Source organism: Manis pentadactyla, chromosome 6 (assembly GCF_030020395.1).
Source record: "Manis pentadactyla isolate mManPen7 chromosome 6, mManPen7.hap1, whole genome shotgun sequence".
NCBI lineage: Eukaryota > Metazoa > Chordata > Mammalia > Pholidota > Manidae > Manis > Manis pentadactyla.
In genome coordinates this window covers 7662680-7733335 of record NC_080024.1, presented here as the reverse complement: position 1 = coordinate 7733335, position 70656 = coordinate 7662680, and the positions used below count along the sequence as shown (strand labels likewise).

General features: G+C 50.7%; 1 protein-coding gene and 3 long non-coding RNA genes across 5 annotated transcripts; 3 read left to right on the top strand and 1 right to left on the bottom strand.

Moving 5' to 3' along the window:
- The first annotated feature begins 3973 nt into the window (after window positions 1-3973).
- On the top strand, window positions 3974-5428 carry TEX44 (testis expressed 44). Its single transcript, XM_036911321.2, has one exon. It carries the CDS (start codon window positions 3974-3976, stop codon window positions 5147-5149), a length of 1176 nt encoding a protein of 391 aa, XP_036767216.2. The 3' UTR covers window positions 5150-5428.
- A 23631-nt stretch (window positions 5429-29059) lies between these two features.
- LOC130684037 (uncharacterized) lies at window positions 29060-49289 on the bottom strand. Of its 2 annotated transcripts, XR_008998148.1 has the most exons (3): window positions 47564-49289; window positions 34521-34691; window positions 29060-31340 (listed from the first exon to the last, which is right to left on the bottom strand). It is a non-coding gene; the product is annotated as an uncharacterized LOC130684037 (long non-coding RNA). The 2 variants fall into 2 exon arrangements; XR_008998147.1 differs by lacking the exons at window positions 29060-31340; window positions 34521-34691 and adding an exon at window positions 40716-41005.
- LOC130684036 (uncharacterized) lies at window positions 31492-39417 on the top strand. Its single transcript, XR_008998146.1, has 3 exons — window positions 31492-31706; window positions 31969-32138; window positions 35547-39417. It is a non-coding gene; the product is annotated as an uncharacterized LOC130684036 (long non-coding RNA).
- Window positions 49290-56667: 7378 nt separating the features above from the next.
- LOC130684035 (uncharacterized) lies at window positions 56668-58350 on the top strand. Its single transcript, XR_008998141.1, has 3 exons — window positions 56668-57215; window positions 57307-57430; window positions 57618-58350. It is a non-coding gene; the product is annotated as an uncharacterized LOC130684035 (long non-coding RNA).
- The last annotated feature ends 12306 nt before the right edge of the window (window positions 58351-70656 follow it).

Genomic DNA, 70656 nt, shown 5'->3' with positions numbered 1-70656 from the left:
TTCCCAACTAGAAGCAGGGGCCAGTGTGGAGGATGGGGAGTTCTGGAGTCTGACAGACGGCATTTAACTCTCTGTGTATTGAGTTTCTCTAAGTCTAAGTTTCCTCACCTAAAAGTGGAGCAATAACACTGGCCCAGTGCCAGGCATATAGGCACTCAATACAATATGCTTGATTGTTTAGGGCAGGAAAATATTCCAGCAAATACCGAGCACCTACCTGACAGTGATCTCATAACTGTTAGAAATGGATGAGAATTAAGTTTAGCTGCATGTAACAGAAAACTCAAAATAACAATAGTTTGGACATATCTGTGATTGTTTTCCCTCACATAAAGGAATTCTGGAGGATTGTCAGGTAGCTGGTACAGTGGCTGCAACCATGGAACCCAGATTCCTTCTATCTTCGTGCTCTACCATCTTAGTGTGTGCCTTCCAACCTCATGGTTACCTCATGGATCACTAGGGCTGCTGGTGCTCCAGCCTTTATATTCCTGATAGCACAATGATATAAAGGGGAAAGAGCAAAAAGTTATTCTGTCCTATGAAGGATCCTTTCTGAAATTCAACTCAGTACTTTCTGCTTACATCTCATGGGCCAGAAGATCTTGCCTAGCGGTATGGGAGGTTGGGAAATGTATTATTTTGACTAAACACATAGCTACCCTGAATAAAATTGAAGTTCTGATACTAAGGAAGGTCTACTAGGATGAGCAACTAGCAGTCTTCTCCATGATTCCTTCACAAGGTACAAGGATGTACCCATTGGTCCCTTCTACCCTAACAAACTTGGGATTGCCCTGTGGCCTCTGAGATGGTAGTGGAGTACTCATGGGGAGAAGAAATACTTAGTGAGCGTTGAGCCTGGTGGTTGAGAGAAGTGATACCGGCTGTTACCTACTGATGTGATGGGATCATGGTAGGCCTCTGTCTGCATTTGCCAGTATCCTTACCATTTCGGTGATTCAATATTTTTAATATCCTCCCTGGGTATGAAATAGTGCTGGGAGCTTAAGCTCTGCAGCCAGACATGGTTCAAATCCAAGACTCACTGCTTACTGATAGTGTGACTTTGAGTAAGTCACTTATTTCCTCTGAGACTCAGCCTCCCCATGTGTAAAATGGGTGTAATAATAGATAGCGCCCAACCTAGAGATGATAGGGGAGTTGAAAGGATTAGATGCTTAGCTCCCTCTCCTATCCAAGACAAGCAGTCACTAAACGTTAGCTGATAACCCCAAGGGAAGTGCAGACACAACAGACTGGAACTTTCCACTCCTTCTTAAAGAGGAGCATAAGCACAAGAAGGTTTATCTGGGTCTACACTTTTCCAAAGAACACTCAGGGGTTGTTCTCTTTCGTGTTCTCTGCTCTCCCGGCCCAGCTGAGCCGGGAGAAGATGGAGATGGCCTAGTTTGTGTCACCAGGGTTAGCCCCTGTCTTTGTCCATTTGGGCTGCAGCTTCAGTGTCTGGTGAGAACCCTCTTCCAGGTTCATAGCCATCTTCTCACTGCATCGTCACATGGAGAAGGGGCGAGGGGAGCTCTGTGGGGTCTCTTTTAGAAGGGTGCTGATCCCATTCAGGAGGGCTCCACCCTCATGACCTAATCGCCTCTCAGAGGCCCCACATCAAAATACTATTCCATTGGGGATTCGATTTCAGCATTTGAATTTGGGCTCACAGACATTCAGTCTATAGCATTCCACTCCTGACCTTTCTTCTTCTCACATGCAAAATACATTTATTCTATCCCAACAGCCACCAAGATTGTAACTTGGTCCAGCATCAACTCAAGAGTCCAAAGTCCAAAATCACATCTATATCCCATCTAAATCATAAAGAGTGAAACTCCAGTGTGATTCGTCCTGTGGTAGAATTCCTTCTAGCTGTAAACCTGTGAAATCCAACAAGAAACCAAACAAGCTTCCAAAAGTACAACAGTGGAGCAGGCATAAGACAGACATTCCCTTCCAAAGGGGAGAAATGGGAAAGAAGAGAGGAGTGACAGGTCCCAGGCAGGTCCCAAACCTAACAGGACAAATAACATTAAACCTTGAGGCTTGAGACTAATCCTTTTTGGCTCCCTGTTTGGCCTTCCAGGCCCACTGGGGTGGCAGTGTCACCCCACAGCCAGGCAGCCCCGCAGCCGCTCTCCCGGGCTGCAGTCCCGAGCCTGTGCTCTGCTGGGCAGCCCCACGCTCGGAGGTCTAGGTAGATGCAGCCATGCCCCTGAGCCCAGCATGCTCGACGCTGGCAGAGACGCACTGAGCAGGCACGCCCAAAGTTTGTGCTGCACCCTTTCAAGGGGCAGCTACCATGACCACACTGAGTCCTGCAGCGCCTGCTGAACTGCACCTGTGGCAGCCGAGAAGCATCGTGCAAGAGTGCAGATGCAGAGCCTGGGACGTGAGGCAGTGCCAGGCGGCTGGGCCCAGTCCCATGCTGTCAGACTCCCCTTTGGAACTGCTCTGCGCTCCCCTGTACTCTGCACTCTGCGCCTGTGAAGGGAGCGACAGCCCCCATGACATCTAATGTTTGCTTGGCCACATCCTTAGTGCTCTCTTCCAAACACATTTTCTCATTCTTTGCAATAAGAACAAGCTGAGAATGTTCCAAATCCTTTAGGTTCTAGTTCCTTTAGCTTAACAATTCCATCTTTAAGTCATTTTTCTCCTCTTACATATTAGCACATGTGACAGACAGAAGATGACAAGCCACATCTTCAATACTTTGCTTAAAAATTGCTTCAGCTAAATATCTGATTTCATCGCTTGCCAGTTCTACCTTCCTGAAAATGCTAGAACGCTAACCCAGTCCAGCCAAGTTCTTTGCCACTTTATAACAAGGCTGGCCTTTTCTGCAGTTTCCAATAACCTGTTCCTCATTGCCACCTGCGACCTCACCAGACGGTCTTTCACCAGGCAGGTTCCCACTAGTGTTCTGCTCGCCATTACCTAGGGATTCTCCGAGAAGACTAAGGCTTTCTCTACAGCTTTCCTCTTTTCTTTCTGAGCTCTCACCAGAATTGCCCTGGAAGGCCGGTCCATGGCAATACAGACCTTTTCAGGCACCCACCTCAGACGCCTGCAGCCTCTGCCTCGCGCTCGGCTCCGAAGCTGCTTCCTCCTTCCCAGGGACGTCACCTCTGCAGCCCCGCATCTCAGCACAGAATCCTGCCTTAGTTCAGGCTGCTGTAACAGAATACTGTCGACTGGGGGACTTACAAACAACAGCAATTGATTTCTCACAGTTCTGGAGGCTGTAAGGCCCAAATCAAGGCACGGGAAAGTTCAGTGGCTGTGTCACAGCCATCGTCTCTCCCTGCTTTTCACGTGGAGGAGGGAGCCAGGGAACTCTGTGGGGTCCCTTTTATAAGGGCACTGATCCTATTCATGAGGGCTCCACCCCCATGACCTAACACTGCCCAAGGCACCGCCTGCAAACACCATCACACTGAGGATTAGCTTCAGCATGAATTTTGGGCTGGGACACAAACAGTCTACAATGCCCACAACCAAAGATGGTCAAGACTAGGGGCTGCCCAGGCACTTAGACTTCACTTATTTGTACCACCACTGCTGGGAAACTGACTTGACATAAGGACTGGCCAAACTGGGGTCCTGAGCCACCAATGTGGATAGAGGTACTGGGAATGTTCCCTTATAACACCTTTTGTAAATCAACACCTGCATCCCATGATTCCTTTTGGTCAAGCGCACCACGCATGTATCCACGTCTCCACCCTTTTCCAAGCCGTTTGCTTTTCTCTCTTTACGCACCTGCAAACTCAGCAAAGAGTTGATTCATGTACTCAGCCCATGAAAGCAGACATTCTAAAGGCTCAAGAACCTTGCTCTGCAGGCGTCTGTTACATCACCAGCTGCCTCCAGCCCCCTGTGACCTCATCACCTGGACAACTCAGCCCAGTGAGGCCATGGTCACTTCCTCGACCAGCACAAGTGACAGAGGGCCTAGATGACCACCAAGCCCTTGGGAGAGGCCAGAGCTGCCAGCTTCCCCACACATGGCAACAATAGGTCTATGGACAGCCCAACAGTGGGATCCCAAAGTCAGGTCCCCCTCCCTGAAGCGGTCCCAGCAGCTAGTGGTACCGCAGCTGAACAGCAGGATGTAGATCAAGACTCCATGAAGCCAGCCACCTCTGAGGCCACATCAGCGTCTGAGGACAAGGACAAACCTGAAGCAGCTACCGGGCACAGCCAGGAGCCCAAGGAGGCCACCGCCCTGCTTGCCCAGCCAGCCCCAAATGTCCTGAAAACATCCATGAGCCCCCAGAACCCAGTGTGGGATGAACAGGTGCAAGATTTCGTGATGACTCAGAGTCCTCAGGGTTTCCAGCCTGACTCCCTGGGGAAGGAGGAGGCACCACAAACAGCGGGTATCTCAGACGAGGAGCAGGAATTAGAACCAACCACCCCAAGTGCTAAGGTACAGTCTCCCAAAACTGCGGAGGCTCAGCCTGCTGTGAGCTCTGCAGACTCCAGTGGACAGCCTGACGCTCAGGCCACAAGCACCGTTGGAACTGTTAAGGAGAAACCTGAGGGTCCAGAGGCCTTGAACCCTGACCCTGATGTTTTGCCAGAAGCCAAGTCCACGGTAGCGACTGAGGGGGATCTGGTGGGCCACTCTGGAGACCTGCAGGCTGCGCCGTTCTCTCCCTCCCCTGGAGGCAGTGCCCCACCCTCGCCTGGTCCCCACCCAGTGGCCAGGGAGAAGAGGCCCCTGGACTCCAGCCTATATGAGGCCAGCAAGCAGGACAGCTCCGTGTGCTCCAGGACCAGTGTGCTGGGTGGGGGTGAGGACTCGGCCTGCTCCCTGGCGGACATCCTGGTGTGGTCTGAGACCACCATGGGCCTGGCCGCAGGCTTCCTGGCCTCTGCCTGCAGCTCTGTGACAGACCTGCTGCACAGCACAAGGCCCAGCCTGCACTCCGTCTCCAGCATCCTAGGGAACACCACCACGACCTTCTCTTCCAGCCTGGCATCTGGGACAAGCTTGGTCCTGCGCTCAGTCACCCACGTGCTGGAGATGGTGGGGCAGATGACGATGGAAGGCTTCCGCTCAGCCGTGTGCTACCTCGCCAGCCACCTGGCCCCACGCGGGGCCCATGCCGGCTCCAGCTGTGACTAGTCCCTCACAGAGAACATCAGTGGCCTCCAAGACCCCTCATGCCCCTCTCCCTGCCCACCCCTGCCCTGGTCAGCTCTCCCTAGACCAGGTAATAAATCACCGGCAAGCGTTTTCCAAGTGCCAGCTTTATCCCTAGTCCCTGCAGTGGAGACAGGCTGGAAGGATGGGAGGGGGCTTGGGTGTTGTGGAAACAGAAAAGTGTCCCCTGAGGGCTTCTCGCCATGTCCCAGTCAGGGACTGGGGATCAAGGTTCAGAAAGCAGAGCCTGGGCAGGACTGGGGGGCCGGGTGTGGGGGCTGATCCTGGCAGGACCTCCAATCAGATAAGTGCACTCCTGAGGAAGTGGTAACTGACCCTTGCCCAGGGCCTACTCGCCTAGCAGACTCCAGCCACCCTGCGGGGGTTCTCTGAGAGTGGAGCTGAGAGCACAGCACCAGACCAATGTGAGTTCAAACCACAGCACCACTGTTGACCCTGGGCCAGTCACTTCACCCTCCGAACCTCCGACACTCATCTGTAGAATGGATAACAAGCCCACATGAAGAAGGTGTTGGTGAGACATAACGGAAACAATGCAGGTCCTAACACATGGCGTCTGGCACTCAATGAGCCCACGATTTTCAGCTGCCATTATTATTAATTCCAGCCGGCTGGGGACATGGTGGAAACAGGGATCTAGATAGGGTGACCAACCATCCTGGTTTGCCTAGGACCAGCCTGGATGTGGCACTTCCAGATTCAAAACCAGGAAAACCCCAGACAAACCAGGACAAGTTGGTCATCCTAGACCCGGGTGTCTTTACACGGTTTTTACTCTTGCCTGTGATTCTGTCCACCTTGCAAAGGGAGCTGCCTGCTTTGGAAAGCCACGAGCCCACCCTCTGGCAGGACACAGCGCCACACCAGTCGTGTGACTTGGTGAGCGAAGCTCCAGCTGGCCATCAGCTGGACTCCCGCCCCTGGCCGGGGGCCTCCCACAGGCCCCAGCCCGCACACACCCCTCCTGCGCCCTGCCCGTGGATTTGTTCATTCTTCCTTCCCTCCTTCACAGCAGTCTCCAAATAGGAGATTTTGGCTGAAACCAGCCCACTGATGGCTTTGTTTGCCCTATACAATGTTTCTCAAATTGTAAATTAATTGCTAAGATTTAAAAACCAGGAGATTTTTTTTTTTTTAATAATTATTTTTTATTGAAGGGTAGTTGACACACAGTATTACATTACATGAGTTTCAAGTGTACAACACAGTGGTAGAACATTTATATACATAATTCTAGGTTCCAGCTATCACCCTACCAGGCTGTTACAATATCTTGACTATATTCCTTATGCTATACATTACATCCCGGTTACTAATTTATTTTACCATTGGAAGTCTGTCCTTTTTTTTTTTTTTTTTTTTTTTTTTTTTTTTGTGAGGGCATCTCTCATATTTATTGATCAAATGGTTGTTAACGACAATAAAATTCTGTATAGGGGAGTCAATGCTCAATGCACAATCATTATTCCACCCCAAGCCTAATTTTTGTCAGTCTCCAATCTTCTGAGGCATAACAAACAAGTTTTTACATGTAGAACAAATTCTTACATAATGAATAAGTTACATAGTGAACAGTACAAGGGCAGTCATCACAGAAACTTTCAGTTTTGCTCATGCATTATGAACTATAAACAGTCAGTTCAAATATGAATACTCATTTGGTTTTTATACTTGATTTATATGTGGATACCACATTTCTCTCTTTATTATTATTATTTTTAATAAAATGCTGAAGTGGTAGGTAGATACAAGATAAAGGTAGAAAACATAGTTTAGTGTTGTAAGAGAGCAAATGTAGATGATCAGGTGTGTGCCTGTAGACTATGTGTTAATCCAAGCTAGACCAGGGCAATAAAACATCCACGTATGCAGAAGATTTCTCTCAGAACGGGGGGGTGAGGTTCTAAGCCTCACCTCTGTTGATCCCCAATTTCTCACCTGATGGCCCCCCTGCGACTGTGCCTGTCTTAGGTTGTTCCTCCCTTGAGGAATCTTACCCGTCTCTGGCTAACCAGTCATCTTCCGGGGCCATACAGGGAAATGTGAAGTTGGTAAGTGAGAGGGAAGCCTTATTGTTTGAAAAGGTTAGCTTTTTACTTCTTTGCATATTTATGCCCTGTGGCTTCTATGCCCAGCATTTGTCTTGAGGTATCTTTACCACTTGGAGGACTTATGATACTCGGTAAATTTGATATGAGGCACGAATTCTATTTAAGGGTTGTAATTAGGAAGGAAGAAGAAAAGCTATAGAAGTAGCAGGCGGAAGAAAACATGGGAAGATTGATTATTTCTTTGGCATATCTTCTTGTAGAGTAACTTCAGCATGTATAGGTTTTAAGCTACTACTTAAATTGCGCACACACATTAACATAATAGGAGTACAGTTACATAACCAAAGCATATCTGTAATTACCAGCCATCTGCAGTGAAACCAAGAAAACCAGTTAGGCACCTTAGGCATTTGTGAAAACTTATCTATGATATGGTGGATATTGTCCAAATGAACTTGAACAGTCTGAGAGAAATCAGACAAATTAAAACAACCCATTCCTGGGGACTGTTCACATGCCATATGTTCTTTTAACAATAAATAGTTTGTAGTTGTAAGACTTTGGAGCGCTACAATTTGCACTTCTCCAAATTCTTGGTTGAGTTCCAACAGTATAGATCCAGTCCAATTTTGTTGTTTTACTGTATGCACAGGCCAGCTTAGATATCTCCTTCCTCATTCCCATGGCAGGTCCAGGAACTGGTGGGATGAGTGCATCTACAGCTGTAGCAGTGCGTGGATCTTTGTTGGGGTTTTTTGATAATAAACCAGGAGATTTTATATTTAAGAAAATGGATTTCTGCTTCTCTTGAAAAACCTAGGGGCTTTATTATTTTTTTTCAGGACAACTGGTAACTAAGCTGCCCACTTTAGAGGGACCTACCTGGCTTGCATTAGTGACTGATGTCATCTGCCTGGCCCCCAGAGGCCCACCTTCACCACCCCTACCCTGCAGATGGCTCATGTGAGGAAGTACAGGCCCCAAGGGGATGCACCAGGTGTGTCTGATCCCTTCCCTTGAGGAGCTGCCACTTCTGTAGGTGAGACGCGAACTGTCCCCTGTAGTGTAAGCAAAGAATTCAGAGAAAGGAGATTGCCAGTTCAGATCCCAATAATCAGGGCCTCCCAGAGAAGTTACTGAGTCAGACCTAAAAAGAAAGGGAGATGGAGTCCCCCTGACAGAGGCAATAAGAACAAAGGGCTGAGGCCCGTGTGCTGGGGGCTTGGTTGGGGAGGGCAGGCGAGCAGCTCAGGCTGACTGGGGCCTGGACCAGAGAACGGGAGATAAAGCTGTCAGGGAGGACACCAGACGCCTTCAACAAATGTTTTTTGAACTAGGTAAGTGCCATTACATGCCAGGCACCGCTAGATACTGAAATTGCAAAGGTGAATGAAAGATCAAAACAGACAGAGACCAAACTCAGACCAGATTAGGTGATGAGATGGGCTGGCTAAACCATCGCCGAACGTGTACACGATTAGACGCAGGGCTCAGCCTGGGCCTCAGGCTCTCCGTCTGTCTTTCCGGCCCTGCCCCTTCCTCTGGCTCCATTCTCTGCTGGCTCAGCTACCTTCCTGGAAAGAAAGGCCCTTGTTCCCACTGGCTCTGGCAGAAAACTCCCCAGGGAAGACACTGCAGGGCCTGGCTTGGCTCCCATGCTCTCTTCTGAACCAATCACTGAGACCTTGGGAGTGAAATGGCCTGGGCATCACACCTACCTCTGGGGCCAGGGTCAACCCAGAAATGGAGGCTTCCCCCAGGAAGGGCTGCAGGTCCAACACATTCTGTGCGTTAAAGCTGGCAGAGTTGTAAAGAGTACAGCCTTGGGGCTCCGGGTTGCCTTGAATTCTGCTCTACCTCCCATTAGCTGGGTTACTTTAATCTCCCTGTGTCTCAGTTTCTTCATTTCCGTATAACAATAATAATAGTATGTACTGTATCAGGCTGTTGTGAGGAGTCAAGATTAGGAAAGCACCTGGCAGGTAGTTGAATGCTATGTGTTAGCAGCCACTGTGATTATTAGGACAGAAGGGTTCTGTGGAGCTGTGTTCCAAGGACTGACTTTCCCCACTTGCTCCTGGTCCTCCTCTTTGCTGTGGGACAAACAGTTGCATAGGTAAATCCACCTGGCAACACAGCTCTGCAGGTGTGACCTGAAGGCATGCAGGTCCTAGTGTACCTGGGGTGAAGGTCAGGGCTGCACACTCAGGGCTAAGGAATCCAACACAGAGAGAAGTGGCTGCACCCCCGCTCGGGATGAGATGGTCAGGGAGAGAAAGGAAAGACCCAAAGACTGGACCTTGGGGGAAAGGACCTATTCCACAGGCAAGAGGAAGCAGTGCCTAAGACATAGGAGAAGTCAGCCCATCACAGGCATGTGGGTCACCATGCTGGATGGATGACAACTGACAGACGGGAGAACGACTGGGGAGAGGGTGCTGGAAGGGACAGGAGGCTGCATGTAAGGTTGCATGCATGAGCAGGTGTCAGGGTAATGGGGTAGGTGTATGTAGGGTGCTTTTTGGTGTGGAGAATTGGCTTGGCTAAGAGAAGGGCACCAACAAGTGCGGGCAGACAGCAGAAGGGACACGGAAGCCTCCACCCTGTGGTGTGACAGACACTGTGGTGGGCCTCCCAATCCCCCTTCACTGAAGGCCTGTTCCCTGAGCTGCCGGGAGCTCTGGCAGTAGACAGCCTGCAGCACCAGCCCTTCCAGCGAGCTGCCTCCCCCAGGGTCGTGCCTCCTGGGTGGCCGTCGGTCTTCTGTAGCTGGTCTCTGTAGGAGTCTAAGGCCTGCCCTTCCTGGGCCAGCTTGGAACAACTCCGGCTCCAGAGTGCCCTTGGGGCACGTCAGTGGCATGTGGGGTCTGCATCACAAGCTCCATTCCCCCTCCGCCCACTCTGGCTCATTCTCCTGGCCCAGAGCCTGTGTTCTAGAGCACCCAACCCGTGACCACAGGCTATTTTTTCCCATCAGAGAGGCGTATGTGTTGGAAGGGGGATGGAGGGAGAATACAAATTCAAATGGTGGGAAAAGTTCAAATATATTTTTTAAAAGATTCTTTGTTGTAACAAAAGTTAAGAATTTGAGTCCACTTTGAGAATGGTTAAAAAAAACAAACATAAATCTTTGCCTGTGTTTTCACTCATTTTGTAAGAACAATATTTTTGTTTCGGCTACAGCCACTTGGCTAATTGGTTAAAGTTGACATGAACTGTGGTCAAGTTGAACAGTTTGGCTGGGTGAGGCACAGATTCCACCCAGGGAACACTGTCCCCAGAGAAAGTTGTCATAGGTAAGGGCAGTGCCCCAGGGCAGTATACCTTAGACAGACTGTGAGTTCCACTGGGACAACCTCAATAAAGTGAGTATCGAAATAAAGCGAGTCAAATAAATCGGTATATAAAAGTTCTATTTACACTATACTATAGTCTATGAAGTATGCAGTAGCATCGTCTTAAAAAATAATGTATAGTCCTCAGTTAAAAATAATGTATTGCTAAAAAATGCTAACCACCATCTGAGCTTTCAAAGAGTCAGTCTTTTTGCTGGAGGAGGATCTTGCCTCAATGTCAATGGCTGCTAACGGATCAGGGTGGTGGCTACTGAAGGCTGGGGTGGCTGCGGCCATTTCTTAAAATAAGACAACAATGAAGTTTGCCTAAGCGGTTGACTCTTCCTTTAGGAATGATTTCTCTGTGGCATGTGATGGTGTTTGATAGCATTTTACCCACAGTAGAACTTTGAAATTGGAGTCAACCCTCTCAAATCCTGCAGCTGCTTTATCAACTAACTTTGTGTTGTATTCTCAATCTTCTGTTGCCATTTTAACAATCTTCACATCATCTTTACCAGGAATAGATTCCATCTCAAGAAACCACTTTTTTTGCTCATCTATAAGAAGCGGCTCCTCATCTAAGTTTGATCATGAGATGCAGCAATTCAGTCACAGCTTCAGGCTCCACTTCTAATTCTAGTTCTCTTGCTGTTTCTACCACATCTGCAGTAACTTCCTCCACTGAAGCCTTGAACCCCTCCCTCAAGGTCATCCACGAGGGCTGGAATCAACTTCTTCCAAACTCATGTTAATATTAGTGTTTTGGCTCTTCCCATGCATCACAGATATTCCTACCAGTATCTGGCATGATGAATCCTTTCCAGAAAGTTTTCAATTTATCTTGCCCAGATCGATCAGAGGAATCACTATCTATGGCAGCTATAGCCTTACAGAATGTATTTCTTAAATAAGACTTTGGAAAGTCAAAATTTCTCCTTGATCCATGGGCTGCAGAATGTGAGCAGGCTGTTGTGTTAGCAGGCTTGAAAACAAAGCCTCAAGAATAAATCAAAGATGGCTCATCACAGATCACCATAACAAATACAACAACAATGAAAAAGCTTGAAATATTGCAAGAACTACCAAAATGTAACACAGGCATGAGGTGAACAAACGCTGTTAGAAAAATGGCACCGAAAGACTTGCTCCACACAGGCCTGCCACGAACCTTCAATTTATTAAAAAAAACAGTATCTGCGTTGTGCATAAAATGAATGCAATAAAAAAAGGTATGCCTGTATAACATCCCAAGTACGTATTTAAATATTTAAATGAGAGACTGGACCCACTCTGGGCCAAGAGGAACCCCTAATTCTTAGGCCACCTGGATCTTGGTGTCCAGTCCTAAGAGTAGAGAATGCGCCCTCTGCTGGAGGAAAGGCAGCATTGGCCTGCACCCCCAGGACCCACGGCCCCGCCGCTGTGAGGATGCAGACTTGAGGATTTGATGTACACTCGTAAGAGGAGTGAGGGTTAGAATTGATTCTCTACTCACAAAATGTATATTCCTCAATTAAAATTCTCTACTCCTGACACAAAATGTGTGGATCTTCCACACCAAGCAAGCAAGTCTCCAGTTCTCTGTGGACACCACGTGGGTGTCCTGCAATTCAATTCTGACACTAAGGTGGAGTTAGCCGAGACTCCGCAGGGCCCAGTCCCACAAAACTGCCCCATTTCCGGTGCCAAAAGCAAGTAGAAGTTTACGAGGTTCCCCACACTTCTGTTCAACCTGACTACAAATAGGGAATTCCCACGACTCCCTCCCCAGGTTGGACAATTTGCTATAATGACTCATAGAATTCAGGGAAACACATTACTAGTTTATTGCAAAGAATATTATCAAGGATACAAACGAACAGCCAGACGAACAGCTACGTGGGGCAAGGTCCAGGGGGGTCCTAAGCACCGGAGTCAGGGTGCACCACCCTCCCAGCACAGGAATGCTTTCACCAATCCGGAAGCTCTCCAGAAGTTGTTGAGGGGTTTTATGTAAGCTCCATTACGTAGGCATGACTGATTAAATCTTTGGTCATTGGAGATGAACTCAATCTCCAGCCCCCCTCCGCAAAGACTGGGGGAAGAGGTGGGGTGAAAGTTCTCACCCTCTAAGCCTGTGGCTGTCTCCTCCAGCCCCAGCTCCCAAGAGTCACTTCATTAGCATAAACTCAGGCGGGGTTGAAAGGGGCTTATTATGAATAACAAGAGATGCTCTTCTCACCCCTGCCTCATCAAGAGTTTTAGAGGCTCTGTGCCAGGAAAGGGTGGGGTGGGGTGGGGCAGAGACCAAATACTGTATATATTTCTTATTATGCCACAATATATTTATTATACCCTGAGATACCACCAATCGAGCTGACTCAGCTGGAAGTGTGAGCAAGCATTTAGGAACAAGGGCAGGAGGGCAGAGGGGTACAGACCCTCCAACTGGAGTAGCTGCCAGAGGGCCAACTTCGTGGCATGTTTGCTACCAACTCCAAGCTCAGACCACAGAAAGCTCGGAGTCTTCCAGGTAGGACCCAGCCTTAGCAAAGCCTTTCAAGCATAGGGCTTGGCTCAGAGGTCTCTGAATGGGCAATACCCACTGAACCTGCACCTAGTAGCAAGCTGGCCCACCCTGTGGAGTCCTCAAGTGGACCCAGAGGTCCTAGATGAAGGCCTGTTTCTAGACCTCAGTTTCCTCCTCTTTAAAAGGGATCTTACGTTGGTCTCACTGGGATGGTGTGATCAATAATGAGTATTTTTCAAAAATAGCATTTAACAATGGGCATGCAGAAAACATGGGTTTTCTGCATGTCTGTATATTGATCAGGAGTCTCTAAAGTGGAAGTGACAGAAATCTACATGGAGTGGCTTACTTGGGTACAAATGATTGATGGATTGGGTGGGGAAGAGGTCTCCATTGTTTGTGTCCTCTACCTCCCATGTCAACTCTGCCTCACCTCCAGGCTCTGCTCCTTGCAGGGAACACGGCTCCTGGGGGCTCCAGTACCACCGGTTTACACTTCCAAGACCAAGAGGAAAGGTCTGTTCCCCTGCTCCAGCCTGAGAAATCCCAGGAGAAAGGACTCCGGTTGGCCCAGCCTGGGCCACATGCTGAAAGCCCTGCCTCATCCAGGACTCCTGGCACCTTCCTGAGGAAATGGCTCTGCACACCTTTAGCTGTGTCCCTCCCAGAGTGGGGAAGGGGGCAGCAGAGGAAGCCTGTCCCCTCCTGGCAGCCCTAAGTGCTCCACTGCAGGCGGCACTGTCCTAAACTGCCTCCCTGGGCATCTGAAAGCTCCCAGCAGGTAAAAGTCACCTTTCCCACAGAATAGGCAGGGATTCTAGATGAAGTCAGATGTTTACCCAAGGCCACACAGAGTCCAGTGCTGGGCTCTGAGCCCTGGGGTGTGCCCACCCACTACACACGAGCTTGCCTATAAAGGTTCTGCCCATAGTCAGAACTTTCCTTTAACCATGTGCTTTGGAAAATCTGAGGCATTCTTAAGTGTATTCCTTCCAAGTCCATGGATTAAAAAATATTTCTTTACATCTCTGAATTTTAAGTATCTACCAATGAGGAAATTAGATTCAACTAAACACCTGGTTTTGCTTCTGACCACCTGCATTTTATTAGTACTTGTCAGAATAGTTTTTGGTGAGGAAAACCACCTTTCACAGATGACCTCTTCCACAGTGCAACTTAAATTCTACAAGCAAGGTCCTCTAGCAAGAGGTGATTAGGATTACCCCTGGCCAAAGATGGGTAAATAGAGGTAGCTCGGGGCAGGGCAAGGTGGCAGATGGTGCCTGCCCTTCGTGGTCTGGACCTTTTCTCCCAGCCTGGGCTTTGGACAGAGGGTGGGAGTTGGAGCATCCTAAGAGCAAGGCCCACACAAGAAACGCGAGGTGGTGGGCAGACTCCTCCACCTCCACTCCCCTCGCCCAGCGGTGGCCTGGTCAGATCGCAGCCCTGGCAGAGAGGTGAATGTCACGGCACAGACGCGAGGGCAAGGCGCAGGGGTCGGGGAGGCAAGCAGGGATGGGAGCAGAGTGGCGTGAGTAGGACCCAGTGTCTCCTCCCCCAAAGCAGGTGGCCAAGCGGGGCAGGGATTTCCGATTCCCCGGGCGACTGGAAGAGAGGGGGAAATGAAAACCGCCTCCAGCTGCCACCTGCTTGGGGTCTCGAGAACAGGAGCCCCGGTTGGGGCCTGGTGAGAAAGGAGACTGGAACAGAGAACAGAAAACGGAGCAGTCAGGTGGGGTGACGGCGAACAAAGGCCTCTCTCGGGGACAGAAGCCTCGCCGGCCGCGGGGCGCACTTAGGCCTCACCGGGGCCCTAGCCCGCCGGCCGGAGGCCAGGCGGCGCCCGCTCCGCAGCGGGGACCAGCGCTCTCCCGGGCGGCAGGCAGCTCCAGGCCGGGACAGAGCGCGAGGCCGGAGGGAGGCGGGGCGGCGAGGACAGCGCGGCCGGGCGGGGCCCACACCTCCCACCGCCCCGCCCCGCCCCGCCCCGCGTCTCCGCGGCAACCCTGACCTCAGCGCCGGGGCGGGGGAGCGGGAGGGAGAGTCCGGGCCGGTCGCCACGCAACGGCCCGGTGACGTCAGGCGACTGGGTTTGGTTCCCAAGGTAACTGGCTGGGCAGCTGGGCCGGGAACTATTTGTGTCTGTCCCCAGAGGGGCTGCGGAGCCTCCGGGGTCTGGCGCGGCTGAGGAAATGCGCTCCCGGCCCGCGGGCAGGCGGGGGACGGAACAGAGGCCCTTTCAGCTCTCGGGGGCCGGCGGCCCGGCGGGGCGGGGTCTGCGCCCTGCGGGCAGGAGGGCGCCCTCCTCCGCTCCCTTTCTCCCGGGTTCTCTCCCCACTCTTACCCGGGCGGTTCCTGGACCACCAGGCTTTGCCCTGCTTATGAACACTCTGCTGGGTAGGGTAAACTCCATGAAGAAAGGGCCTCTGTTCTGTAGCAGCCCGGCCCGCAAAGCCACCTTCACTGGCACACAGTAGGCGCTCAGCAGGGCATTCCCATGGGACCGTGGACATTCGCTGCCTTTCAGAAGCTGCCACACGCCTTCAGCACTGAGACGCATGTCAGGTCCTGATCTCAAGTGTCCTGGTGAGCAGATGGGCACAACAATTTCAGAAACTGGGGTCCACAATGACAAAATGAGAGGCCCCTTCTTCAAAAACGCCTGAGGGACAATGTAGGAAACAGGCTCCAGTCCTGCCCACTCAGGGAGAACTGCAACAGAGTGAAGGTGACAAGTGCATGGATAAACTGAGGCAAGTGGCATCAGTCACACCGGGGAGAAGATAAGGTTTGAAACTGTACTGGAAGAAGGTGAGAGACAAGATACAGAAACGGGCACAAAAACAAAACAGTGACCTAAATTTGGGCTTGAGAGCTGGTCCAGACCCGCCTGGGGGCCCCCTCGGGCCTCAAGGTGCTGCTGTAACCGGGTCTCAGGACTTAATACCCAGGCCTGTCAGGCTCCTCCCTCCTAACGGCACCTGTCTCCACAGGGTAACATCTGAGCCTCTCACGGTCTGTCTCCAGGGAGCCTGATGGGCCAGGTCGGACCTGGGGACATGGCTGTGTGGGCACAGGTCTCAGACAACAGCTGAGCACTGACACGCAGACCAGCTGTTTGCACAAGAGCCAGGGCATGCTTTGCCTACTCTGTCCGAAGAGCAGTATCTGGCCCATTCCTGTGAACCTTTGCATTTCTTGTCAACAGTCTGACAGTTGACCAGAGGCTCTGAGAAGGGAGGCACCCCACATCTCTGAGAGAACAGTGGCAGTGAATCTCCACAGCCTGACCCTCAGTTGACAAAAGCTCTCATCCTCTCATCCCCTCTGGGTGAAGCAGGCTCCATGATCCCAGTTTCATACACCGCCCCTGTTCAAGGATGCACTGGGGCCTATCTCCTACCCAAGGTCTCCTGATGATCCCTTGGGAATAGGCCTTTGGCCTAGGAACCAGAGCTGGTGAGCAGAAACACCACATAATTTGTGGGGCCTAGTGCAAAATGAAAATGCAAGTCCCCTTGTCCAAAAAGAATTAAGAATATGAAGAAAGCAACAGCAAGCATTAAACCAAGCACAGGGTCCTGGAGCACCCCAGTGCTGGGAGTGCTGCCTGCAGCACAAGGACCCTCAGCTGTCAGCCCTCTCTGCAGATCACCTCGACTGAAGAAATTTAACTGCCTTGCCCAAGGTCATATCATCCCCTTCCTGAATGCATCCAGTGACTGACACATGTGGGTATAGAAAGGTTCAGCTCCTTGCCCACCTTGGGACAATGATAAAAGACCTTCCCTGCTCAGGAGCTCCCCAGGGGCCAGACACCTCCACCCTCACAGGGCAAGCATAAAGCAACCAAAAATATATGCAGTAACATGAGCTTAGAAGTTCTACAAGCAAAATGAAACAGAATGATACAATACAGAATATCTGATCTGGGCTGGGGGCAAACTTTTTTTGAGTTAAGGAGGGTCTTTCTGAGGAGGCAGAAAGATGCTGAATAAGAGGTCAGTCACCAGCCAGTTTGAAGGACAAGCATTAACCAGGCCAGTTCAGAGGCTCTCAGGTAGGAAGGAAGTAGGGTTCTGGGCTCAAGGGAACAAAAGCTGAGTCTGGAATAAAGCTGAGTGAGAAAAGATGAGGTCAGAGGCAGGGCCAGAGGGGATGGAACCCAGAAAAATGTTGCTTTTATTCTGAGTGAGGTGGAGGCCATTGGACAGTTTTAAATAGGAAGTTATGGGATCTTTACCTGCTTAAAGTATCACAGGGCAGAGAACGGATTTGCCACATATACCACCTGCTGTTTGGCACATTTGTCCTGTGGCCTCATTGTTAGTTTTAACCTGAGTTTGTGCAGCAGCCCTTGAACTTGTTTGCATCTTCACACTGCCTTGCACTGAGGAGATGCTCAATAAACGTTTACATATCAATCAGCCGACACTTCCATTTCTGTGATGCTCTTCCGGACTCTTGCTTCTCAGACCAGCATCAGCACCACCTGGAAGCTTACAGGGATGGTAGAATCCCAGGCCCACCCAGATCTCCTGAATCAGAGTCTGCAATTTAACAAGATCCCCCCAGATATTCGGATACATGGTAAAGAAGCACTCCTAGAGAGAATAACTAGAGGGCCAGACAAGGAGGTGGGAAAGGTGGGAGGTGAGCCAGGAGGTGAGCCCAGGTGTGCAACAGTGGGCTCACTTGGGGAGAGTCCCCTAAAAGCAATCACCCTGAGTCACTAAGTCTCAGAAGAGATGGATGAGTAATAAAACCAATCCTTTCTGGGTGTTATATGCCAGGCACTAGTTTCTCAGTCTTTTATATGCATTAAATAACTTAGTCCTCACAACAACCCTATGAAGTGATACTATTACAATCATCATGCCTCTGCAGATGAAGAAACCAAGGCCCAGTAAGGGTGAGGTTACTCCAGAATCTTCAGCGAGTTCCCACATACCCGGCTGTACCTGGTGTTTAGAGCAGGGTCTGTTCTGAATTGTCGCTGCCTGTCCTCCTGGTTACTCACTGTTTTGAATGTTGCCCTGGTTACACAGGCAGACGGAAGAGGCAGGATCCAAAGCAGCCCACCAGCTGGAGTCACGCTCTAAATCGTGACCCTCTATCCATCTAGCTCCGTCCCCACCCTGAAACAGCACACCTCGGGGACAAGTAATGTGTGTCGAAGTGTTTTGTAAGCTATAAAGCACAGTGTAAGTGCCAAGTGAATGGATTCCTTCAGGGCAGAAGTGAGAGACGCCTGTTAAAAGCTGGAGAAGCTGGGCCTCGAGAGGCCAGAGGAGGGGCTGCTGTCGGGAATCAGCACTCTTTTTGCTTGCTTAAGGGAGAAACTGAGTCATAAAGAAAGACCTCCCTGAGTGGAGCTTCCACAATTAGTCCCTGAGAAGCTCTAACTTGCCAGGCAATGTCAGGCACTAACCAGATTAGCCGAAGACGTCTTCCCGGACTGAGCGGGCCCTCCTGATACCACGAGGGGGCGCTGCTCCCCAGCCTTCCTCCCGCTGGACCCCACCTGCTCCCAGGGAACTAGGACTTGAAAGGAGTCCTAGTCTGCAAGCACCCCCGACTCTGAGAAGTGGAAAGGGAGGGAGAGAAGGATGGAAGGGGGACTTATACCCGCTTTCAATCCCAAGACTCTCCTGGGGGGAATCTCTTGTTCCCATTTTACAGACGAGGAATTTGAGGCCCAAAGTTGTTGGATAAGATCCACCAAACCAGGAAGCTAGGAAGAGACAGGGTGGGTCATCTGATTACAGTTTCAGTTCCTAAGGGGACAAGTAGATGCCAGCTCGTTTGACCCTGTCGTGTTGCTTGTGTCCCTAAGTCTATTGACCCTGTATTTTGAGCGGTGACTAGAACCTTTACCGCAACTCTCTGTCCCCTGCTGCTGTGTTCCAGCAACAACTCCCAACAGCCAGGCTCATCAAAACAGCCGCTTCTTGAACTTGAAACTTACGAAGTCCTGCGCTCCACCTTCCTTGCCTTCCGGCCTTCAGGGACCCGCACGTGCCACTCCAATAAAGCAGCCTCCCAATTCAGACAGAGCCTGGGGTCTCCTCTGACCCCTTCCCACCTAGGGACCCCATGGGTTTAGGTTTTGCTCCCTGACACCCCACAGCAGGCAGCAGCACAGATATACGGGGGGACATTTGGAACAGAAAGAACCTTTGGTCGGGGCCAAACCAGGCACCAAAGCTTTCTCCCAGCTCCCACCAACTCCTTTTATGGCCTTTGGACCCACTTCCTTCCACATAATATTACAAAACTGGAAAGGCCTCAAGAGTCACTGGGTCCTAGTTGCACCAATACTTTCCTTTTCAGAAAAAAACTCGGTGCCGCCTCCCTGTCTCCAGCAAGGCTCACAAGACCAGGGCAGGCAGCAAACCGCGCGGCAGGAAACTCCTGCCCTGGGGCGGACCCAGGGCGTGTCGGCGCCAGGTGGCCTAGTCTCAGTACCGGTAAAATGGGATGGGGAGAAGGGGGCCTAACCCCCTTCTTCTAAGGACCCCGCCCCCAGCTTCTGAGGTTCTGTGAACAGCTCCGGGCACAGCCCTAACGTGCATCCACTTCGGTCCCCTCAGTCGGAAGCTTTCCTCACCTCTGCCCTGGGAGTTGTGGATAGCTCACTCGGCTGGGCGCAAGAGGTTTAAGTGGTGATGTGTGTGCAGGTGCGAGTGCCTCGCCAAACGCGCGTCTGCGCCATTGCCAGGGCCTGTGTGCGCCCTCTATGGGCCGACCAGCTCTGGCTGCCGCAGCCGCCAGGTGACCGTGTGCGGCGCCGCGTGTGCCTGGTGTGTACCAGCCCCGGCCACCCTTGCGTGTGGTGTGCACCGCAGGCAGTGTGGCGCGCAGCATCCAGAGCATGGGGACTTCTGGTTCTCAATTCCCAGGCACCAGACTTCCCACTGCGCCCAGCATTTTGTTTTCCCGGGAGTGCCCCTCCGCCAGCGAGGCGCACTCCCGGGCAGGGACCGAAAGCAGCCCCGCCCGGGCCGTCCGGCCAGGGCGGTTTAGCTGCCGGGCGCGGGCCGCCCCCGCCTGGGCGCTCCGATGGGTTTTTCCATGACTGCATCCGGCCGCGGGCCGCCTTTGTTCCCGCCGTCCCTGTGAGTTGGCCCGCCTCTCCTCAGCACGCGGGGTTTTTCCAGGGCTCAACTGGAGCATGGCAAGACCACCGAGATTCCCCGCCGGAGCCTAGCCCGCTCCAGACAACAGCTGTCCCCGCTGAAGGCGTGCAGCCCCTGATCCCACGTTGGTACGAAAGTTGACTGTCACCCGGCGGCGCGCTTCCGCGCTTCGGAAGGAGCTCTTGGCGCCCCGCGCTTTATGGGGCAGACGTCAGGCGCGTGCAGTTTGCAGAGCCGGAGCCTGGCCACCTCTGCCCCCGGGTTGTAGAAGGATCTCACTTTTCTCCCAACAGGCAGGCAGCTCAGTCGGGGTGATAGGAGGCCTGGCCGACCCCACCGCCGAGGGGAACGCACGCGTGCGCAATGGGCCTGCCACGGCCGGAAGGTCACGCGTGTTCACCGCGCACACGCAGCTGCGGGGCGGGAACGCTCACGCCCCCACCAGAGAACCGGGGCATTCGTGGGCAGTAAACGCCAGAGCGCGGGGGGCTGCTCAGTGCTCCCAGAATCTCCCCGCCATCAGTAAGGAAGAGGAGAGGGAAGGAAATGAGCGCAGGCACGGAGTCCTCTTGTGCCCCATGGGGACTGCGGGTCCTGTCCCCGCTGAGCTGCGTGCGGCTGGGACTCTGCGCACCAGCGGCCTTCAATGCCAGGGGACCCTCCCCGCTATTAACCGGCCATTTGGCGGGAAAAAAGTGTAGGAAGCGCAGTGTTTGCTTCTGAGTGAGGCTTGCCAAGCCCTACCAGTGAAGCCAGACTCACCGGGTGGTCTCCTGGTTAAGGTTCAGGGCTGGGAGGGGGCGGGGAGGGCGGGTCAAAGGAAGGGGTCCTGGAGGAAGAGAGTGTCTGGCTCAGTGGGTTTTCGGATCGTTGGTGGGCCTCTATGGCACAGCCGGCCGGGACTCCGACTACTAACGATCAGCAGGTGGAGGTGGTGGAGCACGAGGGTGAGGAAGGGCCAGATCCCCGGAGGTGCAGAGCCGGCTCCCTGTGGCGGTAGAGCCCCTTTTCCCCTTTCCTCTTGTAACCTTGTTTCCTCAACTGCAATGAGGGTGCCCAGATGCTCTGAAAGGGCTGTTCCACCAGGTGCCACTTTGTCAGCTGAGCCTGCTTTGTCCTGTGCCTTGGCCCCCTCCTCTCAACCCTTTGCTCTCAGAGGCTGAACATCCCGTCCCTCCCCCCAACCCCAAGCCATCCCAGCAGGCCCCACACAGCTGCGCTCCCTCCGGCCCACAGGCTGACTCCTGCCCTTGGCCCTTGTGAAGTTAGTGGGAGGGTCCTGGCTGGGCACTAGCTCCTCAGCATGAGGAGAACTTTCACTGAAATACCACTGTCCTCCAACACCTGTCCCCTCTGCTTGTAGTAACAGACCCTCAGTGTGTACAACTCCTGCCCCAGGATTACCACCTAATACTGACTGCAGCAGTCAGGTAAGCAGCCCCACCCACCCACCTGAAAATGTTGAGGTGAGGGCAGCTCAAAGCAGGATGCAGTCCAGTTCCTGAAATGGCAGCATTCTTCTGTCTTCACCTCACATCCTTCAGAGGGCGAAAGTGGTATTTCAGATCATAGTCAATATGAGAGTTCAAATGGTAAACCACATTCCTACCTGTCCTCCCTGGCCAGGGTCAGCAGTGAGGAGAGCACATAAGAAAAGAACCTGCTGGCACTGAAGTCCCATTTGCTGTTCCCCGTCCTCTGTTGTCTTGTCCACTTTCTACCCCTCATTCTCCCTGTTCTTGATCAGCTGAGACTTTTAAGCCCAGACTATTATCCCTCAGTTTTCTCATCTGTAAAACGAGAACATTAATGGTGCCTACCTCCCAGGATGGTTATATGGGTTAAAAGGATTTGTATGAATTTAAACTATGCACAGAGCCTGGCACACAGCAAATACTTAATATGGATTCGCTATCATTATTGGAATTTCAACTTGTCCAAGGTCATATAATAAGGGGCTAAGTCTGATGCCAGCCCAGGCTGTCTGGCTTCTGAGCCCACAGTTTTATACTGTCCTCGAGATACTTGTACTAAGGGACCTGGGAAACAGTATTCATGTAATAGCTGATCTGTAAAGTAGGGAAAAATAATAGATACTTGACTTAGGAGAATATTTTTCTTGGGAAGGGCCACATTCTTAACTGGAATGCCTAACCTAGTTCCAATTTTGTGGCTGTTTTATTTTATGGGGTTTAATTACATATGTCAGTTGAGAAATTATGACAATCCGATAATCACCTTGCTGGTAGAAGACTCCAGGCCTTTCCAGCAGTAATGTGAATCCTGTGACATTTCATTTCATATTTATCGACTTGCTTGCCTGTGCCCAGCATTGTAGCAGATGCTGTGGGGGCAGGGAGAGCAATCTTAGCAGGAAGAAAGCTCATGTCACCAACTTCTTGGGGAGATCTGTCTGTGCAATGGTGATACCTTTAATTACACAAAAGGAGGAGTAGCTCAATTAACAATGGTCAGTATGTGATGAAGACCCAGGGCAGACAGTTGCTGAGATAGCCCTGTGATCCTTCGTCCTGGTCACCTCCCCCTTGTGTAACCTCCCTCCCTCCCCCAGGAGGGGTGGGACCTGTGTGGGAGGGACTTACTGTGTAATCAATAGAATAGGTCAAAGGTGATGGGGTGGATGTTATTTGGATATAAGATTACATAAGATGGTGATGACAGTACTGCTAGGGTACCTCCTTGCTAGCTTTGAAGAAGCCTGCTGCCATGTTGTGGACTCCTACATAGAAAGAGGGCGAGATACTGAGATGCCAACTGACAGCAAATAAGAAAGTAGGGCCTCTGCCCGACAACCTGCAAGGAACACGTTCTTCCAACAACTACGTCAGCTTGCGATCGATCCTCTCCTATGAGGGCCAGGCCCTTGGAGCTCAGTGCAACACACAGCAGACACAAGTTTCAGTGTTGGTTGTGTGAATGACAGACTGAGCAGGCCTTCCTCTGGTTATCTCATGGTGAGTTGCTGGCCTCCTGATAGATGTTGGGCATAAGTTAGCTGTATAATAATATGCCTCCGAGTAGCTGAATCGGATACTATGATTTAGTGATGACCATGGGAACTCAACATGCAACATGTGGACAGCAAATGTCAGCAGAAACTTAGTTTACGTGTAATTGATATGGGGCCTTGGGTCTCACCATAATTAATCAATAGGTTCAGCATTTTAAGATTGTTCAAGTCTCAGCAGTATAGGAGATAAGGAACATCCTGTGTCAGTGATAGGTGACATATGCATCTAATTTATCTAAAACTTGAAGGATTTTAGTAGCAAGTTAAAAAGAAAGGGGGCCAAGCAGTGGCCCCATTAGTCTTGCTGCTCAGCACCACCCCTAGGTGTTTATAAGACAAGATATTCAACTCCCTTGTAACTTGACAAGACTTCAAAGGGAGCTACCCGTGCTGTCAGGCGCAGTTTGGAAATGTCTGAGGGCCCTGGAGGGCACATACTGTGGCATTTGGCTGTTGCCATGGAGAGCAGCCCACTCCATCTGCCCACTGCCCTCCCCCAACTTCCTGGCCATCCTAGGCAAATGTGTGGCCCGCCGTGTTCAGTTTCCTGGAGAGTCTCCTTCCCCACACATCCTGGCCCTCAGGGAGATATGGGGTGCTGCCCCAAGCTCCACCTATCAGTGGGGGCCTGGCAGCCTGTTCTGGGGCTGCCTTCTAGATCCTGCACCTTGCTACATCTTGGATGGATTTTCCTGCCTGAGGCCCATCCCTGCACCTAGGGCCACCATTATCTTTGCTCAGAATTTCCAAGCCACTCCAAAATCCAGTGGGGAACTCTCACCCCATTCCCAGACACTGCCCAAGGCCTCTGGGGGCCCTCTTTGGAGTACGATGTGGTTGCCAGATCTGCCTGCTTCATTCCCTAGCCCTTGTGGACTGTGGCTGCTCCCCGGGGGAGCTGTGGGAACCTGTCTCAACTTGTTTCCTCACTTCCCCAGTTTGCCCTCCTTCCCTCCTGGGCAGAGCTGATGGCCCCTTTTCATCTGAACTGCAAGGGAAATGGTCTCAGGGGCAGCCTAAGAAACTGCCCGTAAGCCCCATGATCTAAGTTACCCTCCTGGGACATGTGCCCTGGGTCAGGTCTCCCCCCATCCTCCTCTACAGCTGCATTTTTAGTGTCCTACCTTTGTACCCATTTTTCTGTTTAATCCTTGGGATTTGGTGATTTGGGCCTGGCGTCTTGGCTGAGAGCCTGGCATTACTGTGGCTCCCCTCTCAGACGCACAGGAGGTTCTAGAAGGACCGCCGGCTACTCCACAGTGTGCGTCCTCGGGGCTCTGCCTCTGCCTGGTCCTCAACCCTAGACTCAGACGTCACTCCACGGAAGCCACTAGGATGACACCTCCCCAGGCTCTGATCTCTTCCTCCACTAGACAGCTTCCAGAGAATGATGGAGGACTAATAAACACGGCAGGAAGTCTTTGTTCTTAAAGAACAAAAAGCTCTCTTTTAAAAAAATAGTTATACACATGATAACAAATTCAGAGCGAAAAACAAACAAAACCTTCTCCAATACCCTTGCTCTCCAGTTCCACTCCCCACAGGTAACTATTTTCGGTGTTTCTCATTTCTCCAGACATTTCCTAAGCACATCCCCCCCACACCTCCGCCACCCAACAAAAAGCCGTGATGGGCAGTGTTCACCAATTTTCGAAGTGTAAATACTCCCACCATGGCTGATTTCAAGCTACCAAAATGGTGGCAGTGAGTGCAGAGTTGAGAAGCAGTGCGCATGGTGAGCGAGGGGTCAGAGCCAGCTCCAGCTCACCGGGGTAAAATTATGTGCGCAGCATTAGACCCTCAGCCAGACCACAGACGGAATCATGATCGTCACTGTGCTTAACCAACTTCTCAGTAAGATGAAGCCAGTGTAATAAGCACCACAGTGGAATGGATGTATCAACCCATCTGCTCCTCATACAACACTACAGATTGGAGGGGTCCGTCCCACGGCCACTGAGAAGTGCGTGGCAGAAAATTATGAGGGGTCATCAGGGAAACTATGGGGTAAGTGATTTTAGAAGCTAATTAGTGAGATGTCATTTTTGAAGAATAAAAACTTTGATTCAGGTAAATCTTGAAGAAATAATATCTTAATTTCTAATCTAGTAATTGGGAGGTAAGTGAACCCTTAGTTCGGGACAGGATTTAAAGTGTTCTGCAGGAAAAAAAATTTTTAACTTCACTCCTTTTAAGACTTCACATGGCTGATTAAATTTCCCAGCCAGGGAGAAGGAAGAAATCTACAGAACCTGGAGAGAGGAGCCACATGAGCCACAGCACAGGCAGGCATGTGGCCGTGGCCTTCCTGGCCCTCTTCAGAAGCCCTGACATACGCCAGGTTATTCGCTTTGGTGGCTGCCCAGGACCTCCCCCTGAGCTCCATTAGGAAACATTTGTTTTTTTAAACAAGCACTTGAGAAGATTTCAACTCCCTGGGTTTCTGGGTCACTTACTCTGTGGTTGGCTTGTCGCTCTGCCTCCTGGCCCCTCTGTCAGGCATTTGGAGCTCCCAGCAGTCTTTGTCAGGAGGAGGATGGTTAGGGCTGGCGTCCCCCTGGGCTCTGTTGGCCTGAGTTATGCTCTGGAAAGCTGCCTCTCACAGACAGCGGACATGGAGATCTGTATACGCCTCAGATGACAAGCTGACCCTTGGGACCCAAGGGGGCCTCATGTCATGCTGGCTCCTATGAACCCCTCCTCTCCCTCCCTCAATCCTGGGAATGGCCGGACAAGGGGACACCATGTTGAGCATTAGAACCCGAAACCGTTTGTTTATGGGAAAGGGATAGCTTCTGAAGTATCCATCTTGTGCCTAGAACTGAGTGAGGGATTCATGCTGAACGCTGAAATGCGCAGTGTAAGGATCCCTAGACAGACAGCACCAGCTACTTGTTCTGCAGCAGGAGGTATGGGCACCTCTGCCAGCAGCGTTCGGACTTCCCCTTGAAGCAGGGGACCGGCCCCTTGGGACACAATCCTCCAGGCCCCATCTTTTCCAGGGATACATCTTGGGCAAAGCCATTGCTGATAGGCATATGGGAATATTCCAAATGGGTATATGCAGTGGACAGGAGTATTCAAAGTTGAAAAGATTATGAGGCTGGAACCACACAGCTGAGAAATCTCTCTGGTCTGTCACAGATACAGGAGGACACTGCCATTGCAGTTTGTTTAGGGAGCAGCAGGAGGAGAAATGGATCATTCTGAGGACCGGGTAACTCAGAGAAGGGCCCGCTGTGCTGAGGAAGCTCAAGATAGCTGGGCCACCGCTTTAATTAGATCAAAAAGGGCTGGGGGGCACTTATAAACATAGAACAGAAGGGTATTTTGTGTCTGAAAGCCACAGGCTGATGAAGAAAGGAAACCTGCCCTGGGAAGAAAGGTTACAGTCTCTCGATTTAGTCCTCCACCCTGTCACATTCCAGGATACTTTGTTTTTAGTTCTTTGGCAGGTCTGTTTCAGAACACCTTGGGGACAGGAAAAATACTCCTTATTTTTTGGAGTCCAGGACTGACTAATTCTCGAGTAGATTTATTTATATCCTCAGAATTAGACATACCTCATTTGTTCAGGCTGAGGGATAGTAACGCAGAAGACTTCGTCCCTTCCAGCAGGACAACTGCTGCATGTTCCACAGCATTCTGTCGGGAGAGAAGGGAGCCTCAGACCCAACACGGGAAAGATCTCCTAGGGCTGGTGCAAATGAGACTCGGTGTGGGCAGAGGGTGGCTGCAGCAGGGAATCCACAGAGACGACATCTGGAACACACAGAGCACAGAAGGTCCTGGGTGGATTTGGCATTCAGGGTCGAGAGGGAGGAAAGGTTCCAGCTGCATGACGTTCAAGAAAAAATTGGGAGCAGAACAGATTGGCTGGAAACTATGTAAGGAAATCATTTTTTTTTTATTGTAAGTCTGAAAATACCAGATACTGGTGAGGATGTGGGGGCAGTAGGTACTTTTCAACACCGTTGTCAAGGAACCGTGTGGCAATGCCCAGTAAACTGAAGGTGCACCTTCCAGACCCTTTCATGCTGCTTCTGGTATCTCCCACCAGGGCTTTGGCACGGGTGTTCCAGAAAGTACGTACAGAGGTGTGTATTGAAACACTGTTTATAATAGCAAAAAAAAAAAAAAGGGAAACAATCTGTCTCTTAGCAAAAGAAAGGACAGAATGAACTCTCACTTGCTCATGGGAGGCATTCTATATTGCAGGTGAAATGAATGAACTAGATCTTCATGTATCAACATGAATAATCTCAAAAACACTTAGTTTAAAAAACAGGTTGCAAAATGGTACACCCAGTGATCCCTTTTTACATCACATTTCAAAACACGCACAAAAATAATACTGTTCTGTTTAGAAATGCACTTCTAATATGTAGCAAAGAACAGAAATCTACATGGCCATGATTTTTACAAATCTCAGAGAAGAGGTTACCTCTGAGAAGAGGGGGAAAACCACATAGGGCTTTAGCTGATTCTGTAAAGCTTTCTTTCTTAAAAAAAAAAAAATCTTAAGAAAATTGGTCAAAGTATAGCATCTGTTTAATATTAGTGGTAGATGTAAATGTCTCTCTGTATTACATTTTATACTTGTGATAGGCTGAATAGTGGTCCCCAAAGATGTTCATCCACGTCCCAATCCCTAGAACCTATGAATATGCTACCTTATGTGGTAAAAGGGACTTTGCAGATGTGATTCATTTAAAGATCTTGAAGAGGATATTATCGTGAATTATCTTGGGCCCAACGTAATCATGGGGCCCTTATAAGAAGAAGGCAGGAGGGTCACAGTCAGAGAGAGGAGATGTGGCAATGAAAGTAGAGCTTGGAAGGATGTGCTCTGAAGATGGAAGAAAAGACCCTGAGCCCAGGAATGCAGACAGTCCACAGAAGCTAGGAAAGGCAAGAAAACGGATTCTTCCCTGAAGGGACCAGGAGAAACACAGCCCTGCTAACACCTTGATTTTAGACTTCTGACCTGACCTCCCAAACTGTAAGAGAACAGATCTGCACTGTTCAAGCTGCTAAATTTGTGGTAACCTGGAATTGCAGCAATGGGAAACTAACACAGTACTTTTTGGGGATGTTTCATAACTCAAAGTTTGCTTTTATTTTGTTATCTGTTAGGAGAATGGTGGTAAGCCCTAAGTCCTGTCTTCTATTCCTCCTCCTTCAGAGGACGTAGAGCTATTGAAGAACCCTTAAGAACCCTTCTCAACCGGCTTATGTATTTAAAAGACTGAGCTGTGTGCTCATCTCAGGTGGTCCCGGGGGTTTCTGGAAACCCTGGTTGTCGGAACATGGCCGGGGTGCTGAGGTGAGCCACAGCCCAGTAGACCCCCTGAAGCTGGGTGCTCCCTCCCTGACAAGTAAAGCTGCCAGAAGCAGGCAGAAGTTGGAGGGTGACTGCAGAGATGGAGTTGAGGTACAGTATGAGACCCCCTGGCCTTTTCACCACCTCCTCAAGAGGCGGTAGGGACTGCCTGGGGTCTGGCCCTCCCAGAAGGGATTTGGCAGGATGGCTGAGATCTGAGATCTGAGCTGCTGCAGGTGTAAAGTACAGAGAAGGGAGCCCATTTGTTGATGAAGTTGGCTTGAAAGGAAGGAGACTGTTAGGAGAGGGAGTTCAAAGGCATGGAAGGATCTAGAAAGAGTTATTTTCAAGAAAAGAAACACCTGTGCATATTTGTGTGCCTGCATGCACACGTGTGTGTGTGCGTGTGTGTGTGTACACAGAGGCCCTGGGTAAGGAGGTGGTGGCGCTGAGGCCACAGGCCATAGGGGAGGCTGCAGGGCCTAGAACAGGCGCAGGCAGGAGCAGTGTTGGGTGGGACGAAAGATGGTTCTTTCCTTTTCATATCTGGAATCCAGGTGGGAAATACATGGACAAGGGCCTGACACCCCAGCTGCCCCAGAGTTACCAGGTGTGGGAGTGGAAGACAGGAAGATCAAGCGACTTCACACCATCAAGATCACCTGAATAGTTTTACAATACAAACTATTCCTACATTATTTGGACATTAAAAATACTTAAATATGTCAGATCCTATGGACATCACAGACAGTACGTGCTAGTTGTTCAGAGAAGGGTCAGGTTGGTGTAGGACTCACTGATGATGGGCTGGTTGGGATGTGGCCAGGTAAAGGGGCACCTCAAGGGGAGAGCCGAGGTAGTAAAGGGCAGCGGTGACAGGTCTTGAAGGTGGCAAGGTGAGTGAGGTGAGTAGGTGAGTGAGGCCCCTGCTGGAGAGGAACTGACAGCTGAGGACTGCGCTTGGGCACAAGGACAGATCCCAGTGCAGCCGTATTGCAGGAAAGGTTCTGAGTTACGGGTGATGGAAACGGCCGTTGGGATGCGTGGCCAGGATCAATCTGCTTCATGGCCCCCCTAGGATGAAGCTGTCCTGCTGGGGAGAGGCTCACCCAAGAGCCCTGGGCCACGTCAGGGAACTTGAGGAGGGCAGTGGAAGAAAGTGCAAACTCAGTGAACTTCAGGGGAAGTTCAGGTGATGTGGCAACTTTTCTGTAACAGGATATCCTCCAAGTCACCAAAGGCCTTCACCTTAGGAAGGCCTGGGATGGCCCAGCGCCACAGCAGGGTGGGTGATGCAGGACAGAGCTGGGGATTTTGGTGCAGTCTGTTACCCCATCTCCTCCTATATAGGGCTTCTCACCCCAGACACAACAGCTCCTGTTGCCTGTAACCCAACCTACAAACTACCTTGCTAGAGCCTCCTACTGCTCATCTGCTAACTTCTCCCACACAGTGTCCTGCCCACCTCACCAGCCTCACTCAACCCACCCACCTGCGAGCAAAAAACCTTTCCATAGGTCGCAGGGCTAGGGAGGGTGGAGTTAACCCTTAGAGTCACTGGGCTCAGAACATTAGCAACTGCATTTTGGATTAAGGTACTAAAATACAAAATAGTGTTCTGGTGTAATGTGTTGAGAATTTAAATAAATACAACAAATAGGCTCAGGATTATTGGGTATACAATCAAGAAAGAGAGGGAAAAATTATAAATGTGTTTTTGGAACTCTACATTGTGGAAACCTTTAAGATTGCTTCCAGATATCTTTTAGAGGTGAAATTGACAGGTCAAAATGTATTGGTAATTTTGGATTATGCATTCCTAGAAGTAAATGAGACACCCCTGCCCAACAGTGGGTATTCATATGCTAGTCTGAGAGGTAATAAGGGAAAATGTTATCTCCAATGGTTTTATTTTACCTTGCTTTGAGGGTTAAGGAGGTGGAAAATTTTCTTATTAACCGTTTGTTTCATTGTTTTGATTAATCCACCTGTTCATACCCTCCCTCTCGCTCGTTGGTGCCCTATACTTTATAAAAAGCCCTTTGATATTAAGGATATTTGCCTCTGTTGCTATATTTGTCTAAAAAATAATATTTTCCAAGTTTATTGTTTGCCTTTACATTTGTTTGTGGTTTTTGACATATAGAAAATTTTCATTAAGAATATTAAATCTAGTAGACTTTTTTGGCTGTTTCTGTCTTGGACATTGAAGAACACATCAGGTACTGAAGTATAGGAGTACCCCCTTATCAGCTTTCACCTTCCAAGGTCTGGTACCCACGGTTAGCCTTGGTCTGGAAGCAGATGATCCGCCTTCTGACATATCCTCAGGTCAGTGGTGGCCCACTGCTACGTCACAGTGTGTGCTGTCACTCTCATCACGTAGGTATTTTATCATCTCCCATTAGCAGTAAAAGAAGGGTGAGTACGGTACAGTAAGGTATTTTGAGAGAGCGAAAGACCACATTCATGTAACTTACTACGGTGTATTATTATAATTGCTCTGTTTTATTTAGTCATTCTTGTCAATCACTTAATTTATAAACTTTATCATAGGTATGTATGTATAGGAAAAAACAATATATATAGAGTTCAGTATTACCCATGGTTTCAGGCCTCCAGTGGGGGTCTCTGAAAGAATCCCCTGCAAATAAGGGGGGACTATTGTATAAACTGAAAGGAATCTTGAAGGTGGAGAGTGACGGTCTCTGGAAGGAGAGGCTGAGTATGGCACGGTCCCCGTTCAGTAAAGGCCGAATTCCTGTCAGAGGGTGGGAAAGAGAGAAGGGGGGCGTGATGGGGGGAAGGAAGGGACAGGGGACAAAGGGGGAAAGGGACAGGGAGGAGTGAGCTGTAATGCAGGGGCGGGCTGGCCAGACCCACTGCCTAGTACAATCTGAAGGTGTCTCTTGGTTGGTCCCGTCTGGTCTTTGGACAGGAGAGAAGCTTGCCAGGGCCCCAGAGACCAGATTACCTCATCTAAAACCAACGCAGTATCTGAAACGTCTGAAAAGGGGGCAGAATCTCAACGAGGGGCTGTCCTTGGGCCCACCTGAGGACCAGCTGTCTCCTAGTCAGGCCGTCTAACCACCACACCGGAAGTGCTGCCTGATCAAGGTCAGAGAGTGTGAAACCCAGAGCCCTGTGGAGGCCCCACTCTCACCCGCCCCTGGGAAAGGAGGGTGCTGCCCTAGGGCCTTCCCGTTGTTCACTCTCCGTTGCAAGACCTCCAAAGTTGTTTTCCTGTTCACCAAGTGGGATTTTTAGGAATCGCTGTAGAGTTGGTAAACCTGCCTTTCTTCTACATTGAAAAATTGAAAAAAGACTCAAGCACGGTCCGACTGTGAATTTTAAAAATTGTCCTCTGAATTTGCACATTGTGTGTTTAGCATTTGCATAGTTGAATTTGAAAACAAAGGTCAAAGGCATTCTTTATAACTTACTGTAGACATTTCAAAAGAACGATCTTTGACTAATACTAAGAAGTTACAGAAATAGATTTGTTACTGGCTGATGAGAATGGAAAAGCCAAACATTTTCCGAAAGGAAACAAAAGGAGGTAAGTAGTGGGGACTGACCGGTCGGAAGAGTGTGCCTGTGTCACTGAGGTGTGACTGGGAGTTGTAGGGGCTTGCCTTGGCGCTGTCTAAACTCTGACAAGCATTTTGGGGCATAAATGAGCCAAGTCTTTAGCTGCACAGCTGTTTCTGAATGAAGGCATTCAGTGGGCATATTGGCGTGGCAAAGCGGTGTGCATGGGGCAGCCTGCTTCCTGAGATTCTGCTTGTGGAAACATGTGAGTCATCCCAGCGAGGATGTGTCCCTGAACTAGGCATTGTGTTGCCATGCAACCCATTGTGTCTGGGTGTGTCTCCTTACTGCTCTCTCCTGCTGAAGTCTAAGGGGACAGCCTACGCAGTGGGCACCTGGGCCGTGACTCTCCCCAGGTGATCAGGCCTGTGACAGCCCCTGTCTTCTAGTCTCGGTGAATACATGCTCAAGAGTGCAAGGAGTGGGTGCATGGCTGGGGTTCTCCCAAACTTCTGCCTAGGAGGTCGTGCCTGTAACACAAGTTTCCGTTTGGCCGTGTGTGTGCTCCTGCACATGCGTGTGCACCTGTGCAGCCCTCTCTTGTCTGAGCATGCTTGCCACTGAGGCTTAGGAGACGAGAACCGGCCCCTCTAGGGGCAGTCGCCCCTCCCTGGTTTTTGCAGTAATGATGGCATCTGCTGGACACCTATCACCATTCTGGAAGGAAGCCTTTTTTTAACAGTACAGAGGTTTGGTTTTCTTTCTTTTTTTCTTTTTTTTTTTTTTACACCTATCAAGCCATGAATTCATAGGGAAGGGGTTCCAGCCACTTTCCATTTGTTCTCACCAAGTGTGCTGGTGGGGTGGAGCCGGCTGGTGTTTCAGTTAAATACAAGTACCTTTCTCTTTGGCTTGCTCCCTTTTTCTGATCATTTTCCCTTACACACTTCAAAGTGCTTAAGATGTTCAATACATACATTAATCCTCTTTGCAGGAATCTTGCCCTCGTTTGTTTACAACAGAGCCAGCAGCCTGCCGGGGACAAGGCAGACTCTTCCAGCTTTGCCGTGGGAACCTTTGTGGGGCACCCCCTTTTGAACGGTGCCCGTTCCCTGATGTCTACTCCATCACCTTTCTCACAGATTCACATGCGGCCAAAGGAACAGCTCCATGTTTTCAAAAAGGTCTAGAACACATAGCTGGCACCTCTCCTCTTTCCCTTTGTGTTGGTCCTTTCGGCAAATTACTGGAAGATGATGGTTCCGGGAGAAAGGCCCTCTCAGGAATCTTCTGGATTCAGGATGTGGAACCAGCCCAAAATCTCTCGGTACCACAGGCAGGTACCACCTCTGGGAAAAAAATGAAAAGTCTGGCAATGTAACAAGGCAGACTTGTGGGTGCCTAAAACTGGTCCTGAAAGGAATTTTTCAGAAAAGAATTAAAAAATATTTTGAACAATGAAAACATCTTTGACATAATCAGAGAACGTCCTAGGGTGATTGATTCCTTTAGAGCGCTCTTCTATTTTGATGTTTAAAAGCTCCACTGAGGAGGTGAAAAAATGGGTTCAGAAAAGGGGACGGGTTTGCTCACGGGGACCAGGGAGGAGGAGGCAGCGAGCCCGGAGCAGCTCCCGGGGGCCCTGAGGTTCCCCAGCCTGCTTCTGCTTCTGTTTACCTCCACCGTCCCCGGGCGTGTCCCCCTCTGCTTGTGCACTAGCAGGTCCTAGGTGTGTCCCCTCTCCCAGCCGCTCCTGCCCAGCTGCGCGTTTCTCCGCTGCAGGGAAATTCCAGGGGGCAGATCCCGCCCCAGCTGCTGTGAGACATTATTTCCTCGTGAGGAAACCAGCCCTCAAGCCTCGGCAGCCAGGAACGAAACTGTCTCCACTCTGGGAGGGAGCAGGGGGGAGGAGGGAGGGAGATGGGAGGACGGGGGAGGGAGGAGGGGGGAGGGAAGGAGGGGGGAGGGGGAGGGGAGGAGGGGGGGAGGGAGGAGGGGGGAGATGGGAGGAGGGGGGAGGGGAGGGAGGAGGGAGGGGGAGGGGAGGGGGAGGGAGGAGGGGGAGGGAGGAGGGGGGAGATGGGAGGACAGGGAGGGAGCAGGGGGAGGGGGGAGGGAGGAGGGGGAGGGAGGTTGGGAAGGAGGAGGGAGGCTGGGAGGGAGCAGGGAGGAGGTGGGAGGGGAGGGCGGAGAGAGGAGGGAGGAGAGGGGAGGGGAGGGGAGGGAGATGGGAGGAGGGGGAGGGGAGGGAGGAAGGGGGGAGGAGGGGGAGGGAGGAGGGGGAGGGAGATGGGAAGGAGCGGGGAGGGGGGAGGGAGGGAGGAGGGGGAGGGGAGGAGGGAGGAAAGAGACCCCAGGGCCCACAGGCCCCAGGCTTCTTGACGCCCCCAGACACAGTTTAAATTCGGACCTTCTGTTCTAGTGTTCCGGTTCTTTGGGCCTGGCTCACCCCGTAGCCTCCAGGCCAGTTTTCCCAAACACGCTGCTCCTCTGGACGGACTGAGGGGTAGGATGTGTAGTAATCTCTTCTCTTCAAGGAGGAGGCAAACGAGTCCTGATCATTGTTTGTGGCGCTGTGCAACTGTGATGTAGACAGGAATGGGGAAAAGACCCAAGCCAGAAGCCCACCACCCTCATTCAGAACCTGGGGTCTCCATGTCCACACGCCCCCCCAACTCCACCCATGGCATGTGGTTCACGTGAGCTGAGCACCTGAGATGGGAACTCAACCCCCTTCACTATTTAGGGCAATTCAGACAAGAAGAAGACTGATTAAGTACAGTGAAAAATGCATCGGAATGTGCTGGAGGGCCATCAATGTAAAAAAAACCATAATCCCCTTCATTCTGGTCTCTGCTCAGATGGCCCTCCCTTCCCTGACCATCCAAATCAGCCCCGCCTCTCCCTCTCTGCCCTTCACCTGCTTCCCGTCCTCCTAGTGCGACTGTCATCTGGCTGTGTGCACGCCGGGCATGCCTTTGTCTAACAGGTCCCTCTCCAGAACGGAGGGTCTGGGTGAGCACGGCCTCGCTTTCTGCCCACCGCTGTACTCCCAGGGCCTAGAGAAGTCAGCTGTGCCAACTCAACACCCGCTATGTGCCAGATGAAGGCAAATTCTGGCGCGCTAAGACCCCCACCCTCAAGATCCAGTCACCAAAGACCAGACGGTCGCCCACCCCTCAAGATCCAATCACCAACGACCAGATGGTCGCCCACCGCTCAAGATCCAATCACCAACGACCAGATGGTCACCCACCCCTCAAGATCCAATCACCAACGACCAGATGGTCGCCCACCCCTCAAGATCCAATCACCAACGACCAGATGGTCACCCACCCCTCACGATCCAATCACCAACGCAGAATACACCCTACCCCTACTCCCTAAAAACACGCTGCCTCACGCACGAGCTGCTGCTCCCTCTCTCTGGGGGCAGCCATTTTCTCTTTCAGATAATAAAATCTCTTGCATGGGCCCATGTCTCCTGAGTCGTTCTGGGGAAACGAGGGTCGCGGCGAGATACCCTTTCACCAGACACTGAGGTAAGTGCTTTAAAATATTATCTAATCTTATCTTCATGCCAATCCTACAGAGGATTTTACCCAAGTAGAAGAATGAATCTTAGAGTTGTTGAGAATCTTGCCGAAGGACATACAGTTTGACACTGGCAGTCTGTGCTCTGGCACATGCCCTTGACCACTATACCAACTTGGCCATGAAAATGTGCCCTTCCCCCTGGTCCAGTTCATTCTCTACTGGGGAGACCACCCTCTTATTCTGCCCTTACTTGCTGAGCTCTCTGTGCCAGTCCCAGGAAGGCAGAGCCAAATTCCTAGCCCCTGCCAGCCCACCCCAACCAGCCTGGCCTTTGGAGTGGGAGAAGGGGTGAATTCAGGCAGAAGGGATCCATAATATCCCACTGTGAAGAATTTTTTTTTTCTCCTGAATTCCCTTTATGTAAAAGCAGAGCCTCCCAAAACAATCCAGTGGTCATAAATCGCACCCTCCACCCCAACTTTTGCCACCAGGGAAGATTGATTCCTGTCATATTGTTGTTGGGCAGTTTCATCTGGGGAGGTCTCCCCCTGTGCACTACGTGAAACCTCAACCTGGACCGGGGAGGGTTCTTGACTCTGATTGAGAAAGAATTCTCAAATAGGTCAGACGAGTGTACCTAAGGAAGGAATTCATTAAAGCAAGAATAGTAGTGGATGGCAGCAACCACACAGGCAACAGAAAGCAAGGAAGAACAGAGGAATGGGAAGCTCATTAAACTCCAGCTCAACATAGGCCAAATCCCTTGCCAACTCCTACAGCCAGGATTACCTGGCATCCAGTGTCCGCTTGGATCTGATGGCGTGGGAACTAAGGCCCTTCCACCCCAGAACTTGGGGGAGCCACAGAACACTGGATAGAGTGAGATTATGTTGAGAACTTCCCAAAGGCAAAGAAAAGAGCTTTCGGGCAGGCTACTAAAGAGTATGGTGGTATAGCTGCAGGCCTGTCTGAGTCACTAGGCAACAGGAACTTGCAGGCCCAAATCAGAGATCTCAGTTGCCCTTCCCTACTTGTCTGAATAGGACAGAGAGAGAGACTTGTGCTTAAGTCTAGAAAACTGAATGAAACAGCAAAGTAACAAAGACACCCCTGAAAGAGCGTAGAGACAAAATGCAGTAAATTAAGGCAAAAAGTACACACTCGAAGAAAGGGAGTGCAGGCAACCTTAGAGAGTGGGTGCACTTAAGATTCTGTCTTTTAAGGACTTTAAGAATGGGGCAAAGGCCAAGAGAGGCACATAGGCTTGACATGTGGTCTCATGACATCTGCCTCCAGTGAGAGACATTATGTCACTATCCATCATCTGCCCTCTGTCCTCTAGATACTCTGTAAGATAAACCTAACACAAGGAATTTCTTGATCCTGCTCTTCTCCAAGATAGCAGTTACCCTCAAGCAGTGGAAACATACCATTTAGGACAGCTTGCCCTACTTAAGATAGGGTCAACTGTTGGTTAATTACCATGAAATATGTTAGGAATCTTACCTCCTAACTACCTGGTTTATAAAATGGAATCTTAGCCTTAAGATGGAGTCCCTCCTGTTCTTACTATATTATTTATATCTTGGCATTTTTCATCATAGGCAGGAAAAATTAACCATGGCGGTTTTAGCATGTCCCTGCCCTAGATAAGTATCTCTTATCTATTCTCCTAAAGGCCCATTTATCTTTCCTAAAAGTCATTTGTTTTTCCCAGAAGTGCCCTTCTCCTCCCTTTTCTCTATTAAGATGGTATATAAGCCCCTAATTCTAACTACCTCCTTGAGTTACATTTCTCTGTGAATTCCCATGCACATATGTGAATAAAAAATCTGGTTTTTCCCTTGCTCATCAGTATGTTGCCAGTTTAATTTTCTGGCTCCCAAGGACTGAACCTAAGAAGGTAGGAAAAAAGTTTTCCTTCTACACAATGCCAATTTCAATCTGGAGAGAGAAACGCTGGTGGTGTTATTCTTCAGATAGAAGGGGACTGACTGGCCCTTGACCAGTTGCTGATAAGCAGGATGGATTTGTGCTAACTTTTCTTCCAAGTGGTCACTGTGAATCCTAGAACATTATAATCTCTGCAACTCAGTTACTTTCACACAAAGCTAACAGATACAGGAAAACTGCTCCCTCAGCTTCATCATCATGCTTCCAGCTAAAAAAAGGCCCACCAGGAAGGTCCACTGCCCCAAGCAGAGGGTCATCTGGCCTTAGGGCAAGTGGGCACTTACACTTGGGAATTCACCAATGCATCTGCAGTGCAGCCCAGAGGGCCAGAGGTCAAACTGACTCACACTAATCAAACTCACCAAGCACTGATGGAAAAACCAGAATGCTATCTTCCCATTTTGCAGAGAAGCCTGTCTGGCTGACATAAGGCTCACACGGCAGGTCTGGTCAGTCTCTCTTTGCCAGTGGGTGAGTCTGGCAGGAAACTACGCTACAGTGAGAAGGTTGTTAGGTGGGCCTAAGACCTCTTGGTGTATGTACCTCAGCGGCCCAAAGCAATGAAAGGGTCAGATGCCCGTGAGAAGAAGCCCTTGGCTGGACACGCAGATTGTTAGGAGAAAGCACATACTCATCAGCTCAGAGCTTATTTCAGAGCAGACCCTTCCTTACACACTGAGCAACTTGGAAATGCTCTCAGTGGGGGGAGGGAAGCCCACCTACTCAGACCACCCCCACCCAGGAAACTGTGGGGAGGAGTCGGAATGCTTCTGACTTCTTAGCATCTTCCTGAGGTGTCCCTGGCCTATGGCTGGTTATCTGCTGGCACATCCGGTGAGAAAAGCCGGGGGACTGCTGTTCGGTTGCAGGAGGGTTCAGTATTAGGAGGGTAGCATTTATATAAAGAGCCAAAGATCAGTTTGGGAAGGCAAAGTTCATCTTTGGACAGATCCTGGTACCCTAACACCTAGATCTGTGGACACCACAGACAAAACCTTCTACCCAAAGATCACCTATCTCTGACCCCCCCTGCCCAAAAATTCAACTCTGCAGTCATTCTTTGGATTAAGGTACTGTGGTCCTATGAGACCCCTTTTGAAATGTAAATCCACCTGCAAAAAAAAAAAAATACAGAGCTATTTAATCCAGTATCCTTGGAATTTAGGAGGTGAATAAATGAATCCTTGAACTATCCTGAAATTTCTGGCTAACTCTGGGGGATCCTTTCTATGGAAGAACATTCTTTTTCAACACACTGCTTGGGAAGGACCAGAGATATAAATAAAGGAAGAATCAGGGAGGAAGCCATTGATATGTAGATAAGGAGCAATTTCCAAGACAATATTGTTAAATAAAAAAGCCAGGTGCACATCAGGTGACTAACATCTTAATATTTAAGTAATAAAAGTCCAACACACCTTCATTTTAGCTGTTAAGTGTGGTGAACTGCTCTGGAAAGAGAAGCTGGTCAAGACTGAGGCCAAAGAACTGAGAAGGAAACTTCTCACCACATTCTCTTTTCAACTTTTGACTGTTGGCCCATGTGCTGGTGTATCAATTCGAAGGGCAATTTGTTTTTTAAAATAATTTGGCCTGATACGAAACTCTGGATTCTCCTGCCTGTAGCTCTAAGACCCAGTTCTGTGCCCTGGGGCTAACGTGCCCCCAGGGTCATATTACAGCCACGTCCAGGGACCCTGGCAAGGGAGCAGATGCTGAGTGGGAGCAACACACAGAATTCTCTGGCAAGAGTCTGGGGCATGGCCCGTATCTCCGCTTTAACACCAGAGGAATGGAAGAAACAAAAGCATCTAACCACACCCATGTAGGCCAGCCCCAGCAGATGCAGCGGAGGAAGGGTGCCAGCCCAGACACAGCACACAAGAGTGGGGATGGAGGGCTCGCAGGGTGCCTCTGAGGGCAGCAGATGCCCTGGGCAACACCTGGACCGCTTTGCCTTCTCTGCGCCACAGGCCCCTCTAGGGTCGGTGAGGCCCCCCACCCTTCTCTGGAGTTTACAGAAAGGGGTGCTCCACCCTACACCTCCAGGCCCTCCCGTGACAAAAGAAAACCAGGGTGTGGCGGGGAGGCTGGTTAGGGCTCCCCTCAAGACCACCCTAGTTCATTTCACTTCAGAGGAGACCAGGCCCGAGTACCTGGAAGCAAGAAATACTCTCTTCAGAAGGTGGTTCCCTTCACCTCAGTAAAGGTGCTCTGAGCCTGAGCCCAAAAACAGGAGGCCAGATGTGCCGTTTACGCAGAGGGCACCATTTTATGTCTATGGGATTGGTGTATTCTTTTTCAGTTTATTTGGTTTGCTTTTTCGCTGTTTCAAAAATGTTAAACATACATAAAAGTAGGTAAAATGGATTCCCATTTACCCCCCTCCAGATTATCAATATTTTGTCACAGTGGCTTTATTTGTCCCTTTGCAGAATAATTATTAGCAGTGCCCTCTTTCACTCCCCAAAGTCCTAGTCTGGACAACTAAAAGCAATCTCTGAACCTACACTGAATCCTGCAATGGAGGGGAAAAATGTTATAAAGGATGTCTTTGGGTCAGTTGATACAATTAGAATGTAAACAGTAGAGCCCATACAACTATTACATCAAACTTATATTTACTGAAATTTGTAAAAAAATACTGTGGTCACATAAGACAGTTTCCTTACTCTTCGGAAATAAACAGAAACTGCTATGGTGTATGCAACCAACTCTCAAATGTTTCAGAAATAAAAGTGTGCATATATGTATGTACGTCTATGCATCTTGAGAGAAAAACATTGAAAGTAAACAGAAAATGTTAAAATAGGTGAATCTGAGTAAAAGATATAGGAGTGCTCTATTTGTATTCTTGAAACCTTTCTGTAAGCTTGGAATTATTTCCAGAAAAACTTAGAAAAAACATATTGTGCAGTGAGGTGCACTAGTACGAACAAATATCATGGTTCCCCTACCTAAGATTCATCTGAAGTCTCAAATGGCCAGTGCGGGTTTGACTGGGAATCGAGTCCTGGGATCTGGGGCTTACAGAGCTGAAGGCGTGCAGGTGTCACCATTCAGGTTAAGTCTCTGCCCCAGATGTGTTTGCATCTGTATGAAGGACTACAGAGAATATTAATAAAAACCAGCCGCATTTATTGAGCAACGACTGCATGCAGAGCCCTGGGGGAGTGGCAGCTGCGGCCCAGTTGACTGGATGTGGCTGCTGCCCGCAGGAGGCTGCTGGGGGGCAGTTGGGGCCACCCGGGCATGCTCTCTGAGGTCCTGCTGCCAGTGCCCTTCAGCGCTGGCCTTGGTCCATAGGCCGCGTTCAGGGAGGCGGGGCACCGCGGTTAGGGGCGCTGGCGTGCCGCAGTCTCCTGCCCAGAGTTGCTGCCGTCACTAACCGGATGCTGCTGCCTGCTGGAATGAACCAGAACAAGAGCCCACTGACGTCCCTCATCGTCACTCAGCTTTACATAAAGGGGTCTAGGGGCTGTGAGAATTCCGGGGTCCAAGAAAAATCTGGGCCAAAGCATTCTACCCCATGACTGTTTTTATACCCAACTCTGGGCTGGAATCTTACATACATACCCTCACCTCCTGGACGTCTCTACATCCACTCGTGCCTCCTCCCCCTGCACTCTCCCCACCCTTGAAGCATTGTAACATCAGTGGCTAATATTTAAGGGCACTATGCACATTCCAGCATTTAATCCTGCCAAGAACCCAAGGAGGTAGGTCCTTTTAGCCCATTCTACAGCAGGGGAGCAGAACTTCCGCACCGGCAGGCAGCCAGAGCTGGTGTGGAAGGTGCCCCGCCCAGGACCTGGAGCCCAGAGGTGGAAAACCCACTCCGGCGAGGACACAATGGTTGGGTACGGCTTCAATTGAGCAACCTCCATGAATATAGCCGGGTGTCCTGAGCACAGACACGGAACCATGCTGCTTGGATTCCAACCCCAGCTTAGCTAATCACTAGCTAGGTGCCCTCAAGCAAGGGTCTGAACCCCTGCACCTCAGTTTCCTCCTCTGTATAGTAACAGTACCTCACTGGGTGGCTGTGAAGATTAATGGGTGACACACAGATTTTAGGACAGGTCTAGCTCTTTCAAATGCTGCCTTCTCTACATCCCTCCCTTAAAGCCAATTAACCTAGAGGGCTCGCCCACATTTTGAAAATCAGCTAATGATTTTAGCCAATAGAGGGGTCATTACTCAAGGTATTATCTCTTAAGAAAAAGGGGAAAAGGCTGAGAAACAGAAGAGTTAGATCAAGGTGGGAAGATTTCAGGAATCCTGTGTGCATGTGAAGATGTGAAGAAATAGCTTTGCAGGGATGCACAGAACTCCCAAAAGTGGTCCTGTACCTCAACGGGTGACAGGATTAGGGAGAAGGGAGGCAGGCTTTCACATTTTATTTTTATAGGTGCCAGCATTTTTCCAAAAAAAAATCTGACAAGCATGTACTATCACTGGACTTCTAAAGTATTAAAATAAGAAAAAGTCTTCAAGTACTTTCTCTTCCTCAAATGCTAGTCAGTTCATTGAACATGGGGATGAAAACGGGTTTATAATTAACAGTTTTCCTCAGACTTTAGCCTGAGGGCATGGAATTTCCAATAGGGACAGCAGAAAGGGTGTATCTGCAGCGGGGTCTTTTTTACGAAGGTTCCCCTTGCCATACAGATGTAACATGACCCCACAGCCCGCTCTTCCAACAGTAACTAATCAAAGATGGAAAGAACTGTTGCCAGCTAGTGAGTTGCCTGTGAGCAGAGGTGATGCTGGGATATCTGGGGACGCCTTCTCCAGGGTCTTGTTGAAGGAATTTTTTCATCCTCCAGTAAGGGCTGGACTAGCTAGTTGCCAACCTAGAATTGCTGGAATTCCAGCACCCCAAATCTGCCCTCCAACAGTTCACACTGAATGCTTTAGAGCAGTGCTTCTCCCAAGTGAAATGTGCTCTTTAAGACTCTGGCTGAGTTAGGTCTGGGGCAGAGCCCGAGGCTCCACGTACCTAACCAGTTCCCAGGCCCCCAGCCACACTTGAGTAGGGAGGGTCTGCAGTGCTTGACCTAGAGTCTCCCTACCCTCCTGATCTCGCTCCTTTGGATTTATACAACCTGTTAATGCCCATTATAATGTGGCTGCCAGACAGTTCTTGGCGCCGTAACTATGAGCTGAACCACCACATCCCTTACTCCTGATGGACACTGGTGTCACTACAGCCAAGACTGGCAGTGTTTGGAGACAAGTTCATCATGCTTCTAGAGACAGCTCCCCAGAGTGAGCCTTCTCATTTTGTGCCTGACCTCACAGAGTGGTCATGGGGGGTGGGATGGGGGAGCAGGGAGCACAGCCCTCCTTCCCCACCCCTGCCTTCCATTAAGTGCCTCAGCTGCCTAGACAAGCACACATTTCTCAACCTGCCCATAAAACCAGTTTTCCCAGGTCCTTGCAAGATGGCTCCTACCTATTGGATGTGCTGTCAAGAATTGAAAAATGCGAATAAATGTTGTTGAATGTACATGGGGTATCATATTTATCTACTTTTGTATGTTGAAATTATATAAATTTTTAAAAATTCAAAGTAGTTTGTTCTCAAGGTAGATGACCTTAAAAGTATATATGTAGAAAAAATTCCTTGGTTCATTGTCATTAACAACAAATTTGACAGTCTTCAGAGCTACTAAATCTTAAGTGTCTATGTCAGGGCAGAAAATTTTTCCTTCTCCTATCTAGGTTCTTTGGCTGGTCTAATAGTTAAATTAACATAAGACAGATTAAAGGAGAAAAACAAATTTAATTTCATACATATGGGAACCCCATCAAAATATGTGACTTTAAGGCACTCAAGCAGTTGAGGCTTATATGCCATCCTGAGCTAAGGGATGGGAGAAGTAATTAGAGGTTTGCCGTGCCATGCAGGTAAGAGTTTCAGATAAAAAGTTATGACTGGTAATAGTTCTTCTGAGCCAAGCCCCCTATCTGAGTTCTTTTAGGCAGTTAAGGGAGAGATAAAACTTTTTCTTGAGTGTGCTGAATTATTAATTACAATTATGTTGGATAATATTATACTAGGACATATCAGAATTCTAGAAATTTAATACAACATCTGGACTACTTCTATTAAAATATACTTGTATAAATATAAGGTAAGGAAGTTTGGGTATTAATTTTATTTGGCAATGCATCCCATGTTATTTAACATATCAAATAAGCCTAATTAGTTTAATCTCTCTCTTTTTATAAGGAGAGAGAACGTATTTTTTTTAGATGTTCTAGGAACCCTGTGGAAAATCCCAAGTCACGTCCAGGTGAAAAAGATTTCATTTAGAATTTGATTTGGGGAAGTTTGTCAAAAATACCAAAGGGTTTGAACACTTGAATAACTAGGACCACAAATTATTATGAAACAATACTTAATTACCTCTTTAACCAAAGTGACAAAATATTTAAAAAGGAAATACAAAAGGTCACATAGTTGTAAAGCAAAACTTAGCTCTTTTAATACTGAGAAGATAATTTCCTTACATAATCAAAAACCTGATTGAGACAACATGAAGCACAGGAAATTATTTTGGTAAGACACAAAATCTTTGCTTTCTAAGCAGATTACTTAAAAGGTAAAGAAAAGACCTATAGTCCAGGAAAACTTTGTCCTTTTAGCAGATGGAAAGAAAATTAATTTTGATTTATGTAATTACACTATTGATATTAAAGCTTTTTGAAACCCTTACAATAACAATTCAGTTTTAGCCAGCTTGATTACAAAGGTAAAATTCTTTCTCTTTCTCTCTTCCCAACTTTCTATATCATTTTGTCTTTTATCCTACTGTTTTCCATTCTGAAATAACCAGTTTTACTTTTAAGAAAAATGTATTTTATTTTCCCTTAACAAAAATGCATCTCTATATCTCATGCCTCTTCTTAACCAATAACACAGAGTTGTTTCCCTTATTATTTCTATTGTTTTTAATTTCATTTATTATAACTAACTCTTCAAAACATTAATTTCTAGTGACAACTAAGAAGTAAGCAATTGTAAACTATTACAACAGGATTCTTTAAAATGGCAAATTAATGAAAATATTCCTAATTTCTAAAATCATATGCTTTTTTTCATAGTATAATTTTCCAATGTAGCATAGTACATCCAAATCTCTTTTAGCATCTCTGTAATAAGAAGCCAAAAGTAGATAAACCTATGCTCAGTAATTAATGTTTCAGTATTTTATCTTCTTTGGAAATGATCTACATAGTTGATGAATTTCCATTATTTAACCTGGTAAAACTCCAATGGTGGAAGTTACCAAAAGATTTTGGAAGCTATTTTTAAGTACACATACCATAAAACATAATTATTGCTGAAAGTTCACCTAAAAACTCTTATCCCACTTACATCTATTTAAATCATTTGTTTCCAACAATTACTAGGCCACCCACAAAAACTTCATGAGACACTAGACAGAGTTAACCATCATCCCAAGCTATTTTTTTTTTAGCTGGCAAATTTTGTAACAGAGATAACATGAATTTTTTTTTTTTTTACTGGTAAACCCAGGTAGAACAAAATTTGTATGCCTGTATCATATTTAATGCTGACAATTCTGAAGACATGTCTATTTTAATGAAACCAACAAACTTAAGACTAGCTTTAGTTACCGAATAATTTTCCCAGATCACATGAACTTGAAAAGCATTTGCACTAATTTATCTTCTATTTCTGAGAGATTTAGGAATGCTTAATTCATATAAGTTCTTACTTTAAGCCAATTAAATAGAGCTCTTTTATTAATTTTGGCAATACCAAATGGAGATTGAAACATATCACACATCTACAATATGTATATATGTATACATACAACATACAGATGCAATCAGAGATCTTACAGATTTCTATCTAAAATTTTATCCATGAATCATGTACAATAGTAAAAAGTTCATTACTTTATAATATAAAGAAAAGTTGGGTCCAAATTTTGTTTTGGCAGTTGGAATAGTTAAGTTCACCTGCTCAGATGGTTGCAAAGTTTTTTAACTAATACTTCTGAAGAGGATCCTTAAGATTTTTCATTTGCCCAATTTCCAAATGGTTCATTTTTTTCTCCTTCTGACAAGAAACTTCTCCCTAAAGTTTGCATTTCAAAGAGCTGGAAAATAGTTGGATTTTGAATTGTTTCTAGAGCTGCATTTCTGGTATTGCAAAGATTTGTGAGAAAAGGACACCTGGTTTTATTCTGTGTGCTGGAGTTTCAGTTTTAATGTAATATGCTTTTGTAATGTCTGTATAAATTGTTTTAACAAAGACCTTCTTTCTGAGTGTGCAATTCAAACTTGACCAATTCACCTTAGGAGGAAAATGACTTATTGCTTCTTTCAGTCCCTAAACATTGGCCTTCAAACGATCATTTGTAGGAGGGCCGAAGAGAAATGCTGGTCATCTGTTTACTCTATGAGGGTCTCCTTAGGGAGCCTTTTGGCTTCTCTATTAACCACAGTGTAATTATGGGTGGGAAGAACACTTCTTAGCAGCTAATCAAGGTCCCTGTGACTGGGGCTGTGAATTGCCAGTGATCTTTTTAACTCCCCTACAAATTTGGTAGGACCTTCTGAAAGCAGAGGAAAGAGGGTTCTATAATTTAAAAGATCTGCTCTTGTCCAGGGGACATGAATTCTTTGCAGCTGTGGCCCAGGATATATCACAAAGGACACTGCTTAAGAAGACCCAAAGCTGCCAGAGCCTGATTACAGAGCCCCGGAAATTAGGAATTGTCAGAAACAGCTAAGGGAGTTCTAGTGCCTTTCCCAGGCGCTTCTGCTAAATTCACTTCCTGGCTTTCAGCATTTACACAAGTAACCTGTATACCCTGGGCCTGGTATCAACCCAGAGTGCTCTCTGTAAATCTTGTAGGGAAAGGGAAGCTAAAACATGCAGACTGGGCCTGGGTTTTGAGAAGAGGAATTTACATTGAATGTTGACTTTCATTTTTGTTCTCAGTCTACTTTCTGTTCTTTCACCTTATCAAGGGAATCCTTAAGGCTAGCCATTAAATTCCTTTGTAGCCTCTTTTTAATTTGGTCTTTCCATAGGTACCATGAGACAATTGTTTAGGATGAGAGATCTCTGAAATTCTTTCAAATATAATCAATTCAAAGGATCTATCATCTGGTCATTGACAAGTAGGGTCTTACATTAATTTCAATTACAACTCATAACAAGCCTTTTTATGGCTTAATCATGGATGCAAGAGGCATTCTAAAAGAGGGTGCAAAAAATGCAATCCTCACAAGATCCATAAATTTCATTCGCACAGTTATCCCAAGAAATCAAAGAGCTTCATAAGTAAAGTCTTACAGGGGATAAGGATGGTGTAGGGAAAACGGTGTCTCTGGTCTCCCATGAGAACACGCACAACTCTCTCCAGTCACACACGCAACTACCTGTGACACTAGGCAGGCACTGCTGGCATGGGACTTTTCCAGCACTAACTAGCCAACAAAGGTTGAGATGGTAAAGGCCCCTTATGGATCCGGACCCCTTATGACAAACACCCTGGAGACCTGGCCCAGCTGGACAAAGAGAATGAGGCTTTTTGGATCCACAGCCGATTCGGCTGTCTGCCATACGCATGCTGGTACATGAATCTTCCAGCTGGCAGAGACCAGACAGGACATTTTCACTAAGGACTAAAGGAAAATCTCATCTGGGCTATGAAGCTCCTCATGACAAATGACACATAACACAGGGACCAAAGAAAACAATGACCATCCATGGGAGGAAAGGGATTATTTTACAGACAGGAGTACTCATAACAAATCTTTACCAGAATTGCTATACCCAAGAAACCAGCTTATTACACAAATGTTTTCTCTTGCTAATCTAAATTTAGAAAAACAGAAAAGGACTCTCATCACTCGTTTCCACTGGGTCCAGCAGGTGGGGATCCAGGAGACTGATGTGGTAAGAATTCTTACCTTCTGCCGCCCCTCGTCAGAGGCCCCAGGTCTCTCAGCAGCAGCAGCCCTGAGTGAGCAACATCTAGCCAGTGGAGGTACCCTCACAGGTTACCCAACTGTCAGGGCGGAAAATTTTCCTCCTCCCTTCTGGGTTCTTCAGCTGATCTAATAGTTAAATTGATATAAGCCAGATTAACAGGAGAAAAACAAATTTAATTTCATACATTTGGGAGCCCCATCAAAACATGTGACTTTAAGGCACTCAAGTAGTTGAGGCTTATATGCCATCCTCAGCTAAGGGATGGGATAGGGGCTGGGGATTCAAGGCAGAGGAGGGTGATTCACAGGAAGTGGAGAAGAGCAGATTTATGGTAATCAGAGGTCTGCCCTGCCATGCAGGTAAGATTTCCAGATAAAAGCTGTATCTGGTAATAGTCCTTCTGAGCCAGTCCTCCTATCTGAATTCTTTTAGGCAGTTAAGGGAGAGAGAAAACTTTTTCTTGAGTATGCTGAGTCTTGATTGCCTTCAGCTCAAAATAATCCATATGCCAAAGTAGCACATTTTGGGTCATGTATTCTGTTCCCTTTCACCTAGGAAAGTTACAGAGACTGCTATCTTCAATTCATTCCCTCTTATAGTCAGACCTGTTTTAATTTCCAGTTTTATAAAGTAGCCATGTAGCCATTTGGAAGCTTCTAGAATAAAGGGCAGTGTGTTAAGTAGTCAGTGGTTAGTTTTGCATCTGTCAGTCTTTTTGTCTCCATAGAAACAACTGGACCTTAACACCAGGCACTTTTCAAGGCCCTTTCAATATATTAGCTCATTTAATTCAACACTACAAGAGTTACTACTATCTTCTTTATGAGAGGAAAATGAAGCACAAAGAAAGTGATCTGCCCAGGTTACACAGCCAAGGTGAGAGCCCAGGCAGTCCGTTGCCAGAGGAGGCACAGTGCTTCTCACACTGAGCCTGGGCCCTAAGGCCCTTGCTCCCCTCATAGAATGAATGCCTTCCTCTCAAGTCTTCTGAGGCATGTCTACACAGTGGAACATAACTCAGCCATAAAAAGTGATGGAGTACACCTAATGCTATAACCTAATAAACTTAAAAACATTATGCTAAGTGAAAGAAGTCAGACACAATAAGCATATATTATGGATTTCCTTTATATGAAATTTCCAGAATAGGCAAATCCAGAGACAGAAAGCACAGTAGCATTGGGGCTCGGGGGAGGGGCAGGTGAGGAGTGACTGCTATAGAGTCTAGGGTTTCTTTTTGATGAAATGTTTTGGAATTTGTGGTGATGGTTGCTTAACTTTGTGAATATACTAAAAACTATTGAGTTATATACTTTTAAAGGGTTTGATTTTATGATATGTGAGTTATATCTAAAAAATAAGTCTTTTGAGATTCTCCATAATCTGGTCTATAAGAATAATATTTAATGATTTAATAGACCAAAGCTGTTAAAGGATAGCAGAATGTGCTACCCCCAAATATGCTACTTTGGCATAAGGATTATTTTGAGCTGAAGGCAACTGAGAAGAAGCAGATATAAGAAAAGCTCTCTGCCCTCCTCCTATTTGCCTAAAAGCAAGATGTAAATTCGCACGTCCCCGTCCCTCTTCTATCCAAAGGACAGAAGTTACAACTCTAGACCCTTCTCAGCCTGGAGGTGGCACCAGAGGAACCCACAAACCAAAGCTTGCTAGAACTAGCCCTTACCCACCATCTGTTCCCCCATACACTTACCTTCCCACAATCTGCCACCTTAGAAATTCAAAGTCCTTTTCCTTTGTCTTGTTCTCTTCCCTGAAAATGTATTGTTCTTTTATTTAGATGCTACAATGAGCCTAAGTTCTAGCCACCCCTCTGAGTTATTCATCATTGGGTGCTCCCATATGTATGTGGAATACACATTTTAATAAACTTATGTATATTTTTATTTTGGTCCTCTTTGTCAGTCTAATTTACAAGCTCCCAGTCAAAGAACCTAAGATGGGTAGAGGAAAAAGACTTTTAGTCTTCTATACTCCTAAAGTAATCTCCAAGGTCTGGCTCCTTTCTGTATCCCGACTAGTCCCGATGCGCAGCCTTCCTGGACTTCTTCATGTCCTCAGCTTCCGTGTACCCTTTCCCTGTTCAGAGCCTAAGAGCATGCTAGGCTCAGCTGAAGCATCACTGCCTCCAGGAAGCTCCTGGTACGCCTAAGTGAGAGCACCTCATCAGCCTACACTCACCACCCTGCCAATCTGCTCAGCATCTGGCTTCCTTGATAAACTTTAGCCTCCATGAAGGCAGGGATGGGTTGCTTTGTTCACTATTTTATCCCTTGCCCCCAGTACCCAGAGGAGGCACTGAGAAACCCACTGAACAGAAAATGCAGGGCCCAGTCACAGAGAGAGCACCGTGGCCTCAGGGGGCCTTGCTGCTTTGAGAGGGCAAGGGTCCTTTCCTTTCCAGAGTCCCAAATGATGTCAAGCCCCATCCTTCAGGCCCTTTCAGAGATAGCAGGGGGACCTTACGTGGGTCTGTTTCACATAAGCCCTTTTATTATTTACTCCAGAAAATGCATTTGCCTGATGCATTCAGCAAGCACCTGACTTGTATCTGAAGTGAATTAAAAACCTCCTCCTTCTTTGATTAAAAGTTTTGAGCAGTTGTGGGGTATCATGATTGGTGCACATGGTGTGTGTGTGGGTCACAGGGAAAACCGTGTAGCTCGGAGAAGACAAATAGGGACTCTGTGGTATCTTGCTACACTGATGGACAGTGACTGCAATGGGGTATGAGGAGGGACTCGGTAATAAGGGTGACTGTAATAACCACATTGTTTTTCTTGTGAAATCTTCATAAGAGTATATATCAATGATACCCATATAAAAAAAAAGTTTTGAGCAATCTTGGATGCCGATTGGGGTGGAACTGGGCATAGCTACGATCTGCAAGGATCTCAAAGGTCTCCTCAAAGGCAACCAGCTGGTTGATCCTGCTACCCTCTTAACATAGAATAGTGACCAAACACAAGTGCTGCCACTTAAATGCTGAGTACCTCCATGGTCCAGGCACTTTCCAAATATCACCTCCCATTATCCCCCCAAACTGTGCCAGGACATATTCTTATCCACATTTTACAGATAAGAAGGCAGTGTCAGGAGAGAAGCAACCTGCCAAATCCACAGGCTGGTAGGTGTTAAACTACTGCCTTTTACAAAATTTAAGAAAAGTCAACTATCTAGAAAGCTGTTCAGAGTCACTGGGTTTTCTAGCAACATTTCAAAATGCTTATTAGGAATTTGTGATTCAATAAAGAGAGAGAAGAAGACAGGATATCTCTGTATGTAAGACCTGAAATCACATGTTACCATTTCCTATTTTTTCCACTTCTAAAATTAAAAGGGCACTGGGGTTTCCTCGTATTAATGAAGCAATAATGAATAAAAGTGATGTATGCTACTTGGCAATGAGAATGTAAATTCACACAATAAAATTAAGTACAGGCTGCTTTACATGAGTAAACTAAAATTAGGATAAAAAGGATTTTGATAAACAGCGAGTCCTTAAAAGGATGAATAGGAGTGAGGGTATGCCCTCTGTATACCCCGCACCTTTGAAGAATAGACAACCTTTTACCAAGCAAGAGAAGCACCTACCATCTATCAGCTGAGTGTTGGGCTCCCCCATCTTGTTAAAGCTTAGCTGTAAAAAGACAAGCATGGACATAATTATAGATCCATGGAGGCCAGGGACTTAGACACTGAGGGGCATACCCCTCACCGTCAACAAAACATCTCTGCTCTACTACTAGATAAACTTGGGCAAGACTTAGAATAATCCTAAATCTTGGTGGCTTCATCCGTAACTGAGTAATAATCCCTGCCCTGCCCGCCCTACCTTGAGCTGACCCTACGATGACCTGAGAAAATACCGTTCCTCACAGGCTCAAATGAGCTTGGGAAACTAAAGGCAATTCGACTGAGAATGTGCTACAGCAGGAAGAAAAGAATACGCTTTTCCTCCCACCCCAGAAATGATCACGAGTCTTGGGAATTCTCCAGGATCACCAAGAGGCCAACTCTGGGGCCGAGCTGCTCATCACCTCGCGCGGTCTCCTATTTGCACAGGACCAAGCTGCCCAGAGAGCGCGCCCGACTCGGAGCTTTTTCCATTTGCCAAACAGCGCTTCCCGTGAATCCAAAATGCCAGAGGTTGCAGTAAACTAAACTTCGTAACGCACAGAAAAACACTGGCGGAAACCCTACCAGTTTATTGGTGGTTGTCTTGGAAGGTGGGCTTACTTACTTTTCCTACTTTCCTGGACTTTTAACTACTTTTACTTACATAACCTCTCTTTTTTCTCCATCTGTACCTAGCAGGAAATTTAAACACTTAAAACCGGGCCTGGCATGTAAGTACTGAGTGAACAGCAGCTATTACTTCTTGTAAAATCTTCTACCAAAAACGTGGATTACTTGTTTTAATGGTTTGATTATTGCTTTTAACGAATGTCTGGTTAACAGAAAAAAACTTACTTTTTGCATCAGTATCCTCACCATTCCCCGACGCCTACATTTCCAGTTTTAAGTAGAAAGTTAAAAACTATTACAATAATTTGAGGGATCTGCTTTTTATGAATGACTCTGGGAACCACAATCCCAAAACTTCCTACGGAGCTGCAGGGCCTGCTCCCGCGCTGCCGTGCGCGGACCGAGAAGAGAACTAGGGAAGAAGGCGTCGGGCTTCCCCGGAGGCGCGCCCTCCCCTCCGCACTGGGGAAAAGGCTCCAGTTCCGCCATTAGAGCGCGCGACGGAAAATGGAGGCGCGCGGCCCTCCCCGCGGCGGCCACAAGCTCGGCGCCTGCGCCCTGCGCGCCCGCCCCGCCCCACAGGGCCCGCGAGGCCGTTACGGCAGTTGAGGAAGGGCGAGGACGAGGGGCGGGCAAGGAGCGCCGCTCGTCGCCCCACCCCGCGCCCGAGCGCGCGGTTCCGGCGAGCCCGGCTCCAGCCCCGGCAGTCCGCTCCAGGCCGCTCCAGGCCGCTCCGGACCGCTACCCGCTCCGTAGGTGGCGTCCGCGCTCCGGGATTTCCCTCCAGCCCTTTGTGTCCTGGCGCGCGTCGGGAGAACGCGGGAACGCGCGCCGCGCCGTGCGCCTGCGCAAGGGGTGGAGGGCGCGCCCTGCCGGAGTCGGAAATGGTCCCCGATCCGGGCCTCCCCGCCTCTCGACCGCCATTTCGTGCTCCAGTGCGCGGCCTCCGCATGATGGACGTCCGGAAGCTGAGACAACAAAGGCTAGAGCACAAGGTCTGTGTAGCTGCATATCCTTTCGCTGCCCGCGGGGTGAAGATGGCGCCCAGAGACTTCAGCTGTGTCGGAGTATGAGGGGGAATAGGCGCCTGTACCTCCTCCGGATGGTCCTGCGAGCTGGCCCCAGGGAAATGCATGGTCTCGTGTGTACACGGCCCTAGGGTGTGCAACTTTCCGTGTATGCGCAACCTCGTGCACACGTCCTAGTATCCCCAGACTTATGTTTGTACCATCCTGCATCCATGAACCCGTAGGTTTCCACGTAACCCGTGTTCATGGTCTCAAGGATGTGTCTGAGCCCAAGTATGCACCTACTTGTGTGTGCACCACCTGGCTGCTTACACCACCTGGCTGCTTACGCAGGTCCAGGTGTGCATGGATTCGTGTTTGCACAGACACGATGTGCACAGACGCGTGCATTCATGCATATGGTGTATGCACCAACATGTGTTTGCATGGTCGGGATATGTGCAGACCTGCCACTGGAAGCCCAGACTCCCTCAATCTGAGGCACCTGTGAAAACTATCCCATTTCTAACCTGTTTTGGATTCATTTGCTCTTGCTGAGTACATGCAAAGCATAACTACTTGCCTACTACTCCATGCTATTCTTAACCTTTATTCTTTCCTTCCCCATCACTGGGCTCCTGCTGTGGACCCTCCTGCACTGAGAGTACTCGGTGACTGACGCTTGGTCAATGAAGGAAACAGACTGAAAAATGGGCAGTTAAAGCATCAGTATGAAACTGTGAAAGAGAGGCCTGGCTCGTGAAAGTCAAGATTCGTGGAGGAACCAGGAGCCAAGGCCAGTCTAGCTGGCCAGGGCCTGACAGTGAAGGGAATTGGGTCAAGAACCAGTTTCAGGCTCAGGCTTGAGAACTTCCTTTTTGGAGATATTTAAACAGGAGTTGCCATCAATATTTTAGCAAAGACAGGGGGTTGAAATGGGGGGCAAGTGATGGAGAGGAGGATGTATGGGAAAAGGAGGCCTATTGTGGGTCCATGTGGCAGAAGACCTGGGAGCAGCAGGGAAGTGGCCTCCCTAGGGAGAAGTGGAGAGGAAAAGCCGAATGGGGGACTGCAGTCTCTTGGGAGTGGAGAGGAAAAGCCGAATGGGGGACTGCAGTCTCTTGGGCTTTCACACTTCCTGCGGCTGCTTTCGCTTCTGTGTTGAGCATTTTCCTCTCCCCAGGAGAGGGATAGGACTTAACCCCTAGCACTTCCCTTTACATGGAACACCTGGCAAGCGCCTGTGTCACTGGGGGTGGAGGGAGACAGGGCCTGCGGGAGACCAGCACAGGCGCAGAGTAAGTGTTCAGTTAACACGGGATGTTAGCATTTAAGCTGTACTAACCTTAGACGTCCCCTTGTCTTGCCCTCCTTGCCCACCCATCAAAGAACCACCTTGTCCACGCACCTTTCATACCATTATGGGTATTCTCTTGTTATATTCACTCTTCCTAGGTATCTTTTAAGGACATAAAAGTCCATCTCCACTGACATACCTCTACTTTCCCGTTGAGAACTCCTCAACCATGTTCCCAATATGTTGTCACCAAGCTCCCATTTAAATACTCCACATGGCAGAGAACAGGCCACTTCACAGGACAGGCTTTGGGTGTAGCATATGAAGTTTACTTTATGAGGCCCAGATCTTCCTGATTGGAAATAAAGGCCTTTTTTTCTTTCACCCAAAAGATAGTTTTAAAGCACATGCTGTGTGTTAGCACTGGGGACAGGGCAGTGAAGGGAAGCAAAATAAGCCAGCCCAAAATATGGTTCTTCAGCATACTGATAATTTTAAACTGGTTATTTTTGAAAAGGAGCAGACAGGAAGCTCTGAAAACAAAGTTACCCTTTTGTAAGAGGCATTTGCACTATAAAGGAAATCTCCATTTGTGAGGGTGTCTCCCTGCTGGACCAGGAAAAGGGAAGGGTTCTGAGTCCCTGGAAACTCAGCCATGGAGAAGGCAATGACTTCAATCTGCACAACTGTGCTCTTGGTGCCTGTATGCTTCCTGCTCACCTCCCGAAGCGGACTCTCCCCACCCCAGACCCCGGTCGCCGCTAACAGCTTTGGTCTTGAGGTGAAAACCTTATTTAAGGTGACGACGACTTTGGCCATGGGTAGTTAGTTACTCAGTTTTCCTGGGTCTGTCCCATGCATACAGGAGGTATACATGTTATTAAACTTTTGTTTGTCTTTCTCTTGTTAATCTGTCTTAATACCAATTTAATTATTAATCCAGGCAAAGTACCTTGAAGGGAAGAATGGAAAATTTTCCCACCCTTACCGTCGCCAGACACAATTCCTGCGTCCAGTAGCTTAGACCAAAATTGCGGGACACCAGTGTCCAAGAGCAGGCAAATAACTTCTTCACACTTGACATGATGATGCCAAAAGCCTATGCAGTGTGGATTACAGCACGTTGGGCTTCCCCTGTGCACCTTGAACTAAATCTAAAGGGTCTTGAGAGGGGAGTGCCCACTCTCTTTGGATCAGATAGGAGCATGCCCCTCTCTCCCCCAGCCTTTGCACAGCCACCCCAGGTCTGGGCATGGTCTCACAGAGCTGACCGCACACCCCAGAGCACCAGCCACTTCACACAAGAACCAGCGGAGTCCCTCCCCAGAATGGGGCCATACGCTTAAAGAACACTTTGGGGCTGCCATTAGGGGTGGAGCAGGTGGGGTGATCTTGCTGAAGCCCTCTCAGCAGCCACATCTGGCAGCCCTGCCTGCCTGGGAGGCGGGGCCCTGGGGATAATTGGCCGTTGTTCTTGTTCATGTGTCACTCAGGCTTGGGTGACACACCACCACTTTAATTCGCCAGCAAGGCCCCAGCCTGGAGCCTCCTAGGGAACCAAGTCTGAGATCTGATCTAAATAAGGTCTGTGTACCTAGAGGTAGGTGAGGCAGTCCCACCTCCCCTGCTGAACAGGCAGGTTGTACTAGATTACTGCTCTGCATTTCACACTTTCCCAAAGGCCCAAGGATCTGAGTGATGTCATCCTCCCTCAACAGCCCTTTTCCTGGAGTGTGGGCTCCAGAGGCGAACTCCTGCTCCCCCAGCCCCTGCGCAGGGGGCAGAGCTGTCCCCTCTGAACGCTGAGCAGGGCAGGGAGTCTGTGCCCAGGGAATACCTGGAGGTGAACTGCTCTGGCTACCCAGAGGAAGCCACAGGGAACTAGAAGTCTCCACTTTCCAATGGCTTCCCTCCAAAGGGTCATGAATAAGAGCGAAGGGGTCCCTAGAGAAATGAGACTGCGAAAGAATAAATGCCACCTTGTGCCTGCTGACTTCCTGGAGGCTTCTGTGGGCTTGTTGGGGGCCTCTGTAAATAATCTAGTGGAAAGCTCCAGAAGGAAGACAGCCCACGGGAGCCTGACCTTGCCCACCAACAGGCAGGTTATGTTTCCCCTCTAACCCATGCGCGGCATCAGGATGCCTCAGTCACGACCCGGAGATGAGACGCTGCCCTGGACTCGGCGGAAAGACAGCAGGACTGAATGTGCCTGCTTCCAATGGGCAGGTGGGGTTTCTTCGCGGAGAGCATCCCTCCATACTGCTCCCCGCCCGCGCCCCCGGCCCCGCTGCCCGATCGTGGACCCCAGGGTGTGACACCTGAGACAGAACAGCCAGAGGCCTGGGAGTCCCAGATGGCGCCCCCGCCCCTCGCAGGGCAGCCTCAGGGAGCGGGGAAGAAGGCCCCCCTCTGGTCCAGCCCAGCCGGGCAGGGCGTCCCGCGGACCACCCGGCCTGGCCCGGCGCTCCCCACCCCCCGAGCGCCCGCCTCCCCCGCCCCCGCCCGGGGCGGTCTTCCAGGTCCGGCCGCCCCAGCCCGGCCCGTCTGGGCGGCGGCGAGCGGGGAGGGAGCGCGCGCAGCCGCAGCCCCGAGGCCGGCCGCCGCGGAGCAAACATTTCCTTATGTGGTGGCTCCGAGGGCTGGCCTACGCCCGGGGGGCCGCCGGGGTCGGGCGGGCACGCCCTGGGCGATCGCAGCGACCCTCGTCCCGGCGGCCGGGCCGCTTCCCAGCCGGATCTCGGCCGCATGGTGTGGACAAAACAAAGAGGGCTTGGAAAGGCCCCCGGCTTGTTCTTTGTCCCCCGGAGCGAGGTCCACAGTCCTCCCAGGAGGAAGTGTCACGGCCCCTGGGCCGGACCCTCTCTCCCGGACTTCCCCTGCGTTTGTGGGGGAGCGTCCCTGGGATCCGGGGCCTCTGGAGGAGGGAGGTTTGAGGCGGCGGGCTGCCTGGCCCCCTTGACCCCTAAGCCACCCTGGCCCCGCCCCGGCCGTCCGCCCCGCGCAGCAAGCTCGCGCCCTTGCCTTGGGAGCTATATTTGGCCATCGAAGGATAACAGGGTGAGTCATGGGAGGGGGGGGGAGGGGCCCCCCCCGAGGATGGGAAGCGGACGAGCCGCATATCTGGAAATGCCTCTCATTTTTGTTCCAGGCCAAGCTCTAGCCCTCCAAAAGCGCTTGACATCAAAACACGGGGCGAAGGAGGCTGCCTTCCCACCGCACTGGACTGGTCTCCAGAGCCTGATTAGGGCCCCTGGGGCTCCGACATCCCCCAGGTTCTGGGATATCTGCCCTGACCCTCTGAACTGTCCTCAATTCTTGAGCCAGTATCTTACTTTTCCAATATATACAACCTTTGAGTAGATTTGGGTAGGATAGGCTCCCTATGGAATATTTTTTTAAGTGGGGCTAAAAGCAGGCTGTTGGCTCACCCCAGTGAATCCCTAATTGGTCTAATTTCAGGGAGCACAGTTTGAGGTTGCCTCTGAGAGAGAATCCTGGTCCAGGAAGCCTTTGCATGCAGCACCAGCCCCACCAGGCCGAGGGAGAAGAAACATCCAAAGTCTGGCTCCTATGCCTCCCCACCAGTTTCTCCAGGACTCCCATCCCTCCTCCTGCAGCCCCAGCCTCCCTGGCTCCTGGTGCCTGTCCCTGACTCACTCAGACCTAAGCTGCCTTCCCTTACATCTGCCTTTTTACCCAACACTGGGAAAATCTCCAGCTTCGGAGTTCCCCTCAGCCCAGCCCCCTCACCCAGCTCTGGTTCAGGGCACACCTGCAGGATTCAAGCTCCCGCCTAGAAACCACTCTTCAGTGGGACAAGAGATTCCAGGGATTGACGTAAAGAATCCTTTCGGTAAAATGACAAATGGCCACCACCTGTTCCCCATGCACTGATACAGTACAGCAATAAATAGGCTGTCCAGTTCTAAGATTCACTTTTCATACTGGGAAGAGGTCCCAAAGGAATCTGAAGACAGGAGATGGGGAAATGGACCTTCAAAACCAGTAGACACTCTAATTCACCCCTTGATAAAACGGCCCCCTCTTAGAAGGGAGCTCAGTAGTCATCTCACTGCCTCCCCAAGGCAGAGGTCTCCTCCACTGCATTACTCGATTACTTCCAGTGGCAGCAAACGCACTACTTTGGTGTGTTCTGTCTTATATAGAATTGAAATTTGTCTTCTTTAGTGCCCCTCGTGTGGTCCTGGTCTGTGTGTTCTGTGAAGGCGGTGTCCTAGTGAATCCCAGTGCCTCCCACGGAGTGTGGCGGTGTTCAAGGAATGTGCCATTGGAATGAATGTTCACCGAAGTGCCACTTTGAAGCCAAGCCTGCTTTTCCCTCCATCCCATACATGACACAGTTTCCAGAACACTCTTCCTCCTTCCCACCCTGCTCCTGCATCCAGGGTGCAGTGTTTCTTCTAAGCAGTAAACTCAGTTCTCCAGATGTGTCTCAAATAGCCCTGAAGTGGAGCTGGCGGGCCTTCCTTCAGGGTGTGTACTGTTCTACCATTCAGGCAGCCCGACCTGCAAGGCTTTATTTCCAGGAGGCCCTGTGATTGCATCTCTCTGAGCCCCAGGCTGGTCCTGTGTGTGGCACAGCTGTAACTTTAACTTTCACAGTTTTAGCAAAATGGGGGCTCGTTGCTGCATATAATGCCATGCCTTGGGATGGGCCTTTGGTGCCAGTTGGCATTTCAGGAAGCTGGGCTGGGGAATGGGCATCCCTAGTCATCCTGGGCATGACCTGCTCATGGGGCCAAGAATCTGGCTATGAGCAAACAAGATGCCAGAGTGTGCCCTTTGCTCAGCAAGCAGAACCTAACTTTGGTTCTCTTCCCAAGACCTCAAGCTAAGACCTATAATCAGGTAATCAGCAGGTGAGTGGCCGTAGTTGACAGAGCCCCTTAGGGCTGTGGGGATCCTGTATGCTGTGGTTCAACTTTGCCCTTCCGTGTAGCTGAACAGGTATAGGGTATCTGGGAACCCACAGCTGTGGGTTCATAGGTTTTTGTTGACTGACTCCTAGATGGCCAGGAGGTAGGGGGCAGTCCCAGACACCTGTGCCTCCCCATCTCTCCGCAGTTTGGGGCCAGGGCACACTCACAGCTCTTGCCTCAGGTATTGGATCTGACGAAGGGCAGCAAGAGGAGGCTCAGGCCCTGAGGCTGCCTGGGGTGAACTGGGAGTCTGGCTGGGACCAGGCCTGGCTTGAACTCACAGACCAAAGGCAGGTGGAGGGTAAAGTCCACAAAGTGCCCCCAGGAAGGACCAGGGGCCCCTGTCCAGAGAGGCTTCCTCCCCTGCAGGCATCACCCCAGGTCACTGGAGCTGGATGGTGCTGTGGTGGGAGCTCAGGCAGAGGCCTGGGCAGTAGGGAGGGCCAGGAGGGAGGGCAGGAAGGGGCAGGGGCATTGCTCCCAGCTAATCCCGCTGCAGGATCATTGTGACCGAGAGGAAACCCCAGAAACCGACAGGGTTGGTGCAGGGCAACCGAAAGGAAGGTAAAATTCACCAGAGCCTGGGAAGGAAAGGGAGGCTCAGGAGAGGCCTTGTGATGGCAGCTTTCCCGGCCTGCGAGCTCCACGGGCTCTCAGGTCCGCATAAGCCAACTCTGTCCCAGCAGAGCACACAGATGGCAGTGGGGCCTGTGGCTCAGCTAACACCAGGAAGCCAGCAAGGCCCCCCACACCACAGGGCTCACTGGGCTGGCCCAACGTGCCAAGGAGAGTGGGAGCCCATACCCAGATCCCCCCTCTCACATCCCCTGCCCTCCACCAGCCTCCCCTTCACTCCATCACCACCTTCCCACTGTGCCAACTCAGTGCAGTCAGGTGCCTCCTCTCTGCTGGCTGAGTGGTATAGATGGCAAACATTCCTGGGCCCAGACCCTCAGGTCCTGCCAAGGCCTGAGAGAGCTCCTGGAGCCCTTTGCAGTCCATCTAAGGCAGGCTGTGGGGGGAGGAAAGAGCCCTAGATGGGTGCTCAGGCCTGGGGTTGAGGCCCAGCTTTGATCCTAGCTGGCTGGATGACTTCCGGCAGGTCACTCTGCTCACTGGCCCTCAGTCCCCTATCCCAGCTCTGCTGGCCAGTGAGTAATTGTTCTGATTCTCAGAGAGTGTGCCATGTGCACCTTCCCTAGGTGGGAAGGAACAGGGCGGAGAAGGTCGAGCCAGAGGCTGTGTGTGAAATGCAAACAGGAGCCCAGTATGTAAATCAGCCAATGTTTGTTCCTTCTTTTCTGACTAGGCCCAGTGAGACCCAGAGATGCCCCAAAGAATGCCTATGACCTGGCATGTATGTCCTTGCAGAGAGGAGCAGGCTGGCACCTGGGAGAGAGCAGTTGGCATTCACCTGCGTCAGCCCAGGGCCCTTGGTCCCCTGCCCAACATAATGTGCAGCAGTTTGCCCCTTCTATAGTCATTTGTGTCCTGGGTCATCCCACAGGCTTAGTGGCATCTGTACCCCCAGGCTCAGAGCAGAATGTCTTTCAGTCTGGGGCAGAGCTGGCCCTGTGGGTCTGGTATCCAATATGGCAAAGACTTTTGAGGAGCTGGCTAGTCACCCACTAAAACAGGGACAGTGTGGCTTTGGGAATGGGTCTCTGTGGGCCAGATCCCCAAGGCTATTTCCTGCATGAAATACCTTGAGGTGGGAGGGGGCCAAGCTTGGGACCTTACCTCAAAGGATGCCAGGCACTCAAATGATGCTGGGCAGGGTGACACCAGTACAGGGAGAAGGGCTGGCCATTTCCTGAGGCTGGCGTCCAAGCAGGCAGCTGGGCCACTGGGGCCCTGGGGAGACCCAGATGTTGTCTTTTTTCAGCTCATTGCTTCCCAAAGAGGGAGGGGGAGATCGTGGAGGCCATAAGGAGGAGCCAGGGGGCCCACGGGGTTTATTGGGGAGCAGTTAGGGAGAGAGGGGGCCATCTGTTCCCCAGGCTGCAGGATTCAGGGAGCAGAGTGGGCCACGGGGAGGGGCTTCCCAGCCCAAACAGGCAGGGCTACCTCCCAGGCCTCTTCTAGGAGCGGGCTCCAGGGTGGGTCCTGGAGGGGGGCTCAGTGGATTGAAGAAGAGATGGCTTCCAAGACCCCCGGATAGAGTGAGCCCCACTGAACCCTGGGAACTTGGTGGGGAGGAGGGCATGAGGCCAGCCAGGGAGGGTCATCCCCAAGGGACGATGGGGTGTCTACCCCCCAGCTCCTTCCTTCCCCCTGCCTGCTGGGGGGCACCAAAAATGCCTTAGACCTCCACCACTTGGCAGTTTCAAAGCCCTTACAGGCCCTGTCCAAGGACAGAGGTCCCATTTTACTGAAACTCTTGATTTCCACTAAAATCAATGAGCCTCAGTTCTTGAGGGGCCTTGGAGCCACCTGAAGGGCTGGTCGAGGGCCTCAAAGGAAGGAGGCATGGGGAGCGGGTACAGACCTGGGCACTGTGCTCCCAGGGCTCCCACACCTGATGACCCCCAGCCCCAGCCACCCCTCCACTTCGCCCTCTCAGCTGCTTGGCTCCCTTTCCTCCCCATCTAGGTACCAGAGGAGAGAGAGCTCCTCCCCACTGGGCACCCCACTTCCTGCCTCTGCTACCTGCAAAGAGTTCAGATCCTTGTCCCCATGAGGAAGCAGAAGTGGCACCATTGTGCTGGTCCCCCCGCCCCCCAGGCTGGGCACCTGATCCACATCTTCCTCAGCGCTGGCTCCTCTCTGTCAAGACAGAAGCCCGCGAGTCCCTGCCTGATATCCGAGCACCCCCAGCCCAGCTCCCTCTGGGCTCCCTTTCCTCTCAGCCACCCTCTGGAGGGAGACGCACACACCCATCTCCACTTCCTCCTCCCTTCCCCATTCCTCAGCTCTTGGCTGCCCTGAAACCTCTCTGAGGCTTGTGTCTGCACTGCCCTGTCCAGCTTGCTGGCCCCTCCTTTCCCGCTCCCGTGAGCTGATGCCTCTTTGGCCCTTCCTGTACTCCCTGCAGGTCCCCCTGTCTGCCTGGGTCCCAATGCTGGAGTTCTCCCCCGAGAGGGACAGAGAGCGGGGACATGGGGGATGAGGGACTGGCATCAGACACTCTAGGTTCAAAGAGGCTTCACTGCCTACCAGCTGGGTGGCATTGGGCAACTTCCTTCACTCTGTGCCTCGGTCTTCTCAGCTATAAAGTGGGGAGAACAACATGGAAGTGACCTTCCAGGTCTGTGGGGATTTAGAAGCACGTTCACTTCCTTAACACACACACATCTGGCACGGGGCAACCGAGGCTCGGAGTTGCTGGAGGGAGCCCAGGTTCCACGCTCTGTCTGGTGGCGCCTGGTACCAGTACTCTCAGTGACAGCAATGGGCAGATAACCAAAGCGAAGATTTGCGGAGGGCTTCAGGCAGTTTGGCTGATCTCAGAATCCCAGTGATCTGAGAAGTCACACACATGCTCACACACCCCATGCATTACTTTTCCTGAGCACAAGGTCGGCACATTTTGAGGGGTAACTTGCACCATGGAACACCATGTTCTCCCTTCTGCTGCCACTCCTCTCAAGGTCAAATCCCCCTAGCCCACCCTACTCTGGGCATCTCTACCCAGAACCCAGACGTCCCTGGGGCATGGGGCGGAGTGGGGTGGAGGCTGGCAGCAGAAGGGTTAACTCCTGGCCTGGCTCCCAGAAGGCATGCTTCTGAGGGCGGGCAACCCTGCCCCTCCACTCCCTGCTTTTCTTTGGTCCCCAAAGCAGCCAGCACCCCTCCCCTCTTCATCTCCCTCCACTCCCTCTGATCGAAGGGGACAGAGGGCTCCCCCAGGTGGCCAAATAGGCCAAGGCCAGAAGCCAGAGAGTCTGCAAACACTTGTTTCAAACATCTTGCTCCTTCGGCCCCATAAATACATCTGCCTGGTCAGATCAGGTGTTCCAGTTTGGAGCTGGGAAAATCAGGTCACCTGCAGGTGCACCCACGTCTGTGTGAAACAGCAATGTGCGCAGTCTAGGTGCTGTAAAGCATGTTTAGCCAGGCTCTGGGGAATTGCTTGAAGCCATTCTGAATACTGGTGGATTGATTATTTGCAGGGCCTGGCCTAAACACTCTGCCTTGTGTCATGGGTCACAGGATGCACAGACATGGGAGAGGAAGCAGAGAGAAGAGGCCAAGCTAGAAGACATAAACAAGCCAGCACCAGTAATCACCACCATTTATCAAGTGCCTGTCACCATGCCCCAGGCTATCCATCCTTCATTTCATTTATTTCCCACAACAACCTAGAAAATAGGCATTATTATTATCCCTGTTTAGCAGATGAGGAAACTGAGTCTCAGTGAAGTTAAATCCCCTGTTTGAAATCACACAGCTAGATGAAGACTCAATTTGAACTCAAACATGTCTGACTCCAAATTCCTTGCTTTTATGCAAGCCTTCCTATGAACAGGAAGATAATCTGAAAAAGTGACTAGGAGAGACCTGGGTGTCCTCCTGGGATGATCATGAATGAGAATGTACAACTCCTTCCTGCCCCAGGAGAGCACCTAGAGGGTGCTCAGCAAAAGCAAGGGTAACGGTGACAGGTTACGTAAGTGCAGTGAATACATACATGTGAGAGGTAACTCAGCTTCCCTCCAAGGAGCACACACAGGTCCAGGGTGGCCTGATACCTGCTGATGAATTGGTCCTTCTAGAACACGGACATCTGGACCCCATGTAGCACTAAGATCCAGAAAGTTCCAGTGACAGGTTGCAAGCACCCTTGGCTCACTGGTAGGTTGGGCCCAGTGTTCTCAACACAGATAGGTTCCGGTAGCCACACATAAGCAGGAGACACATACATGAATGTGGGCTCGATCACATGCACCTACCCACACATAATATTCCCAGAACAAAACCTGCTGACACCATCTGTCCTGTGCAGACACAGTTGAACTCTTGGACTCTTGGATGCACAGCCCAGCTCACACTGACAAGTATACACAAACACACACAGAGCTCTTCGAGAGCAGGGGAGGAGGTGAAGTTGGCTGGGGCCCTGAGAATCCCTGCAGTTCTATAGACATTTGGGGCCTAAACCCCATGATCAACCCCTGGGTTGCAGTTTGTCTGCAGGTGGCAGCCACCCACCTGACCTTGCCCTGAGGCTGTCTTCCGCCCTCCCATTTTAAAGGTTGGGCCAGATCCTGGAATGCCCAAAGTGGCCACCAGGGGGCGCGTGAGCATTGACTAATCCCTCAGCCCAGCCTCCTCCCAAAAACCCCATTCATTCACCCTAAATGTGTATGCAGCACCCACTCTGTGTCAGGTGATAGGACCCAGAGAAGAAAGATGGGGGTGGCTGAGAAAGGTGGTAGGGAAGGTGGCAAAAAGAGGCATATTCCTATACTTCAAGTGGACTGGAGGTTAGATGGGGAGGTGTTGGCCAATGGGGCTGGGTCAAAAAAAGCAGTTGGAGCACCATCTGTATTCCAAGCTTTTCTAGATTTTGATATGCATTAGCTCATTTAATCCACAACTGTATGGACTAGGTACTCCCATTATCTATTTTTATTGTGGGTATTGTGGGTGCAATACAACAGGCATTATAGTTTCTTACTTCATAGACTTAGTTGTTAAGGGTTCAGTGAATCCATATGATTTTGTGTAAAACACTTGGAACACTGCCCAACTGTTATCATCATCCCGGTTTTACAGATGGGGAAACCAAGGAACAGTTAGCAAGGAGTGGCCTCAGGATTCAATTGTGAGCAGGCTGGTTCCAGAATGTGGGTACTTACCCAGTTGCTAGACCCCATGGTAGGTCCAAATCAGGGGTTGTGGGGGCAGTGGGGAGCCACTAGAGAATTTTAGTAGGAAAGGGACAAGACCTAGCTTGGATTTCATGCTGGCTATAGGGTGGCGAGCCTGGTGGCAAGTGGAGGCTGTCACCATGGTCCCAGCTGTGACTAGAATGGCAGTGGAGGGACACTAAGAAGACAGATTTGAGCAATGCTAAGGAAGCAGCCTGGAGGGTCTTGGTGACCAATTTCATGCCAGAGCTGGGAGAGGGAGCAGGCAGAAAGCAGTGGCTGGGGAAGCAGAGTCTGGCCTTGACCCTGAAGAGGGCTCCACAGCCTCAGAGCTGAAGATAAAGGGAGAGCATCCCTCACCCCGGCAACTGCACCCCCATCCCTCTGCCTCATATTTTCTGTAAAGCCTGAGGAGGGTGAAGGCCAGGAACTGTAAACTGTGGCTCCCTTCTCTTCAGGTCCTATGTGCTCTGGACTCCCTGGGGATGGCCCTGAGCTGGTCCCTCCTGTCCTGCCTGGCATCCTGGCCCTGGCCTACAGGGCAGGACCTGGAGTCCGAGCCACCCTTTCTGCCTCCTGTTCCCCAGCATTGGGACAGAGTGATAATGTCTACTCCCTTCCCTCAAATGTTGAGGCTTCAGTCTTACAAAGCCATCTCCTCTACAGGATATCATTTAATCCTCATAACTACCTAGGAAGAGGCCCGGTTATCCTGGCTTCACAACTGTAGGAGCCACCTCAGAGGCAAGGGCTTGCCCTGGGTCACACGGCTTGTGTCTGGACCAGCCCTCTGCCAGGACTTTTGCTGCAAATCATGGGCTCTTGCTCCCTCCACTCCCAGCACCACCAGGCCCTTGATGGCCATCTCGAGGAGACGGGGCCAGCTGTGCCCTGATGCTTAGGTCTCTGTACAGAGCTCAAAATGGGGCTGAAAAAGGCGCATGGCTTGGAGTCACCAGGGCTTGTTGGGGGTGGGGGGCGAGGGTCAGAACTAGGGTCCTGCTTCATTCCCAAGTAGGGGAACCAGGAAAGGAAGGGAACCAGCTGGGCGGGGCAGAGCCTCCCTAAGGGTGGGGGTGGAGTGCGACGTGCCTGCGCAGGCAAATGTGGACAGAGGGCGCAGGCACACCTGGCAGCCAGGCCGAGCCCGCCAGCCCAGATTCAAAGCAGAGCTGAGGCTGTGATTGGCGGCCCGGGTTCCTCGCTCCACCCCTTCTCCCTCCTCCCAGGAAGCTGGGAAAGGGGTATGGAGTTGAGAATGTCCGCTCCGAAGTCCTTAAGCACCAAGGGACGGTCTGGTTGGCAGTGAACTCAAATTAACTCCCTCTCCTGCCCGAAACCCTGCCGGCACCCTGTCTGGCGTCCCAGCGTCGTCATCAGCTTCTTCAGTGACTCCTCAAGGTCCCGGAGTGGGTGGCCCGGGGCCTCAGGCCATCCATCCAGTCCCTCCTCTGAGCCATCCTTCAGCCTACGGCCTCCTTCAATTGTTTTGACCCTGGCGGGCCTGAAGGTCCCTTATATTCTGACCCCTCTCGACTCCCGCCTGCGCGCCGCCCCAGGAGCAGATGGAGGAGACCCGAGAGGGTCCCCGCCGCCCTTCTGGGCTCCGGTTTCGGCCGCGAGGGGCGGGCCGGGCGCGAGGGGCCAGCTGACGCCGCGGCCAATCATCGCCCGGCCGGCACTACCTCCCGGCCCCAGCCGCCAATCCGGACCCGGCCCGGCCGCCCCCCCGCCCCGCCGCGTCCTTTGTTCCCGCTCGCCCCGGCGGCCCCTGCTGCCCGGCTCCAGGCCTCCGGCGCTGTGACTTCCGGCCCGCGCGCACCGGGCAGTGTACGCGCCCCTGTATTCGGTGTGTGCACACACGTGTGTGCAGGGCCCAGCCCTGTCCGCCCCAGGGACACTCGGGGGCCCCACCTCCAGGCCCAAGCCTATCCGTGGTCTTGCACAGTCGTGTGACTGCGACTGCCCTAGGGACCCCGGAGGGGGCCTGGCCCAAGCCCCCAGTAAAGCTCTTTAGAGAGTCTGAACTTTGACCAGGGGCAGGGGGCCACGGGCGAGCGCCAGTTCCTGGGCGGTGGTCCGGCCCAGGCTGCCCCGTTCTTGGGCCGCGGTTTCCTCGCTCTCACACTTCCTTGCCTTTGCTCAGGCTTCTTCCCTACGAACTTTCAGATAGTAATGAACTCGGAGCCTTCATCCCAGACCTTGGAAGGCTGCATCCTCGGTGACTCCCATCCCGCTTGGGGCGTGGCAGGTGCCTCCCTGCGGTGTGCCTCACTCACCCAGCACGTGGTCGCCTCTCGTCTGGCTTTGCCCATCAGCAGCAGTGAGCCCAGGGTTCAGGCTCAGCGAGGCCAGCACCTGGCAGAGGGGGTTGCTCCATGCACAGCTGCTGAAGGGGCAGAAACAAGCCCTCATCCCAATCGCTTTGGGGGGTCACACAGCATTTTAAGGCCTAATATTGGTTCCCCCTGAGATTGAGGCTTGTTATCCCAGGCCTGTTATAAAAAATTAGAAGCTAAAATCGTCAAAGAAGAGAGTGTCTGGTAAGGAGCCATGGCATCCTCACAAACCACAGCTCCTGCCGTGCCAGGGACCTACCCTCCTGAGCTACTGCCGCTTCCCAACTCTCACAACCAGTGCACCCTCCTCTTGTTCTCCTCTCCTTCCTTGAAGTCCCCTCCCTTGACCTCTGAGCCTCCTGCTCAGGACTCCATCCTCAGACCCCTTCTCCCCTTATTCCCTCCACCGTCCATGAAGTCATCCACTCCCAGACCCCCACCTGCCTGCCCTGCCCTGTCTCCTGGGGCTTCTGGAGACCTCCACCTGGACAGGCCTCAAGCATCTCAAACCCAGTTTGTTTCAAACTCAAGGTCCTCATCCTGCTGTGTCTACTCCTGTATCTACAAAGGACTCCCATCCTCCCCAGTGCCCAGCCAAAGACCTTGGTGCATCCCCACCTGCCTCACCTGCCATCCACTGTGACCCAGTCTGTGGCTCCCAGATCTGGCTGCCCCACTGTCCCAGGGCCAGCACCCAGGCCCACTGTTCTAATCAGCCTCCTTGCTCTCTGCTTCCGCAGTCTGCAGGGCCCACTGCTTGCACGTTTCCTTCCCCCCATTGCCTTGGCATCCAGTCTCAATTCCTGGGTACTGGGGACAAGACCTTGCCATTAGGCCCTGCCTGCCTTCGTGTCTCAGCCACAGGCACACAGAATTACTTCAGTTGAAGCCCTTGACAGGAGGGTTGGGAATGGGTCTACCCTCTTGGGCCCCCTAACAGACACAGTGCTAGGCACTGGGACATCAGAGGAACAGCTAAGGCTTTGAGGCAGACTGGCTCAGCAAATAGGCTCTGCAAACAGGAACATGTGGCCTGGCTCCTGGCTCTGCACTTGCCTACTTTGCGACTTCAGCTCTGTTAGTCACCCTCTCTGGCTGTCATGCCTCAAATGCAACTCATATTGCCTCCTTGAAGGGCTAGAGGAGAACTTAGGGCCAAGACTGGGCAGGGGCTGCCTCCCCTCCCAGGTACTCCCCAGAGCCCCAGCTTCTAATCACCTGTTGGGGGTTGGGGTTGGGCCTAAGATGGAAGAGCCATTCGGGAGACACTGGAAAGAGGGGACGGGCAGGGGGAGAGCGAGGGAGGGGAGTCTGACAAAGGAGCCCAGCTGCTGTTTGCACACAAACCCTAAGTTGATAATGAGTGGAGGGGCGGGGTGGGGAAACGTCTTGGCAGGAGCCCCTGCCAGCTGAAGAGTCTGCCCAGAGTCACTGTGGCCCTCCCTGCTCACACCCAGCCCTACATCTGCTCCTAGGACTGCAGCAGGGGAGGGCAGGAAGGGCTCAGGCGTAGGCCCAGGGCTCGAATCCCCCCCTTCAGGCCATACCCATCCTGAGAGCAGCCCCAGGGAGCCCACAGGAGGGCCAGAGCCTAAGGGAGCCTGTGGACTCTCCTGGGGCCGGAGCAGGCCCAGACTCCCAGTCTCTGAGCTCCTGGGCAGAATGAAGGCCCTTGGAGGAGCTCAGAGCGCCTAGAGCGCTGGAGAAGAGAGGAGGCTCCCAGATGGGAGGCCTGGAAAGGCCCTCTGCCCCTGGGGCCTCCCCAACAGGGGCAAAGCTGCAAACCAGGGCTGGGGGGAAGCCAGGAGGCTCCCATCAGCCTCTTGGTCCCCAGTAATGCCAGGAGGGTATCAGACAGGATGCAGATAAATAAGGTCCCAGAAATACCAGCTGGGACCCTGGGTGTCAGGAGTGGAACTCCCCCCCCGCACCGTTTGGTCACCCACACCTAGAAAGCTGTGTGTGGCCCTGGAGCCCTACTCCACCTGTGCCCATTTCCCGCTGCCCCCAGGGTCTGGCTGGCCTGTCAGCGTCTCCCTGGGCGTACAGCCACCCCATGCTTCCGGCTGGCTCCTGCCATGTGCGCTGTGGGTGCAGCTGGCGGGCTGTGCCTGTACAAGAGCATGTGCTCCTGCTGCTCTGTGTGCCAGCCTAGCAACCACTCCCAGGGGTCAGGAGAGGCAGCACCAGGGATGGCAGCGCCCGTGCACACCACTCTGCCTGCCACCTCCTCTTCCCTGGATGCTTGAGCTCCCTGCCAACACCTGAAGAGGGTGTCTAGGAGAGGGTCAGCCTGGAGCCAGGCTGCAAGGACAGAGGCGGGACCACGGCAGCCTGCACATCTGGGGCACTTGGGCTTCCGTAGGCCAGTCCCAGAGGAGCCCAGGGCTGAGTTTTGTGGGGAGCAGCAGGGAGGGCACCTCCACCAGGTGGACTGCAGGCTAGAGCCCGCCGAGGGAGAGGACAGTTCCCTTCAGTCCCCTTCTCAGCAGTTCCGCTCTCCTCTCATGGCTGCCATGGGATTGGGTGCATCAGGAGGGGAGAGAGGGCAGCCCAGGGAGAGCGGGGCAAAGCCTGGAGATGGGCCAGAGAGGGGTACAGGGACGGAGATTCACAGTGAGGAGGAGGCATGGGGCCAAGGAGCACAGGAGCCTTGGACACCAGGGTGAGTGAAGAGCTTGTCCTGGAGGCATGGGAGCCCCAGAAGCTGCGGAGCAAGGAGCAGCAAGATGGAGAGCGCAATGGCAAGACCACGGTCTTGGTGTAGTGAGAGGTGGTGGGGCGGGTCTGGGTGTGGGAGAGCTGTGGCTCTGGTGTCCTGGAGTCAGACAGACCCGGATTCCAATCTAGACGGAGAGGCTTCCTGGGCCTCAGGCCCTCAGCTGTAATCTGGGGACACCGGGAGGCCTCCCTGGCGGGTGTGTGGGGCTGGCTGGATGATGTAACCACGTGGGAGCGCTCCTGTCACTAGCGGGAAGGAGTGACCCGAATGGGAACTTGGGCTCCTGAGTCACACGGTGGCCTCCCTGTGGCAGAGGAGTGCCCCGCTGCTCACTCCCATTCCCAGGTGGGGGGTGGGGGGGTGGGGGCGATAGTAGGAACAGTGAGATGTGTGGACTCCCTAGGGGGGCCGTGCAAAGCAGTGGCCATGCAGCTGGGACCCACAAGTGCAGGATGTGTACCTGAGCCCAAGCTCAGCTCGAGCGGCATGTGGGAGGACAAGAACAAGGGGTGTTGGAGTACGGCTTGCAGAGGCAAAGCACTTTGAGGTTCCCCAAGGCCCCCCAGGCAAGGCCTGGGTACCAGTAGGGAAAAGGCAGGGTGGGGGCAAGAAGCCAGCACCATATGAGATTCTGGATAGTGAGTAGACATGAAAAGGCCACTGGAGTGTAGAAAAATAGAGCAG

Bases quoted from the DNA above. Each gene is read 5' to 3' on its own strand.
- TEX44 (XM_036911321.2), top strand. From the start codon at position 3,974: ATGACCACCAAGCCCTTGGGAGAGGCCAGAGCTGCCAGCTTCCCCACA.